This window comes from Neopsephotus bourkii, unplaced genomic scaffold (genome assembly GCF_033783945.1).
Source record: "Neopsephotus bourkii isolate Nb327-2 ecotype Australia unplaced genomic scaffold, CSIRO-AGI_Nbou_v1 NB_1511, whole genome shotgun sequence".
NCBI lineage: Eukaryota > Metazoa > Chordata > Aves > Psittaciformes > Psittacidae > Neopsephotus > Neopsephotus bourkii.
The window spans coordinates 7,547,880-7,619,968 of record NW_026901987.1 but is presented as its reverse complement, the minus strand read 5'-3'; positions in this window follow the sequence as shown (position 1 = coordinate 7,619,968).

Sequence of the window (72,089 nt, the reverse complement as noted above, 5' to 3'; positions counted from 1 at the left end):
CACACTCAATCCCACTGTCCATGTCAGCGGCGAAGATGTTAAACAAGACGGGTCCCAACACCAATCCCTGAGAGACACCACTCGTTACAGGTCTCCAGGCAGAAACTGAGCCATTGACCACAACTCTTTGTGTGCAGCCCTCCAGCCAGTTCTTTATCCACTGAGTGGTCCATTCATCAAATTGACGTCTCTCCAATTTAGAGACAAGAATGTCGTGTGGGACAGTGTCGAACGGTTTACACAAGTCCAGGTAGATGGCATCAACTGCTCTACAGCTGTCCATCAGTTCTGAAGCCCCATCATAAAAGGCCACCAGATTGGTCAGGCAGGATTTGTCCTTAGTGAAGCCATGCTGGCTGTCACCAAGCACCTTGTTGTTTTTCATGTGCCTTAGTATGCCTTCCAGGAGAATCTTCTCGAGGATTTTGCCAGGCAAAGAGGTGAGACCGGCTGGTCTATAATTCCCTGGGTCATCCATTTTCCCCTGGGAAACTGGTGAATTCCATCTGCGGGTCCTGAAGGAGCTGGTGAATTAAGTTGCTAAGCCACTGGCTATGATATTTGAAAAATCATGGCAGTCAGGTGAAGTTCCCGATGACTGGAAAAAGGGAAATATAATCCCCATTTTCTAGAAGGGGAAAATGGATGACCCAGGGAATTACAGACCAGCCAGTCTCACCTCTGTGCCTGGCAAAATCTTGGAGCAGATTCTCCTGGAAGGCATGCTAAGGAACATGAAAAACAGGAAGGTGCTTTGTGACAGCCAGCGTGGCTTCACTAAGGGAAATCCTGCTTGACCAATTTGGTGGACTTCTGTGATGGGGCTATGGAACTGATGGACAGGGGTAGAGCAGCTGACATCATCTACTTGTACTTGTGCAAAGTGTTTGGCGCTATTCCGCATAACATCCTTGTCTATAAGTTGGAGAGACATCAATTTAGCATTGTGTGCAGTTCTGGTATCCTCAACATAAAAAAAGACATGGAACTGTTGGAACAAGTCCAGAGGAGGGCCATGAGGATGTTCAGGGGACTGGAGCACCTGCTGTATGAAGATAGCCTGAGAATGTTGGGGCTGTTCAGCCTGGAGAAGAGAAGGCCGTGTGGAGATCTCATAGCAGCCTTCCAGTATCTGAAGGGGGCCTATAAGGATGCTGGGGAGTGATTCTTTGTTAAGAACTGTAGTGACAGGTCAAGGGGTAACGCATTCAGACTTAAACAGGGGAAGTTTAGATTGGATATGAGGAAGAAGTTCTTTACTCTGAGTGTGGTGAGACACCGGAACGGGCTGCCCAAGGAAGTTGTCAATGCTCCACCCTTGGCGGTTTTTAAGGCAGGGTTGGACATAGCCTTGGGTGGCATGGTTTAGTGTGAGGTGTTCCTGTCCATGGCAGGGGGTTGGAACTAGTTGATCTTAAGGTCATTTCCAACCCTAACTATACTATGATTCTACGATTCCAAATGATTCTATGATTTGATGTTTTAAGTGCTTTATTTCCATATCACTACTTCTGTTTGAATCATGAGAGTATCATTAAAACTTGATACAATCTTTTTGTTCTCTGCAGAACCTGCTGGTAACAATCATTCAAATTTCAGCAGAGAATTTGCCTCTAAAATGAATTCTAAGATAGAAACATTTTTGGTTTTGTTTCCTAGTTGAGTATGTACTCATTGTAGCTGATGTTATCGAAAGTATTTTTTCATTAGAAATTCTTGCTTTCCAAACAATTAATGGTAAGTGAATTTCTCTTTGAAATTTGTTGTTCTGGGTTTGGTGCTCTATAGAAAAAGGACACAAAATCTATTAAACATTTTATTTAAAAGAGATGGTGAGAAAATTGGAACTTTAGGATCAGATGTTGAGTTTAGGATCACATGTTGATTTCCAGTCAATTTAGGGTCTTAGCAATGTTCCTTTTGAAGATTAGGGTAACAAACTGTTGTTGTCATGAAATACTTTGAGTTCAAGAAAATAAAAACACTCTAGGGTTTTTAATCAGCCATTTTAGAAATAACTCTTCCCCTGCTACTATATCATATTAATGGTGAGATACCAGACAATAATATGCATATTTTCCTTTTTTTTTCTCTACTTGAGTAAACAAGCAGAATATTTTTATTAGAGGGAAAAGGAAGTTAATTTAATTTTGATGCCGTTCTGTCTTTGTTCTCCACACTTGTATTATTGTTAAGGTCCTTAGAACATTTGCAGCTTTTTTTTAATTAATTTATTCTCGTAATACACATTACCTAAGAATTCATATACATTATTGGTGGAGAATTGAAGCATACAGTATCTAAAAAAGCATGTGAAACCTAGACATGAAAATTGCATGCAGCAATAGAGGTAAGTCTGGACTATTAACAGCAAGAGACTTAGGAAGTCATCTACAATGTCTTGTCCCAGTGTTTCTGCCATTCTTTGTTGGCTCCACAGAAACTCTATCCTCTTCTAATACAGATGAGGTTGAAGCTTAATATGTAGAGCAATACTATCCATTTTATCCATTGCTGATACAAGGACAAAGTAAGGAGGAAATTTTTTTTCTTTGTACTCTCTATGCTTAGTCCCCTAAATGATGAGTCAAAAATACCACTGGAGGTCTGCAGGATAAAATGTATTTAAAAGGGGACTTTTGAATTTATAGGCCTAATATACTCATAACATAGGATACCGTGTTCCGCAGTTCAGAAAAGCTTCTATGTTACAATTTAGTGAAGCAACACTATTTAGTACCTTTTGGAAATAGATAAGATACTAACCAAAATGTTATCCATAAGATCTTGCATGCTATGCACTAATATGCTTACAAAACACAGAAAACCATATGCCTTGTGAGGCAGCTAAGATTTGGAAATTAATGGTAACCTCAGCTGCTCTACACTTTTAAAATATCAAATTACCTATACATATAAATATATATTTTGACACAGAATTTTAAAATTAAGAACAACCGACAACAAGACCTGGGCCTAATTAATTAATTTTAACAATATATAATCTTAAAAAGAAACAAATCTTCATAGTGAAAAGACTTATCTCATGTTCAAAAGCTTTTTGAAGACATACAACGAGACATTTCTCTATTTAAAGACTATTAATGTGTCAGTTGTGAAATCTATTCACTACTGAAAATGTCAGTGCATCATTTCACTACTCAGAAGTAAAAGCTCTTTGTAAGATTTGCCTATTATACTGAGTATTATTCATTCCAAATAACAAGGTAAGTAGGCATTAAATTATATTATCCAGTTCAAAGTAATTGTTACTGAGGAAATATAAAGCCATAGGAACATAAGAATTGCAATAATGGGTAAGACCAGTAGTTTATCCAGCCAAATATCTTAACTTTGACAGAGACTCAGGTAGTAAAAGATACTCTTTAGCAGATGATTATTGAACAGTGCTGCCCACAAGAGAAATTTGATGCCTTTTTTCTTAAAGTCTGGCATATACTTAGAGTTATTTATTGTAATAAAATGAAAGAAATCCCAAAGCCAGTTTCTCTGTATTTGTCAAAAGACATGTAAGTGAATTTTTAATAGCTTTTTTATATATGGCCTTCATTATTATTTCGTATGTATATTCTAGCATGCAGACATGACTGCCTGGATTATGATCGCATTTCAAGATACAATTCTCCAGATTTTTAGGGTCTAATTTTTACTTTTAATTTTCTTTTGTAATACCTAACAATATACCACTGCTAAAGATATTTCAGGTGCATTATGAAGTGAAAAGATGTAGGCAGTCATAAGGGCAGCGTGGTTAGAAGCAGAAAATTACTGAAGAGAAGTAAACGTCTGCTGAAAGATACTGACAGATATAATGCCTGCCAGGTTGAGAACTAGGCCTCTGAACCAGAAGCATCCTTGAGAAGTGTAACTGTCATCTTAGAAGAACATGTATGTTTCTAGAAACTGGAGATACCCTAAGATAATACTGATAAGTGCAAAGAGCTCTAATGGTAACTTATCATCTGAAAAGGTGAAACATAGTCTGGTAGAAGGTACAAATATCTTCAGAAAGTAGGAACTTTTAAATGCCATTGGCTATTCTAACTTTAAGAAGAGAAAAATAATTTGGAAAACCAAAAATTGATGTGAAAGAACATAAAAAAATTCATTATCTATTGGTGAAAAATGGAAATTAAGAGCACCTATTGGCTGCTTAAAGTGGTGGTGTTCTATGCCCTCTTATGCCTCTGTGATATTAAATTACTTCATTTTTATTCAAAATGGAGCCTTTCTCTGAGAACTTCCCATGCTACACATACTTGGTAATTCCAGTTGTGTTCTTGGGACAATGATAAAACCCAGCACAGCAGAGAAAAAGCATAAGAAGGACTGGCACTTTTTAAAACGCTGTTTCTAGCAATGTACAATGCTGCAAACAATTTGCATTCACTTGATTTTGATGCACAACAGATTTATGCAGAAGTTTGAACACATCTGATCTTAGTTTTGTAGTCATGTCAACCTTCAGTAAACTAAATTACGAGATACTGCCTTAATGTCAGAATCATATTTTAAAAATAAACAGGCACAACCTGAAACTGGTCTTTGTGACTTTTAATTTTATTCCATATTACACTTTATGTGCTCATGCTGATGCACAGGTTTAGACACTTCTTCAGAAAGTGGTTTTCTTTCATCCATCCATAAACAAAATTTCCTGTCATCAGAACTTCAGGATGCAGATTAAGCTACACCAATTTTTGTTTACTTTTTTTTTTCCTTAGGAAATGAATACCATGTTTAAAGCATGGTACAAAAAAAAAAAAAAAATTACATACTTTCATTACAGCTGTATATAAATAATATGAATACTGTATAAACTATCTGCAGAAAAGGACAAGCTTATTTAGTGTAAGAAAAATGTTCTGTATTTAAGCCATTTATTCTATACCTAATAAATATTTCAATCTACAAGAACAATTACTGGTGTCAAGAACATATTCTGTGACAGTAGTTGAACATTTTACATTTTGCTTTTCCTGCCTTTTGGTGTCCTTCAGATATTACTATCTCTCACACACTTTCCATTTCTAATTTTTGTATTTTAAACTGTTAACTATGTTACTATGGGTCAGAGAATTAAGGATAAGAATAGAATGTTTTCTAAAAACAAAGAGATGTAGCATATAAGGGAAGAGACTGTAGTTATACTGCTTTTGAACATTTACCATTAAAAGTGTATATGGTGTGTTAGACCACAAAAGGATTTGGGAATTAGAATAATTTTCATAATGATCCCGTCAGAAATCCAGTCTTTCAATGTACTCTCAGAATACAGTGAATACACATGCAACACAGGAGTACATTGCTTAGAATGAGATCTAGAAAAGTCTCTCCATCATCTCAAAAGGACTTAACACTATTTCTGAGCTCCTTGCAACTGTCTGCATTCAGTAGGGATTCACAATCAAAGTCTGTTTTTCTGAATTTGATAAAATTTAAACAGCAATAAGGAATAAATATTTGAATAGAAAAGTTTGATTATTTCTCTTCTATCTCATTCAGAAATGCTTCGAAATAGAACATGTTAAATGTCCTGCAAAATGTCAGAAATCAGAGGCATACCTGTGTCAATAAGAGCAATAAAACCCACAGAAGAATATTTTCTTAATCCTGAGAAGTAGACTTTCCTCAAATACAGTCTGAAAATCTGTGAAGGCATGATTGCTATCGTATTATCATTTACATGAAAAATCAGAAAAAAAGGTTAGCTCATTGTGGTTGTTGTTCTGGGGCAGGATTTTGGTTGTTGTTGTTGTTGTTGTTTTTCAAGAAATTGCAAGAATAAGCAAAGTGTAATAATAATTATCCTTGAATGATGACTAACTCTCCAGAAAATGAGGTTGTGTATGCAAGAGTAAATATACATAAGTTTCAAAAAAAGTCTGTGGCCAAACTGTACTGTGTCAAAAAGTTTTAAATATAGAAAGAACAATCTTTGCAAAGTTACATGGAGGAGATTCCATAATATTAAGCAATAAGAAAACTGGGACATTCTGCTTGTAACCATCTGTTCTGGTTTGTTGTTTTTTTTTAATACAGCAGGGAAGTTCAATGGTAAACCAGAAAGTTCAACAGCTGTAGAAGAAAATACACATGGACTATGAATAAGGGAAAGTGAAGGTGAGATCCTAAAGCTATGCATTTTCACCCTGGTTAGCAATTTTTCTGCCAAAAGTTTTAAGATGGAAGTATTATTATTATTATTATTATTAATATTATTATTGCTGCTAGAGGTTGTAGGAAAGCTGCTAGGATGTAGGAAAGCTGCTAGGATGACTAAGGCCTCCTTGGAATTAAAGCTGGCAAGAGGGGTCAAGGACAGCAGAAAGAGCTTTTTCAAATACATGGCAGGTAAAACTAACACCAGAGGCAATGTAGGCCCGCTGATGAACAGGACAGGTGCCCTGGTGACAGAAGATACAGAGATGGCAGAGTTACTGAATGCCTTCTTTGTCTCTGTCTACTCTGCCGGAGGCAGTCCTGAAGAGCCCTGTACCTCTGAGACCTCAGATAGGTCAACGGAGCAGTCTGCCTTAGTCGATGAGGAATGGGTTAAAGACCAGTTGAGCAATCTGGACATCCATAAATCCATGGGTCCAGATGGGATACACCCGCGGGTGCTGAGGGAACTGGCTGAGGTCATTTCTAGACCGCTCTCCATCATCTTTACCAAGTCTTGGGAAACGGGAGAGGTGCCTGAGGTCTGGAGGAAAGCAAATGTCACTCCCGTCTTCAAAAAGGGCAAGAAGGAGGACCCGGGTAACTATAGACCAGTTAGCCTCACATCCATCCCTGGGAAAGTGATGGAACACCTTATCCTTGGTGCCATCTTAAGGCATATCAAGGATAAGAGGGTTATGAGGGGCAGTCAACATGGCTTCACCAAGGGGAAGTCATGCTTGACCAATCTCGTAGCCTTTTATGAGGAAATAACACGGTGGATGGATGATGGCAGAGCAGTGGATGTGGTCTACCTTGACTTCAGCAAAGCGTTTGACACGGTCTCCCACAGCATCCTCACGGCTAAATTGAGGAAGTGTGGTCTGGATGATCGGGTAGTGAGGTGGACTGTGAACTGGCTGAAGGAGAGAAGCCAGAGAGTTGTAGTCTATGGGGCGGAGTCTAGTTGGAGGCCTGTATCTAGTGGAGTGCCTCAAGGGTCGGTATTGGGACCAGTATTATTTAATATATTCATCAATGATTTAGATGAGGGAACTGAGTGTACTATCAGCAAGTTTGTTGATGACACTAAGCTGGGAGGAGTGGCTGACATGCCAGAAGGCTGTGCTGCCATCCAGCGAGACCTGGACAGGCTGGAGAGTTGCGCGGGGAGTAACTTGATGAAATATAACAAGGGAAAGTGTAGAGTCCTGCATCTGGGCAGGAACAACCCCAGGTTCCAGTATAGATTGGGGAACGACCTGTTAGAGAGCAGTGTAGGGGAGAGGGACCTGGGGGTCCTGGTGGACGACAGGGTGACCATGAGCCGACACTGTGCCCTTGTGGCCAAGAAGGCCAATGGCATCCTGGGGTGTATTAGAAGGGGGGTGGTTAGTAGGTCGAGAGAGGTTCTCCTTCCCCTCTACTCAGCCCTGGTGAGACCTCATCTGGAATATTGTGTCCAGTTCTGGGCCCCTCAGTTTAAGAAGGACAGGGACCTGCTGGAGAGAGTCCAGCGCAGGGCAACTAAGATGATTAAGGGAGTGGAGCATCTCCCTTATGAGGAAAGACTGAGGGAGCTGGGTCTCTATAGTTTGGAGAAGAGAAGATTGAGGGGTGACCTTATTAGTGTATATAAATATATAAAGGGGGAGTGTCACGAGGATGGAGCCAGGCTCTTCTCAGTGTCAAACAATGATAGGACAAGGGGAAATGGGTACAAATTGGAACACAAGAGTTTCCACTTAAACCTGAGAAGAAACTTCTTTTCGGTGAGGGTGACAGAACACTGGAACAGGCTGCCCAGGGAGGTTGTGGAATCTCCTTCTTTGGAGACATTCAAAACCCACCTGGACACGTTCCTGTGTAACCTTATCTAGGTGTTCCTGCTCCATCAGGGGGATTGGACTAGATGATCTTTTGAGGCCCCTTCCAATCTCTAACATACTGTGATACTGTGATTATCTAAGAGGGCTCCTTAAAACAAAATATTTGTTAGTTTTCCATCTCAACTATTATTTCATATGTTTTGCCACTGAAGTTGCCCAATGTAAAAAGACACTTGGAATTCAGGGATGATTACTGCTTTTAGAGTTCAATAAAAGTTTTACTTTTTAAATTAGTGGAAATATATTTATGGGCCATAGTTCTAAATGCTGTTTTGAAGCATCCGTACACAAATATTGATCAATCTAAATATTAATATATTATTTTTGTAATATTGTTAGTCTTTTTGTCATACCTGATCAAGATGCTTCCTGTGCAACTTTTACTTTTTTTTTTCACAGGACTTCTGGCCATTTTTACTCAGACTGCATTTTTCTACTATTATGCTTTTTGACTACACCTTTTCATCACTTGATCAACTGTGATTAGCATGTCACTCATTGCAATAAGTAATGATGCTTGAAGCAGCACACATATAAAGCATGAGAAAAAACTGTCTCACCATCTGTCATTCCATTTATAATACTGTATTTTTTATGGCACTACATAGTCTACCTCACTTTGCATCTGTATAGATCATTTTGTGTTTTAAAAGTCAACTTCTAATTTGTTACAGACTCCACAATAGTTCATGAAGGTCTTGCTACTGTTCAGTTGGTTTAGCTCTTTGCTTCCAGAAATGGATGTTTAAAGATTTAGGAGAGGAAGAGTTAAAATAAACATTAAAAAGCATTCAGGATAAAATTATATAATTACACGTCAGTCTACTGATACTCTTGTGATTAACAAAGCTAGAGGGTGTTGGTGGCAGAAAATGATTCTTGTTTTCTTATTGTCTTATTTCAGTGTGGGGCAGGGAGAATTAGAAAAAATAAAATATGAAAATCTGAGCAGAATCAGAGATGACAAATGAAAAGATGGGGGTATAACTGCATTTTCATATAAAGAACATAGAAAAGAGTGGGGGTTTCTTAGTAAGTAAATGAGAGAAAGAAATATATAAAATAATAAATGCAGTATAAACAGTAACTGGGGATACTCATCTTCCTCTGAAAATCTTCCATTCTAATACAACTTAAATAAATGTACAGTTAATGAAATGTAATTATTTCCAAAGAGATGCAAGGAATCACTTCTACCATATCAGGAATAATTTTATTTTGGAACTGATTATTACAGAATATGTCTGATGCTACAAATTCAAAAATTTGGAAAAAAGAAATTGCCTTACATATGAATGCCTGTGGTAAAAGCAAATGACAACAGCTAATTCTAAAATAAGTTTTTGGAGAATAGTTTAGACCTCATTCTTTCAGTCTTACACAAATCTCTAGATAAGTCCAAGAGGTATCTACATGCTGAAACAGATTATTGCATATCCATCTAGTGTCAGGGTTTCACCTTGATCTGAAAAGTAGGTGCTAGTTTTTGTTAGTCACCAGTCTGGATGCAGCCAGGTTTCCTCTACTCTGGTGATTACTACTAAGCGGTATCTACTAGCTCATCTGCAGTTTTTCATTAACTATCTGTTCTGTTTTGTTAACAACTGAACACCAGGATTAAGGTGTGCTGGATTGTTTTTCTTGTCGTGGCTCCTTCACTCTACATGGAGAGAAGGAAGGGAGAGCATTGCTGGCCTAAAGGCAGATGAGTATGTTCTTCTCAAGAAAAAAAGCTATATTGAATATTAGGTGGGAAAATGGCAATGAGAGACAAAAATATACTAAGGATGCTAAAGTACATAAAGTTTAAGAGACTTGTGAGAAAGTATAGCTTCAGGAATTATGGAAAACAACTTTCTAAGAAAGCTGGAAAGGCCAGAAGAGAATTTGTTACAACCTTACAAGTTCTTGAAAGTTGTTGAATTGATCAACAGGAAAAGACCAACCATATAAAACTTTTGTGTTTGTTTTGTCTAGCCTGTTTACCTTTAAAAGTTACAGTGTTCAAATTCAGTCTCTGATGGTTTGTTATTTTTTGTTGAATTTTTTCATAAGTCCTACACTTTCTATGACAGTCATTAAACAAACAAAAAATAAATAAAAAGGAAAAGTAAATATGACACTAATATTACATCTTAGTGAATACCCTTCACATGGTTTTTATCTGAACTAGCCTTGTAAAGAAGATGGTCCCCTTTGCACAGTTAATTAGCTTGCTCATCTCGCTCTTCTTACACTTAAAGAGTTTCTTTTTGTTTACTGACTTTAAGTCACTAAGAATGTATTTTTTCATTTTAGCCCCTTGCTTCTACCACCATTAAAATAGCTGAGGTTATTTTTTTCTTAGTCTGACTGGTGGGAGAAGCAAAAGAACTACTCCTGAGGGCTACATGAATGTGCAATGAATCAGCCGAAAGACTTGCTGTGAAATAAATACTATCACATTCTTTATAGGACTAAAGCAGGAAGATCAAGCTTTTCCACCTTCCTAGCTGCAGTGCTACCAAGCTTAATTCCTTTTAGCATCATTTAGAAGTCCCAAAACCGACCCTTAAGCTATATTCACTGATTTCCAAATGCTCCGCATCAAAGAAAAGTTACAGAAATAGCCTTGACACCCTTGTTTGGTGTCTGAACAGCTGAAATAAGTAGGCAGAGTGCCAAATATTTCTCCAGAGTAGTTATTTCCCTTTCAGCTTTAAATATTAATTTACATGAAAATCATTGATACTTTAAAGTTGTAGTTGTGCATCATGCTTGTTTATTTTCTATCCCCTTAATATGTTGTAATAAAATCCAAGTCACTGGTTGGTTGAACAAATGTAATTGACTCAAAAAAATGTAATTCAGATTGAGTGCCTCAAGTTCCTCCTAACTGACCAAAGTCCAGCTGTTGGAGCTAGACCCATAAAAATGCGTTGCATTGAACATATATGTTGCATTGAACAGTACTCCACCGATTTCACATAATGGTCTACTGAATAACAAACTGAGCTGTGTGCAGTTATGCCACAAATGCCTTTTTATTCTTTTGGATACACATAGGATTATAAGTGTCTAGAGATTTGGATATAAGATACTTGTGTTTAAAAACATGCAAAACCTATTCAAAGTACATTACTGAGATTAGTGTTATCAAATATCTAACAGTTTTAAAGAGCTGGAGTTTTATTATAGTTTATTTCCTTTGCCCTTTTGTGCCTTTATCACTTTCTATTCTTCATTTAGGTATTAGATACAGAAGTAAACATGAAATTTCCCTGAACTAGTCATTCAGCGCTCCTTTTGTAGTCAACAGAGAAATAAGCACCTTGGGGCATAATTTGTTTTCCCTTAAAGTGGAAATCCCTGATAAATCAGATTTTAAAGCTTTTTAAAAGTCTCTTTCTTCATCAACAGTAGAGAAGGAGCCTATGGTGACAAGCAGAAATGTCTGCATTATAGATAATCTAAAGTTAGCTTATTCATTTTCTGTCTTGAGTGCCTTCAGGAAGATGCACAGCATTTTGAGCTCCAGCCTAAACTGCAGAAGACAAGGAGCTCAGCAACTCCTGAGAAAGGCCATTAGATTCCATCTTAAAAAACAGATTTAAACATATTTTTCAGTTTCTTTCTGTCTTTACCTTGATGTCATGAAAACAGAAGAATGTAGATTCTGCAAAGGAAGATGATAAATTTTTTGGTAGTAGAATGGTGTTGGAAATATCAGCATGGCAATAACTAGAAAAAAACCACAACCAAGCAAAAAAATCAACAACAAAAACAATGGGGAAAAGGCATACACACTGTTCTCATGAACAAGAAGGCCTTTAACTAAAGCCCCCTTCATTTTCCTTCTTCTGTCACAGTTACCGAAGACGTGCTCATACTTAGAAAATGCATTGAACATGTTTTTGCTCTTACATAACTACTTACTCTTCAAAATGCATGGTGTAGCTCCATACATTTGAAACTTCCTTGTTTTCTTTGTTGTTCTGACTTCAGGTTGCAAAAGGCCAAGTTTTGTGAATTCCAAACTTCACCAGGAGCAAACATTCAATATACGTCATCTGTTTCAAATGTCTCTTCTCTCATTTCTTTACATCAATATTTCTGGATGTTTTTTTTAAAAAAAGGTCACAAACTCTGAAATTATTTTCTTATTTTTTTATAAATAAAGAACAGGGAGTAAGGTAATGTTTAAATATTGAAAACAGCCTTTGAAAAGCTGTGAAATTTTTGTAACCATAGATTTTAGAGAATAATTTTAGACTCATATGTTAACTTTGCTACGTTTCTTTCAGAAGCTGCTGTTCTAACAAGTTAACCAGCAATGATGCTTACAGGATACTTACAAGGTAAACATAGGATGCATTGTTACAAGGAAAAAATATCTGAACATATTTTAGCTGTTTATTGCACATTTTTAAAGCAAAAGCTGTCTCATTCAGAAAATCTCCCACTTCACTATGCTATGAAGTCTTAATTTACCTATACAATCCATATTTACGTAATATACAATTTAAATCTAGTTGATACTTCTGTTGAAGCTGCAAAGGTTATGCAGCTGGAACTAGTAATGTTGATTTGATATATTAAAATGTTAGAGAGAAGAAAACTGTTCTAAGAGGAAATTCATATACAAAATTTCGCAAGTGCCAGAGTTTATATTCTCAAATATTTAAATAGAGGTCTTCCGTAAAATATTAACAAGTCACAGACATGCACTTGCTTGGATGTTTTATTTTTTTTCCCCCCTGGCTGCAATAATCTTATCTTGCTGCACAGGCAGGGTTCAGTTTACTGAAAGGCTTCCTTACATGTACCAGGGGCAACAACTGGAGCTATGAAAGTTAGGTTATCAGATCTTTTCTTTAAGATTCACTGAACACTATCCAGTGGTGCCTGAAAATTTGAAACGTTTCATTTTAAATCAAAATATTTAAATGATATAATATGCAACATCACAGGAATTAACCCAGTTTATCCTAAATCTGTATTACAGTAATCAGCCTCATCCCCAAAACTTCCACGTTTTTTTCTGACAAGACTATGCAAAGTTTTACTGCTCCTAGGAGTGGACTAATGATCCAGTAACCTATAATTAAAGAGATTTGCTTCCACTCCCTGATCATCTCAATGTTTCAATATGAGCTTAGGAAGGAAGGTCATGTTAAGCAACACAGGCATAAACCCCATGAATTTAAAAAATGGTTGAGGGATTTTCTAGCCTCTGAAGTTAGTAAATATATATATATATATGCAAAAGACTGAGTTTAGATATTACAGAGTAGACAGGTCCTCTAAGGATTTTAGATACAGTTAAATTCATTAGCTATTATAAGTCACATATTTCCTTTTCTGTAGACACCTGAAAAATAAGTAGAAAGCTATAATGCATCTGTCTCTACAGTATCAATGGTCAGATAGTGACAAAATTATCTGCAAATCATTTGTACTGGTGACAACAGAATGTGCAAGAAAATAAGCAAGGTAACTATTCTGAGTAAGAGATGATAAAATATAGAGCTAGTCAGAGAATGGGAAAATATGAATGTATAATTCACCCACCTAAAACATTAGAATTTCTGGCAGAATGTATTTACAGAAAATGGTACAACCAGATCTAACTGTAATAATTTAAAGACATTAATTCTATTGTTGTTTTATTTTTCAGTCACACCCATTTTAGCTTTATTCTTCATGATCAAGATCTAACAAAGTATTTGAAAAAATCATATTAGAAACTGACTTCTGTATGTTTGCCTGGTTGTAAAGACTTGCCTTCCCATCAAACCCTGTTGGCACTCCTGACCAAACCAGTTCAGCCAAATTATCACTGAAGAGATACAGGCTTTCAGCAGGCATAGGTGAATGCTGGCCCTGCTCTTTGCCACTACTTCTGTGCACCTGATAAAAGCAGTGACTGAGAACAGCTCATGACGTCATATAAAATTAGAAAAGCTTTTAAATGTAAACAAATATGCAAGTAAAAATAGCATGAGCAGCAGAATAATTCTTAAGGTTACTACTAGCAATAGGAATACTTCATTTCCATACCAATGCAACTCAGGTCACTTTACCAACCTTGGTGGTATTCCTATTCTATTGGATAAAAAGGTAGAGAACTTGTGCCATCCATTTATAAGGCTCAAATTGAAGTTATGGGAACTGATAAAGAAAATGAATCCTGAAAATAAGAAAAAGGCTAACTTAGTGAAAATTATTAGTTTAGAAGACAGGTTGGGAAAAGCTTTGTCAGCAAATACACTTTTTTATCTGCAGAATTAGACCAGCTGCAAATGCCTTCCTAGTGTTCAGTGGATTTATGCCATGGCTTGTTATAGATCAAAAGTACTGACTTTAAAAACAAAGCTTGGAAGATGGATTTCTAATTCTTTATCCAATCACAGCTGTATAAAAGGTTACTCCCACATTATTTTAATTAATTTTGTTTTTAAGTGTAACAATGTAACAGATTCTGAATGGAGATAAGTGAAAAAAATCTACATGCTCTTACAACTCAATGACATAACCAGATATGAAATATTAATGTTGTGGAAATGGAGCTCCATTATTACTTCTTTTAACAAAAAAAAAAGTTTGTTAATAGTTTTCGGATAACCTAGGGAAATAGGGAACTTCTAATTTACTTAGAAGATTCAATTTGAAATTAATTCCATGGAACATCTCAAGGGTGTTTGGAGTTTTGCAGAAAAGAAGTTCCACTCATTCCCACTGAATCACTTATTCAAATTGTGTTGCATAATTAACATTCCATGAAATGCCTTCCAACAAAGCTACAGATACCTGACTTTGCAGTGGATAAAGAGCACAAACAAACCTGAAATGAAGCTCTCTCCCTGCCCTCAGTAATTCAAAGACATTCAGTTAATGTTTTGTATATGCCCTTTTGTAATGGTGGTATAAATGTCAGTATATATATGCAGTTAGCAAGAAAAAACAAACACAAAACCAAACAAAACCAAACACAACCAGACAAAAGGAAAAAAAAAACCTAAGCAAAAAACAAAACCAAAGCCCAACCTTTTATCAGTGTTACCTTGCATGCCTCTGCGTGTAATACTGAAAGGTGTACAAGTATAAAGCAACTAGATGGAGAAAAAAGATGACAGTTCTTATAACATTTTTCAATCTCTGACAGGTCTGAAAAAAAAAAAATCTTGTTTGGGAAAAAAAAAACAAAACAAACAAAACAAAACCCTCAAACAAATAAACAAAATAAACCAACCCTCCCCCCCCCCAAAATACCACCACCAACAAAAACAATCCTTAGTTTATGCCACATCAGCTTGTTTCAAAATGTGTGCCAAATGTAGAAGAAACAAATAAAAATCTGTATATAGAATGTAAGAAAATAAACAATCCCTGAAAATAAAATCGACCTAAATTAGTTTGATGTAATAAAGGACCTTTAATTTAAATCTTATAAATTCTCCAAGTAACCATAGATAATGGTAGTAAATTTGGTAGATTCTATAATGATAACCTGTTATAGCATGTACCAATAAAAGCACTGCCTGTTTAGAAGAAATCTTGACATCTTATGCTACTGTTACGGGGAAAACAGAACACAATACAGTCAGATGTGGCAATTTCCAGGCACAAAAGTTAGTAAGGCACTGCAATGAACAGACCACTGCCTCTATTAAAAGCACTTCTGATTAACAGGATTCTAAATAGAGGTGAAGGTACTTGGATTGTAGTATTGATATTCTTTACATGGAGTCAAAAAGAAAGACATAAAACAAACAAAAATATCAAACCCAAAACTTCTCACAGTAGAAAGAAAATAGAAAATAAATCGGGATACAATAATCCAGTCCAAATAGGAAGTGTTGGTTATCTGTTTCTAAAAGCCACACTGACATTTACAGCATTTTCCTTACATATTTTTGTTAATGAGACTAAAGTTAGAGTGATTGGTTACTATATTTCTACAGCTGAAGAAAAAAACCAAACCCAAACATAGAAATAATTCTACATAGAAAAATACTGAAGTTACTTAAATTAATTTTTATAAGGCATCTTTTGCACCATTAGCTTATGCTTTAAAGAGAAGTAGAACTGAATTAACACAATGACTGCATACAGGGTGCACATCACTTTAGTCAAGATTCACTCTTACATTATGGATATCTTCAGGGAATAAATTCTACATCTCTAATAGCAGGTTTCTAACCCTCAAGGTTTAAATTTGTGTTTTCAATTTTTATTTTACACCAGGTAATTTTAATATCTCTATTAGTCACTGGAAAACATTTTTTAGTTCTCTTCACCCTGTAAGTGCAACCATCCCTAACAGCTAAGCTGTGGACCCAGTCTACTAATGTTCTGGTGAAAATGTGCAGAGAAACTGAAGCACTTCTGTAGTATCTCAGATGTCTAGAGCATATAAACATTCAGGACACTGCTGCGTGGATGAAACAAAAAAAATAAAAATCGTACTTCACATACTTGCAGTTATGTAAAGTCGAAAACAACTGTTACTTCTGACACCCAAAGTAAACATAAATCTAGCAATAAAATTGAAACTAAACTTACCCTGCTTCCACTGAGGATACATCTGAAAGCTCTTTCATCCAGCCTACTACCTGTTTCTTTAGTCAGAAGAAGTCGACATTTCACACTTTTTTTTTCTGTTAAAACTGAAATTGAAAAAATCAGCTGTTATGGCCACACTGCCTTTTTTGGCAGGTACCTGGACAGTCCAGATCACATAATCATTCGTGTCACCTGCTTAATTAAAATAAAGGTTTTCCTCCTATGGAAAGCAGTGCTCAGCTAGGAGGCATTTTCTGTTTACCCATTGATCCATCCCCCCCAGCAGGTCCTCGGGGAGCGGGTTTTCTAGCACTCCCCACACGGTTCACAGGATAACCCACAGGCCCTCCAGCGGTTGAAAAGTGAAACAACAATGAATTTTATTGCAAACTTCCCTAAAGCTGTGTCCGGAGGCGGCAGTTCTTATTACAAAGGATCCAAAGTAGAAGGAGAAACGTAGAAAGGAAAGAAAGAAGGAACAAAACCAGTGAAGTAGGATCACCACCCCAGGGATCCAGCAATGTCTTCTTGGTCAGTGAGCGGCAAATTTTCCAGTTACAGTTCTTTCAGTTGGGGTCTTTGCAGTCATTCATCAGAGCCCAGGGTGGAAGGACTTTCACCACACAGCTGCCTTTTCATAACCACTCCCACTGGTGAGACTCATTCACAGGGGATCTGGTGAGCCCCAGACCCAGATCATGTTGTGCCCTGACGGGTGCCACAGTGTCTGTGTCGCTCTCTCCAGGCACATTGTTGCCCAGGCAGTTGACCTTCGCAGCCTCTTAGGAAAGACAACACAGGAAAACATCCCCCACTTTCTTGGAGCTCGATTCCTGCTCTAACCCTGCCCCTGCTTGCCCAAGCGGTTACGAGCTGTCAGTTCCTCCTATCTTTTGAGCTATTTTGAGACAAACACAAAAAAGGAGCTCTTGGCCATCACACTCATCTAGTAGTCAACTCTGATAAAAAACTCTCCTCTTCCCTTAGGTACTGGGACTGCTTGATCTGCTCCCATAAGGATTGCCTAGACTGTCGTGGTTTAACCCCAGCCAGACAGCTTTCACTCACTCCCCCCCCCTTCTTCTGGAGGGACGAAGAGGAGAATCGGAAAGAATGCAACTCCCACAGGTTGAGATAAGAACAGTTTAGTAACTGAAGTATAACACAAATCACTACTGCTACCACCAATAATAATAATGATAAAGGAAATAACAAGGGGAGAGAATGCAACACCTCATCACCAGCCGACCGATAACTCGCCTCCCCCAGCCCGATCAAGCACTGACCGATACCTCCTCCAACCCTGCCGTCCACCTAGTCCTTCCGGATAGCTCCCCAGTTATACCCTGGGCATGATGTGCTGTGGTATGGAATACCTCTTTGGTCAGTTTGGATCAGGTGTCCTGTCTCTGCTTCCTCCCAGCTTCCTTCCTCCCTGGCAGAGCATGAGGCTCACAAAGTCCTTGGCCAATCCAAAACACCATTGTTTTCAGCTCTGTTCCCAGCTGAAAGTCAAAACACAGCACTGCACCAGCTACCAAGAAAGAGAAAAATGACTGCTACTGCTAAACCCAGGACACTATTTCAGAATCCAAACATGAATCTGATGAATGCAGAGATGAACTAGAAAACAGAGGTAATATTAGCCTCAGGAAGCTGAAGATATCTGTGGTCACAGAACATTAACTAATTAAATTACCCTGTATATTTTGGATTGGCAGTGTATTTTAGACTAGTAATTGCATTTAAGATCAGTAGTTCTATGACATTATTATGGGAAATACTGCTGATTAAATGTCATTGCACAGCTGAAGAACCAAATTATGCCATTAGACATTCCATCCTGTTTTAAAGAATGATACTGTCTGTGTAGCATGACAACTACTTTTAACAAGATATCCAGAAAGGGCTTCCAAAAACTCACAGTGCATACAGGAGCTGTGTTACTTATTCTAAGCATTCCATATCTTTATTTCACCATCTGGTATATCATTCTTGAACTTAATAAGAAATTTTGCAGCTTTCTAAGTCCTACAGTTCTAAGAAGATGCTTATATAAAGATTAACATTTAAAATAAGCAATATGGAAAGCAGCAGAAATTTGATGAAGGGAGAAGGAAGTGACTACACTTTCCACTTATCTGATATCTTAACACCAATTTATCATGAACAGAGAAGAAAGTATTAACTGGAAAGAATTCAACAAAAATCAGGTGATTTTACTGTAAATTGAGATAGATAATAGACACTGTGTTTTATCCTATGATGTCTTTAGCCTTTTGGGCAACAGAAAAGACAAAGATCTCAGGAATACCTAAAACCTACCAGCCCAGGAAATGTACAGACTGTTAAATAAAGGAGGGTCAGACAGAGCAGTGGACTAGCAGTCAATCTCAGTGCTTACTTAAGTTAATCTAGTTGTCTCTGGGATTGTCTCATCCTATCTAGAGGGACCTCGACACGCTTGAGAGGTAGACAGATGCCAAACTCATGAAGTTCAACCAATCCAAGTGCAAAGTCTTACAGCTGGATTGTAGCAATCTCAGGCGCAGCTACAGGTTGGGAAGAGAAGAGGTACAGAGCAGCCCTGTGGAAAAGGACTTCAGGGTGTTGGTTGATGTGAAAATGAACATAAGCTGACAGTGTGTGCTCGTAGCCCAGAAAGCCAACTATATCCTGGGCTGCATCAAAAGGAATGTGACCAGCAGGTCAAAGGAGGTGATCCTGCCCCTCTACTCTGTTCTCGTGAGGTCTCAGTATTGGGCTGCATAGAGACTTCATGGAAGCTTTCCAGTATTTGAAGGGGGCCTATAAGGATGATGGAAAGGGACTCTTAATTAGGGACTGTAGCAATAGGATAAGTGGCAATGGTTTCAAACGTAAACAGGGGAAGTTCAGGTTAGTTATAAGGAAGAAATTACGTACAGTGTGGATGGTGAGGCACTGGAACAGGTTTCCCAAGGAAGTGGTAAATGTTTGTCAGTGTTCAAGGTCAGGTTGGACAGAGCCTTGGATGACATGTCTAGGGTGAGATATCCCTGCCCATGGCAGGGGGTTTGGAGATAGATGATCTAAAGGTCCTTTCCAACCCTAACCGTTCTATGATTCTATGATCTCTCCACCTATCTCTCTCCGAAGCAAAACCCTAAAAAGCAAGGTACCCCTATGCAGTACAGGTATGAACTAGTAAGAACCATTTTACCTTCCCTCACTGCCAGAGAAAAGTTTCTTGCTTTTTTTACTTAGTGATATAAAAATATTCTAAAATGACAGCTTGCAAACTTAGCTAAGAGACGGGAACAGGAAAAAAAACCCCTAAAAGCATATTAGCATTGAACTGTCTTATACTTTGAGGTCTTTTTCTATAAATTCAAACATAACTAACTCTAGTTTAAAGGAATAAAGTCATCTTTTTAATTTAAAGATCTCTTCTAATAATTAAAAGGCTTCTGCATGATGTGAGTGATGTTGTATTCTCTCTGTTCTGGGAGCCCATGAAGCACCACTTGTGTAGGTTTAGGAATACTCATGAGTCAGTGGGGGATTCTTGCACTAAGCAGCCATGTTCTGTTTACAACCTGGTATACCAGAATTGTGCAAGGGAGTATCCCATAGCAAACATAAACGAGAATACCTTTGGCAAAAGAGGAAATAACAGGATAAGCAAACCCCAAATCTTTAATTCCAGGTAATTCATATTTAATGGATGTCACCATGATAAAAATATTGCAAATTTGTTCTGCTCAATATATAACACCAGTAAAGGATGCATGGCTTTCTTCTGTCTTTCTTCCCCAGAGATCTGAAATTTTATTTGTGAACCTGATAGGCTGAAGGACACAAGACTTCATTATTTTTTTCTGAGTGAGTTCTGTTAGAATTAAAACTGTGATAAATACTCTAGGAAATTCCCTTTTCAATATTGAGAAAGCCCCATACTTGAATGTCATAATTCACTTACACTGAACTTTATACTAAGAACAAGAAAGAAGGCAAAATCATTACTGCTGTGAATCTATAGAAAGCATGTGTGCAGAGAGAGACAATACCAAGAACAGGATGTTGACCCCATGCTCATCAGGGGGTCCACAGCTAAAAGCAAAATCAGCAGTGAATCGAAAAAAGATACTGCTTATTAAAAAGGGCAGGAGAAAATGCTGACACCCATATGTCATTACTGAAAAATTCATTCAAGAGCTTAAATGTGTCCTGCAGCTCCTAAAGCTTTTCCTCTGAGAAGTCACAGCAGCATGCCAACACACAGAGCAGAAAGGAGTGAGTGCATTGCATATGGTCAGAAACAAGACATTTTAAAGTGACAATTCTGGAGGGCACAGCAGGATGCACATGCCAAATTCCTCAGGGACTGAACAGCTTTTTTAAGCAATGCTAAATGGTTCCAGTATTTGGCAAGTGGATTTGTTGTGGCGTATTTACTTTTTGTTAACAAAAATGTGTTTGCAAGAGAATCCAGAGGGATTTAGTGCCTATATGTCATAAAACCTTATTGTTTTATAGATCTTATTATAACTTCAGGAGGTGATTCTTTCAAAGGCAATAGACAGAGTGGTCAGCTTATATGGGAGTTGCAAGTGAAGGCAGAACTTCAATTTACTTATAGTACACAAACCTCAGGAAATCAGGGTTTAATAATGTAATATAATTTAGGTATACTTTGGTTCTGTGCCCAGCTGAATTGAATACTCTGTGCCTTTTCACAGAGAGATAAAATTCTCTCTCACTAGAAAATCTTGGCTTATCTTCAAATACAAAAAGTAAGAAAGAGTTAAGAGCATTTTTGCTTCAATAGCCAGTCTTTTAAAAAATTCCAATGTCTCAAAAAATGTTGAAAAATTATACCTTGTGGAGGCCTTCCCACCACCTTTTTCCAAAGCTGTGAATGAGGACATAAGTCATTATGAATAAATTTTGAACTTCATCATAAGAATCAATGGTTCATAGTCTAATTTGTCCTTGAGAAAAAGACTGAAACTTAGGATATATTACTACAAGTAAAAGCTCTAACCACAAACAATATGTTCTACATAATTCCACTTTCCTCAAAATGCAGTATGGCTGCTATTAGACAAAGTAGAAAAGTTTCAGCAGGACTGATTTTTTACATTTTCTACACAATAATAAAGAACTTTCGTAGGCTTCATATAGGCTGGAAGAAGGAGGCTTGAGTAGTATAAGGCAGAGAAAAAAGCTAGACTCAGATCATTATATCATGGTAAATGTTATAACACACTGACTAGCTGACATAACTACTAGCTAAGCTTTGATTAAAAAATAAAAGCAGTTGAATCTTCATGATATATGGAAGAAAAAAAAAAAAAAGATGAGAAACAAAAACCAGATTATATCCAGGCTTGTGAATTCCACCTGGAACTAACATTTAAATATACCTATATCTTGGAAAAAGTTGGTACTGAAGGCTGACTGGATAGCACTCAGTGCAACATTAGAACTTTTACATTTATGTGTGTACAATCATAGGTCAATATGTATGATGTCTAAGCTCTTATTTGGTCAGTGAAAATGAAGTCAGTAGAGTTGACTGAAACAGTCAGACATAGCAAAGAGGCTATCTACAAATACTCTCAGCACTTCTTATCATTTAATTTAGGTAGCTCTACAATTAGCCCAACACTTCTGGAATGAGAGTTGCGGCTCTTCCTGCAAATTTCACAGGGACTTATAGTGACCGATTCTAAGATATGTAACACCTCATTCCTTTTGTGGGTATTTTACTGTATGTCTAAAGCTCTTTCTGAAGCCTGAGATAATAGAACCAGAGAAGACTTATCTAGTTTAAGATATGGCATAACGACTCTTTTTCACATTTAGTTTCCTGTTTAATGATTAAATGCAGAGCCAGCTAAAGTGATCCCAGACATGACTACTCTGTCCTTCAGCTATTAAAGACAAATGACACATGAACTTCCAAATGTGTAATATATTTTCCTACCTTGTACTTATGCTTCATCTAGGATGCAGGTAAGCTCAAAACTGTGATGCTTAAGAAAGTAAATAAAGGAAGGTATCCAATACCCGGGGCTGGGGTTTTCCCTGGTAAACGCTGGCTGCCCTGCTCCTCACTGAGGTTCTGGGACGAGTCTTGGCTGCCATACCCTATCTCAAAGGACCCCCAGTGGAGCTGCAGGCTTCAGAGAGCCTGGCCCCCAGGCTATTGCAGCACTCTGATAGTTATTTAGTTATCCTCACTTCAACAGGAAAATATAATATTTTTTTCTATTTCTTTTATTTTTTTCTTTTTCTTAAGAAACTTACTTTAAAGTAGGTGTAATCCTTGGATATTTCATTCACTTTTAATAGTCAGTGTGAAAGTTGTGGAATGATCTTGGTTAAAGAAAAAATTCTTTTTAAAAATTTTTTTTCCCCATCTGAGACGTCTTTCCATAAATAATTTTTTTACAAATAGAGTTTTCAGATAGTGTAATTGAGGGATAAATTAAAAGACCGTTTTAATATCCTTGAGGCTCTTTTGACTATTGTGTTTCTCCCACTCCTTCAGAAAATGCATTTACTCACCAAATCTATTTATTTATTTTTTTCTTCTGAGTGTTTTTACTGTTTTTCATTTGTTTAGTGGTGGTTGTGTTTTTCTGGGGACGGGAGTAATTCTTATTAGTTCTTAATAATGAATAACTTCTGTGTGAGATTTTGAGTTGTTTGGGCTTGGGTAGCTCTTTTTAATAGATGTTATAGGTCCTACTCACCAAAGAGGATAGGTGTGGTACTTTTGCCTTTCAGGTATTGACGTGCTGAATATTAATCCCCTCCCATCTCCCAGTGAATTCCTAACTAATGAAATCAGAATGTAGCATTACCATTACTTGTTAAAAGAAATTGTGATCTCACACATTTCTGTGTCATTTCTGATCTCTGTTTGCAACAGTCATTATCCCCAATTGAAAATAAAATATATTGTCAGGCATAATTAGAACAAATTTTTGTCAAGTCAAATTTTATTATTTCTCTTGGTTTTGAATTTTCTCTACTTCACATACAACACCTCACCATCCGCTGACCAATAACTTGCCCCTCCGACCGAGCATCGACCAATACTTAGTCCAACCCCTCAGAGCACTAGTCCTTCCAGCTAACTCTGTTACATCCTGGGCATGACGTGATCTGGTATGGAATGCCTCTTTGGTCAGTTTGGGTCAGGTGTCCTGTCTTTGCTTCCTGCCGGCTTCCACTCCTCCTTGGCGGAGCCTGAGGCTCACAAAGTCCTTGGTCAGTCTAAACATTTGAGCAGTAACTAAAAACATTGGTGTTACCAGCACTGTTCCCAGGCTGAAAGTCAAAACACAGAGCTGCACCAGCTACAAAGAAGGAGAAAAAATGAATGCTACTGCTGAACCCAGGACAGCAAGTAATGTCTGTAGTTCTCAAGGAAGTTCCAGCAAACAGTTTAAGACATAAATAAACATAAGGGGCTAGTTACATTTAGAAAGGGGGGGGAAGTGTTTTTTGCAAGCTGTGAAGACAGAAACAGTCTGTTTCACTAGTAGTCAAAATTTGACATCTCTATTTGCAGCACTTTTCTAAACATTCCTCGATTCTGTGGAAGGCAACTTCCTTCTGTAAGTAATAGAGGAACCGACAAGGAGAGGTGTCTTCTTGACCTTGTGCTCACCAGCAGGGAAGGGCTCGCTGGAAATGTGGCACTGCAGGGCGATCACGAGATGGTTGAATTTGAGATCTGCAGGACAGTGAGAAGAGCGTGCAGCAAGCTCACTTCCTTAGACTTCAAAAGAGCAGACTTTGGCCTCTTCAGGAACCTGCTTAGTAAGGTTCCATGGGATATAGCCCTAGAGGGCAGGGGGGCTCAAGACTGTTGGTTGGTCTTCAAGGATCACCTGCTACAAGATCAGGAGTGTTGCATCCCAACTAGAAGGAAGTGCAGCAGGAGGGCCAGGAGACCTCCTTGGATGGATAAGGAGCTCCAGAGGAAAATTCAAATGATAAAAGAGTTTTATAGAAAGTGGAAACAAGGACAGGCGGCCTGGGAAGAGTACAGGGATGTTGTCTGGGAAGCTAGGCACCAGGTGAGGAAAGCTAAGGCCCAGTTAGAATTAAACTTGGCTAGGGATATTAAGGATAACATGAAGGGATTCTACAGGTACACAGCAAATAAAAAACAGATTAGGCAGAACGTAGGCCCCCTCAGGAATCTCTCAAAAGAACTAGCTACACAGGATTTGGAGAAGGCTGAGGTTCTGAATGACTTCTTTACCTGGGTCTTCTCTAGCAAAGGCTCTGACCACACCGCCCAAGTCTTGGTAGGCAGACGCAGGGACTGTGAGAATGAAGACGCTGGGCCCACTCTAGGAGAAGAATTGGTTCGAGACCATCTTAAAAATCTGTATGTGCAAAAGTCCATGGGTCCTGATGAAATCCATTCGTGGGTCCTGAAGGAGCTGGCAAATGAAGTTGCTAAGACACTGGCCATTATATTTGAAAAATCATGGCAGTCAGGTGAAGATCCTGACGACTGGAAAAAGGGAAATATAACCCCCATTTTCAAGAAGGGGAAAATGGATGACTTGGGGAATTACAGACCAGTAAGTCACCTCTGGGACTGACAAAATCCTCGAGCAGGTTCTCCTGGACGGCATGCTAAGGGACATGAAAATCAACAAGGTGCTTGGTGACAGCCAGCATGGCTTCACTAAGGGGAAATCCTGCCTGATTAATTTGGTGGCCTTTTATGATGGAGTTACAGAACTGATGGACAGCGGTAAAGCAGTTGATGTCATCTACCTGGATTTCTGTAAAGCATTTGACACTGTCTCACACGACATTCTTGTCTCTAAATTGGAGAGACATCAATTTGATGAATGGACCACTCGGTGGATAAAGAACTGGCTGGATGGCCACACACAAAGAGTTGTGGTCAATGGCTCAATGTCCGCCTGGAGACCTGTAACGAGTGGTGGCTCTCAGGAATCGGTGTTGGGACCAGTCTTGTTTAACATCTTCATCACTGACATGGACAGTGGGAATGAGTGCACCCTCAGCAAGTTTGCCGATGACACCAAGCTGTGTTGTTTAGTTAATATGCTGGAGGGAAGGAATACTATCCAGACGGGCCTTGACACGCTTGTGAGGTGGGCTGATGCCAACCTCATGAAGTTTAACCATGTCAAGTTCAGGTTCCTACACCTGGGTTAGAGCAATCCCAGACACAGCTACAGGGTGGGCAGAGAAGAGATTCAGAGAAGCCCTAAGGAAAGGGACTTGGGGTGCTAGTTGATGAGAAAACGAACATCAGCTGTCAGTGTGTGCTTGCAGCCCAGAAAGCCAACCATATCCTGGGCTGCATCAAAAGGAGTGTGACCAGCAGGTCAAAGGAGGTGATCCTGCCCCTTTATTCTGCACTCGTGAGACCTCACTTGGAGTACTGTGTGCAGTTCTGGTGTCCTCAACATAAAAAGGACATGGAACTGTTGGAACAAGTCCAGAGGAGGGCCACGAGAATGATCAGGGACTGGAGCACCTCCCATATGAAGATAGGCTGAGAAAGTTGGGACTGTTCAGCCTGGAGAAGAGAGGGCTGTGTGGAGGCTTCATAGCAGCCTTCCAGTATCTGAAGGGGGCCTATAGGGATGCTTGGGATGGACTCTTCATTAGGGACTGTAGTGATAGGGCTAGGGGTAATGGGTTAAAACTTAAGCAGGGGAAGTTTAGATTGGATATAAGGAGGAAATTCTTTCCTGTTAGGGTGGTGAGGCATTGGAATAGGTAGCATTGGGGTTCTGAATGCTCCATCCCTGGCAGTGTTCGAGGCCATGTTGCGCGAGGCCTTTTGTGATATGGTTTAGAGCGAGCTGTCCCTGCCCATGGCAGGGGAGTTGAAACTTGATGATCTTAAGTTCCTTTCCAACCCTAACTATTCTATGATTCTATTTCTATATAACTCAAAGTATAGGAGAAATAGGTATGCTCAGTAATCAGCTAGTACAATTTAAGGAGTCATTTTTCCTGACTGTAGGAATATTTTAAAATAAAAATACGTGACCAATGATGTGAATGACTAATCAAAAGTTAGTCATCTACTAATTGGACTAAACTGAAAAAACAGGAAAATGAAGAAATTTAGAAAGGAAGAAACACAAGGATTTTAGTTAAACAACCAGCTTGCCCCTTGTCTGATGCAGCGTCTGTTATTCTGACCTGCAGGCTTTTCATCAATAGGCATTTCCACACTAAGCCAGTGGTCCTCAGGTTTTAGTAATAACACAAAAATTGATCTTTTGTCTAAACAGTATAAAGCTAGTACCCTTTTAAAGAAAGCTCCTATAATAGCAAGTGAATTTTTACCTCAATTTTACCTCAGGTGTCTAAAATTTGGCACTTGACATAATTATTTGTGCATTAATTAAGAATTTACCAAAAGTGATTTTTCCATTGAATTTATTTGACTTTACCTAAGTCAAATCAGACAAAAACTCTATTATCATAATGTATATATAAAAAATATACTTTTTTAATAAAGCAAATACAGATATATTGACATAAGTGTTCCTTAAGCCAAAACCCCAAGTTATTAGTTTCTGGATTAAACATCTACATTTGTATGAGAAGCCACTGAACTCCTACAACTATACTGAATGAACCATATGTTTATCTAATTGCAATCACTGTAGCACTTAATCACTGTAACACTTAATCACTGTAACACTCAGATTCTACTCTTGTGAAAGGAGCTGGTTATTACAGCGACACATATATAAGTAATACCAGCAGTAAGGCCTGCCTCTTCCCATCTTGGCACTCTTTATGGTAATTAATTAGACTTTTTGTTCAATCTTGAGTATCAGGCCATCAGACCAAAGTGGTGTCAGAAGCGTCATCAGCACCTCTCTGCTTTTACCGTATCTTAACTTTTTGCAATAACAGATATAAAAAATAAAATTTCCAGCTCTTGCTCGTAGCCTTTTAAATAATGTGACTTCTGTTCAGTTAGAGTCATTTTCCATATATACCTATTATTCAATATGCAAGTGAGACTATATAGGCATGTACACTATGCATATTTACATATATTTAAAGACAAACATTTTATTCACACTGGTTATCACAGTTATTGAACTTCACTGATTTTTTAAAAGATACTAAAAACAGATTAAATTGTTTTGATAAATGGCTTTTGGTCTAGAAGTTCTGTTCTCTTAGGTGTGAAACTTACAATGCTGAACTCTGCTATATTGCTAGTCTTCATTGGCCAACCTGAAGCATATGTCCTGTGGCCATAAATGAAGTTATCTACTTTTTGATAGTTTGAAAGGTTGATTGATTCCAGCTTCTGTTTTGACAGTAAATTTTTCTTGTGATGCCACGTGGTGTTCCATACATCATAAGGCTCAGCAGGTATGACTGTTGCTCTTGGATGGGAGCAGTTTGATATGCATCCGTGAGTGCAGATTTCTCGTAGATTTATCTCTGGTTATCCTCATGACTTCATAGACATCGTGTGTGAAATTTGACTAAGGATTCCTGTAATTGCTGTCAGAAATAAAATACAATCTTAAGACTACTTTCTTTCTATACATGTGTATATATATGTTAATATAAATATACATACATTAAATATGTATTAAAATATTAAATCTTTGCTACATTTGTGTATAATAAATAGCGTTTGTATATGTGTGTGTTTAAATAGAAAAAAGCATACAATCAAACAGTGAAAGAGGACATAAGGAAACTGGGAGATATATAAAAGCTCAGTATCATCTTATGGAAGCCTGTGTCCACTTGTGAACTTAAAGAGAAGGGGTCTTCTCATAGATGTAAACCCACAGAGAAATGTCAAGAAGAATGATGAAAGTCACAGAATGTCTGATAAATGTGATGGTTATACATGTAACATGACATGTATAAGCATGTACATGTATTAATCGACAAATCAGGCTCTTTAGGCTTTGAAACAGATGAAAATGTTGCAACGCACTGTGGATGTTTATACCACGAAAATCGTTTTTGGTACATTAGCTGTACATCTGTATAATCATAATTTAATTGGTGAAGAGATACTGCAGAATTTTTTGGGCTGCTCCTTCAGTGTTGCAGTTCCTTATTACTGCTTTGTAATATCTCTTATGGATGTGTCCTAAGAGAGTCAATAGTTTAAGAAAATACATTTGGCAACTAGTTTTGGTCTGAGTAATGAAAAAGTCCAAGGATAAATCTCCAAAGTTAAGAACAGGAATTTGGAAATGGAAGTTTTATTAGTGTGACCTATGTGTCCATTTATACTTGCAAACTTCTCTGAGAAAAACCTCAATGCAATACAGAATACACCAAAAAAAAAAAAAAAAAGAAAAAGCAAATGCAAATTCTCTGTGTTGGTAAAAATTAGCCAGTGATATTTCAAATGCTTATTCATCTCAGATAAAGGCAGAGATAATTCTGAAGTGTTGCTTTTGTCTTGTTTTGTTTGTTCTCCTTTTTCTCATCCCCCAGAAAGGGGTATGTTTTAACTTAAAGAAAAGCAAAGTTTCATGGCACTTTATTCAATAACTTCTTTGTGTGTGCTTCTGTCTTGATTAAAGACGAGTTGTTTTCTAAGTAAGCTGCCTGAACTTACCATAAAAGTTAAATAACTCAAAGTACATAATTTATAAAAAAAGACTGGAAAGATGATGCAGACTATTTACACATACCATTTTGCTCTTTGACTTCTCTATTCCAACGAGCAAGCTGCGAATTGTAGAAAAATACATCTGCTTTGTTTAAAACATATAGCTGTTTTTCTCTCAATTTTCTGATTAGATTTAGCTTCTACAGATTTGAAGACCCTGCATATATTGAAGGTCAAGGACCTGTGATGATGATAAAGCATAAATTAAAAGTGGAGGAAATTATGAAATCTTAGCCTTAGAACGAATGTAACATCAAAGGGGGTCCCAATTCGCTTTGAATGGGACTGAGGAAGCACGACAGTATAATCTCAGAAGAGTCAGAAAATCCTTCAGAGAGAGGAAACCAAAGAGTGGGAAAGGAAAAAAAAAAATGATGTAGATAGCAAAAGCTGAGAAAATGGTGGGAAAAGATGATATTTTTCTTAAAAAGGTTTAACAATGGAAACAAAAATGGGAACTGGAGAACAGGGGTAGTGAAGTAGATGAAAAGGAGGAAACAAACCCTCATAGGCATTTTGTAAGAGTGGCAGCTGACTCTAGATATTTCCAAGATTATATCCAAGAGAATAGCAAATCCTGAATTTCCAATACTGAATAGCACATTGCTTCAGATCTGTGCAGATTCCCATTGACATTTTGAAACAGTAGGAGGAAGTTTTAAGAGTGGGAAAGTTTTCATACTTTTAGGTCCCTGAATAATTGATGTTTCATCTACAGATAGTTAGTTAGTTGCTTAAGCAGCCCTCTCATGAGGTGGTAAGGGGAAATAGAGAAATATTTGGTACAGAAATGGAAAAAACATCAGCTGGGAAACATTTAGATAGCTTTATTAATGTTTAATGTATGAAATAGGAATTGGGGTTCTACATTCTTCTTAAGCTCTTATTATCTGCCATTCTATTTTTTTTCCAGGTGAGATTTTTATTGTAGGAGTTGTCCGGTTAGCTGATGAATAAATTACCAAATGACTAAACCTTTTTTTCCTTGTATTTGGATCACCTCCCTAGGAACGTTTGCACACAATTTCATAGCTTTCCCTTATCATTTCAGTATTGTAATCCAGCAAAAATGCATAAAATTGTGGTTTGGAAAAAACAAGTGTGAAGTTGTCTAAAACATTATTCTATTTACTTATGAGTATTGGGAATTATTTCTATTTCCTCTATCCTACTTTGCAAATATATTTTTCTTAACATATATGGAGAAATAAATTTTGAATCTATTACTGGGAAAAACAAAAGTTCAATAAAGTTTTACTATTTTAAAAATCCACTTGTATTATATATTCAAACTTTGCAGCAATAGGAGATCTCTGTGTTTAAACAAGTCCTACAGGTCCTTTTTTAACAAGATGTATGTATATACCTATAAGCATGCACATACGGATGCACATGGATGAATTTACATATTTAACCATATACATTATGTTATTTGTTTTTTAGTTCTTCAGAGTATTTAACTTCATAAAAGGCTGAACTTGGACGTGACTGTGAACAACATCTGCATTATTCTATAGATAAATTATACTTGATAGTAAGTATAATCAACAAATAAGATGCTGCACATGATAAACATTTTTCTTCTTCCCTTTTCACAGCATGGTCATTTAGAATACCCACTGCCATCAATCTGTTGCTTTGATCTTTATTTTGGCTCTTGCATGGCTTCCTTAATATTTCAGCTACTGATCACCACAATCACCATTCTGCTCTGCAAGTGACTGTCATTTAATTCAGTTATTTAATAAAATTTTAAAATAATTTTAATTTACTAATCAGTAATAAAATTAATTTCATATATTTTAAAAATAAATTGATATTTAATAATAAAATATCTGTTTAAAGTTTTTCTGTTTAAACTATACAAGCATAGAATCACCGAATCACAGAATAGTTAGGGTTGGAAAGGACCTTAAGATCATCAGGTTCCAACCCCCATGCCAAGGGCCGGGACACCTCACACAAAACCATATCACCTAAGGCTCTGTCCAACCCACCCTTGAATATTGCCAGGAATGAGGTCTCCACACAGCCTTCTCTTCTCCAGGCTGAACAGCCCCAACTTTCTCAGCCTATCTTCATACAGGAAATGCTCCAGTCCCCTGATAATTCTCATGACCCTCCTCTGGAATAATAGATTTTGAGCCAGAAATTACGTTCACAAAACTTTTCTAGAAAAAAACCCTCTATGTTCTTTCTTGAAAATTGGTAAACTTTCATGTATCTTTTTATGAATTTAATGTTTTACTATATATACTCAGCATATCGTTCATTGCTTCAAGACAGATGTTATTAATTTTAATAATTATAGGACAAACAAAACTAAAACCAAAAGATTAAATCTTCTGCACAACCTGATCTCTGGCAGAGAATAAATAACTAGGTTTCGTACTTCATATTGGTTTTTTCTGCCAGTATATGTTGAAAGATATCTTGATTCATCTTCATGCATGTTAGGTACTGAAATTACAGTCTTTCATACTTTGTATTACTCTGTCCACTTGAGAGCATGAGGACACTTCTTAGTAGTTGATATTACTTTCATTTATGTCATGTCCTTTAAACTTTCAGTAACTCTCAGTATAAATTCATCCTGTTTAAGCATGCTATGCATGTACAAGTGTTAAAAAATTAGAATAAGTGTGATGGAGGACAACTGGTTTCTTTTCTAACTGATAGGTTTTCAATGTAGACCTTCAGTTGTTATGGCAACCTTCAATTAATGAAAGTGTCATCAAAGCCATATTTCTCCACTACTTTATATAGTTATCTCCATTAAACATGAATAAACGTCCCTTTCTGAATGAGTGACACAGTTGCAACTATAAACTATATATTCAGTATCAAATTAAAAATATTGTTACAATCTGTGATAAGGAAATCTCTTCTAAAACCTCACTGTAACTTAAAGTTTTTAAAAAGTTTGTACTCAAACCAAGTGGTTAATTAAATCTAATATCCAAATCAATTTATAAATTTGAATACAGTAATGAAAATGGTTCCTACCTGTGGAATTGGAACCGATATATCACTATGTTGTATGGAAAACATATATATTGATTTGTTCAATCAATTATATGTGACAAATAATATTTACATAATTAGCTGTATTTAAGGTATAGATTTCTGCAAGACATCTATTTGGTTCCACCAGAACTTTCTTCTCACTCATAACACGTATAAATTAATTCTTTTTAAATTAGAATCATGGAATAGTTAGGGTTGAAAAGGACCTTAAGATCATCAAGTTCCAAGCCCCCTGCCATGGGCAGGGACATCTCGCACTAAACCATATCACCCAAGGCCTCGTCCAACCTCACCTCGAACACTGCTGGGGATGGAGCATTCACACCATCCATGTGCAACCTACTCCAGTGCCTCACCACCCTAACAGGAAAGAATTGCTTCCTCATATCCAATCTAAACTTACACTGTTTAAGTTTTAACTCTTTACCCCTTGCCATATCACTACAGTCCCTAATGAAGAGTCCATCCCCAGCATCCCTATAGGCCCCCTTCAGATACAAGAAGGCTGCTATGAGGTTTCCATGCAGCCTTCTCCAGGCTGAACAGCCACAGCTTTCTCAACCTATCTTCATATGTGAGGTGCTCCAGTCCACTGATCATTCTCGTGGCCCTCCTCTGGACTTGCTCCAACAGTTCCATGTCCTTTTTATGTTGAGGACACCAGAACTGCACACAACACTCCAGGTTAGGTCTCACAAGAGTCAGGTAGATGGGAAGGATCACCTCCTTCGACCTGCTGGTCACGCTCCTTTTGGTGAAGCCCAGGGTACGGTTGGCTATCTGGCCTGCAAGCGCACACTGACAGCTCATGTGCATTTTCTCATTGACCATCACCCCCAAGTCCTTCTCCGCAGGGCTACTCTGAATCTCTTCTTTGCCCAGCCTGTAGTTGTGCTTGGGATTGCTCCAACCCTGGTGTAGGACCCTGACTTGGCATGGTTAAACTTCATGAGGTTGGCATCAGCCCACCTCACAAGCATGTCAAGGTCCCTCTAAATGCAATTCCTTCCCTCCAGCATATCAACCGAACCACACAGCTTGGTGTCATTGGCAAACTTGTTGAGGGCGCACTCAATCTCACTGTCCATGTGTAGCGACAAAGATGTTAAACAAGACCGGTCCCAACACCGATCCCTGAGGGACACCACTCGTTACAGGTCTCCAGGCGGACATTGAGCCATTGACCACAACTCTTTGTGTGCTGTCATCCAGCCAGGTCTTTATCCACCGAGTGGTCCATTCATCAAATTGATGTCTCGCCAATTTAGAGACAAGGATGTCGTGCAGGACATTGTCGAACACTTTACACAAATCCAGGTAGATGACGTCAACTGCTCTACCGCTGTCCATCAGTTCTGTAGCTCCATCATAGAAGGTCACCAGACTGGTCAGGAAGGATTTCCCCTTAGTGAAGCCATGCTGGTTGTCACCAAGCACCTTGTTGATTTTCATGTGCCTTAGCGTGCCTTCCAGGAAAACCTGCTCGAAGATTTTGCCATTCATTAATTAGAAGATAGAAAATGTACAATTATAGCATCTCTTGATGTGAAAAAGAAAGGTGGAACTACAAATTCGTAATGCATGTGTCTCCATATCTGAGTTTGAGACCTTACGCAAGTATAATACCTTTTAGAAAGATGTAAGATAGCTCATTTTTGAGCAGTGGCATCTGTGACAACTACGTTGATGACAGAAAGAATAAATGTGCAGAAATGTATTGAATTATGTGATCATTACCTTACAGTCTTAATACCTCCTTTACTGTATCTCAGCTTGGAATCATGTAAAAACTGGTGTATTCAGAAAAGAATGGCAGTGACTCATTCCCCAGTGTCACTCAATACATCTTTTTTATGGATTTGAAAACCAGAATACCAGAAAATTAGGACTTGCCAATACCAAAGCTTTGAGGAAATCTAGTTCCTAAGTTTCTCCATTACACCCTATAGGTTCATGATCCTTTGGAATATGATAAAACTTTAAATAAAATGGTCTATGCAGGTGGCAGGTAGCCAAATTTTCTGTGTCCCAGAATATTGCTAAATCTGTTTGTTCCTTCTCCAGAACTAATAATAACAACAATAATTATGAAATACTAACTGAAAAAAACACACCTACCCCAAATGAATAAAGCTGTTTACAAGTTATTTTCAAGTTGATAATCCCCAAAGGTTTCCAATCATATCAAAGTACCAAAAAATACTTAATTGACCTTGAAATTATTTCAATTTTGATATTTTCAGTTTTTTTAGTTGTTTACAAACAGGTTGCCCAGAGAGGTTGTATATTCTGTATCCCTGAAAGCTTTTATGACCTGACTGGATGAAGCCCTCAGTAAACCTGGTCTGACCTCACAGTTGACCCTGCTCTGAGTAGAAAGTTGGTTTAGAGACTTCCTGAGGTCTCTTCCGAACTGATTTATCCTGTGGTTCTAAGCAACTTTCCTATGAAGTTCTAAACAAATTCATTTCGAACAGGAAATTGAGTTTTTCATATTGGATGTCATAAAAATGATATCTTCTAACACTGTTTTTTTTAATAAGTCTAAAATTATGTTTTTCTCTCAAAACAAAAGTACTATAAATTTTTATTTGCAGGAAAATAAACAAATCAAAGTCACTAGACTTCTTTAAGTGATATTGAACCCTGACCACCTTTCATTTAAACTACTTGCATTTTGCCAAAATGTTTACAATTTCTAGTTTGGAATTAAAATTCAGGTAGTTTCTGTTCTATACAGTTACTATTTTGTCTCTTTCTGTCTTTATGACTGGAACTGATTATTTCTTGATTATTAAATTCACCTGTCTTCAGTATTTTTTTTTCTTCTGGAATCATGGCTCATTTTCTGATAAACAAATGAGTCCTAGCTATTCTTGATTGATTGATGTCTTGGCTTCGAGAACCAAGATTTGAGAAGGGCTTTAACCACGCTTACTACAAGCACGATGACCAAGTGCATGTGGGATATGCAAATCTGGTTGGAAAAGGGTGCTTAAGCAATCAGGAAGTTTCCTACCAGGACTGTCATCTCCTGAACAATCTCGAGTGACCCATGCACTACACTCTTAAAGCAGCAAAGCCACCAAAAAGTTCAGCTTTTATAATGAATAAAACAAGAAAAATACAGTAACAGTATTAAGAAAATAATAATTATCAAAGTTATACAATTATTTTCATTTTTATATTTGTACCAACCTAACGAACCAGGATGGAAAACTGTCAGTCTTCATTGTGCTTCCAAGAACTTTAGAAAAAATGAGTGACTTTCTGTGCAGTCTAGAAAAATAAATCAAAGAAGTAGAAACATAGGAGAACTATGAATTTTCAATGCTAACTACAATAAAACTCATCAGTATTTGATAATAGACCTGTGTAAGGCATGTCAGACCAAAACCAGCCATTAGCTCCATAACAGTAGTGCTCCAACCAAATAAAATAAAAGCTCGGTTTATATCTTTTCAGCATTTGGCCAACACTATTTTTGAGGGGCATTTTTCCACTGTGACAGTAGCTTGTCTCCCACCTTTGGAAAAGCTTCCCCAGACTCCAGTTTCTGGGCATTTCAGGAAGATTAGGATAATTTTCAGATAACTTGTGTTTTCCCACTGTCTCCAGCATGAGTTTCTGAATTTTCACTCTTTGTCCAAATACTCAGTGTATTCCAAGTACAATTAAAGGGGGAGATAACAAAAAAGCGAAAATAATTGAAAACACATAATTTTTAGGGGAAAGGAGGGAATTTAAATTAACCTGAAATGATTGCATACTAGCTTACTCAATATCATTCTTTGGCCACAAATTTGGGACTTATAAATGATTCTATGATGAATCTACAGAGAATAATACTGTAGGGATAGGTCAGTAGGTCTTTCTTACCTAAAAGGAGGCATTTTCGTGAACAGAATTTTTCTATATATTGGACCTCGGAATATGAACTTGAACACAATCATCTAGACCATAGTGATAAAGTACGAAAATATAGTTTACAGGATAATAAAAATATACATATATACAATGCTTATCTAGGAAAGATTTTCATGTTAAATATTTGCTTTCTGTTCTTTCTCCATATCTGCTATTTCATCAACTTTATGGGGTTGAAATGTAACATAGAAATTTTACATGTTAGTATTGTAAAATAAAACCCCTTATTGTATCTACTTGATAGAGTTTTTCTTAGGCTGCAATTTTTAAAGAAAATTCCAGTGAAAAATATTGCAAGGAATTTGAAGGAAAAAAAACCACAAAACAACCAAAGGCAGGAAATCTGCTATCTCTGAACTTTGCTAAACAGGAGGAAATTAAAGATTTACTGGCAGTCATACACTGGAGCCCTCCAGGAAAAAATATCTAAACAAACAGTTCCTACATATTCTTCCTATTGTTATTAGAATAAATTGTAAGTTATTTACATGCCAAGTGTGTGAAATTGACCTTATTGAAAATATTGTTGCACTCAAGAAATTCTTTATTATAACATCTGTTAGCCTGATCATTATAATTGCAGAGATAATTTCCATGTGCAGTCATATATGTTTCTTGTGTTCTGTAATGACCCCTGCATAAAACAACTACAATATTATCCTTTCTCATTCCATATTACACTACATATCAGCATTTGCTTTCTTTGGAAAGATCTGGGGGGAAAAAGAAATAAAAAATTGACCCCAAGTCAATTCTCAGAAAGACATTCCACAGATTACAGAAATAATTGAGTTTGGCCCTTATTACTTGGTTAGAATTTTAAGTTATGGATAAAGTGAGGAACACTATGATCTAATGTCATCTTGAGTTGAACTCAGGGGATTTTGTAGTTAAGACTAGATGATCTTAAGGTCCTTTCCAACCCTAATGATCCTATGATTCTGTGCTACACATCTTTGAATAAATCACATGGGATTTAAACACTGTTCTCTCCATCTGAAAACCAAACCCCAAGTTCCATTCTAAAAAAACATGTAGGAATTAATGTTTAATGTGATTCTTGTACATCAGATCCTGTTCTGGTAAGAAATGGCAAGCGTAACTTTCGATTTATTTTTTATTTTTTTTTAGTAAGTGTTGCGTGTTCCTTTTCACTATTCTAGAATCAAGACTTTTTTTTTTTTTTTTAAGGTCAAAGACAAAAGAAAGTCTCTGGTGTGCTGTAAATGTAAGATGTACAGGATTTGAACACGTGCAATGAAACTATTAGAAAATAGAATCTTCCCTCCCAATAATTCTGTATTATTCTAATATACATTTCAGATCATAACTAATTGAAGTTCTGGTAATACACAAGTATTTTCAGGTATATTATATATATAAGTAATATAGGGCTGATATTACCAGATTCTAATAAAGAAACCAATGGCATTTTTAGTGCATGCTGCAGTGGTACAAAGAGCTACCATTGCATAATATGTAATCGATTCATTGTAATGGTGAAGTTATTTCATCATTGCAGCATATACTAAACAGAATTTCTGTTTCTATTATGCCACCTAAACAAAGAGAAGCAACAAGGAAGTGTTGTAAATGAAGTATATTATAGGGATAAAGTATACAGATGATTAAATGAGAAGGCAAATCAGAATTATATTTTCATGTAAAGTCAATTTATACAGAAAGAAAGTAGAAACTTGAGAAACACTGACTGTAGAAAACTTACAGGTATTTTCTGTGCCCTAGGTTGCAATCTCTCCTCTTTCTTCCCAAGAAAAACAAACACACAAAGCTCTCAGATAAGACTGTATTAATACAACATTTGAATTGACTGGAGTACCCTAAATAATCTAATGTCACTCACAACAAAGCAGTTGATGCAGCTGTGTCTGTCACAACTGCCATTAACTTTGACAGGATTTCTAAACAAAGATTGATCACTGAGTTGAGGCTCTAATCTTGCTAAACTACAACTTGCTTATTTTAATGAGACATTTTTCCAATTATATTTTATTTTCCTTTTTTTCCCCCCCACGTTTCTCAATCCTGTTTCCCCATTTTTATTTTTTTTTTGCAATACTAGTTTCTATGGAAACTGCAAGGGCAACAACATGAATGGAGTTTAATGGTGTCAACTACTGCTGCCTGAAATCTATGTATGTTATAGATTAAAATGTATGTTGCTATATGTGAAATATTTTTTTTGTTAGATAATATCAGTGACTGAATCTTTGATCTAATGTAAATGATGCTCTGTATATCTAGCCTACAAAAATCCATATATTATTACATGTTTATAAACTGCAGGTCTCTTAACATAAAAGGAAAGACAATTCACTGGGAAATGCCTTAATGCTGCATTGTGCTGCAACTGCTGCAGAAACAGCTTTGCAGCACTCCCTCATTTCTGAAATGGTTCCTCCCTGTAGCTTCATTTTTCCCTATTAAGTTTTTAAAATATTTTAAAAGTAAGTATCTCTCTGAGACATTTTATGTTTCTTCAGTCATTAGGAAGATACAAGTCCTCCATTCCGAACAATTCTAGACATATTTTAACCTATGGAGATGGTAAGTTTCTGTATTTGTTTCGATTTTTTATGGAAATAGAACAATTCTAGTCAGGTCTTCTAATGGGAATTTGAGTTTTTCATTCTGCATTGCATTACTCACTTCAACTGACACCAGAATAAGAATTCCTAAATATCTTTACATCAAAACCCGGGACCTTGATATTTTGGACCAAATGTTAACCCATACATCAGTCAACAAATTTTGACAAACTATTTACCATCTTTTTTTTTTTTTTAGAATTGACATACTATCAGAATTACAGGTATAGTTAACATTTCTGAGGATACTTCTGCTCTGAAGGTCTGCAGAGAGGTACTCACTTCCATAAGCATGTCATCTTGCCATTGATGCTGGCTGGCCTGTACTAGCTCATTGCACACTTCAGCTGAATGATTAGTATCATAGCCAAATGCAAGAGTGAGGTAATTTAACTATTTGACTGCATGGTTAATGACTTTTTAGAAGATACAACAAAGCTTTATTGCTCATGCAGCCAATAGATTTCTCTCATTAGCAACATTCAAATCTACGAAGAGGGAAGCATGATGCTGAGTTCTTCCTTGTCACACTACAGCTCCAGATGCAGCTCTCACCTACAGTAGTTACTTTTTCTTGTGATTCACACTCTGAAAATGTGTCCTCCCTTCTGTTGCACAGATTTACATATTAAATATTTTGCCTGCTGGATAAAGATTACAAAGCAATCAGGATTCCTCTGACATCACCTGCATTTACTGCACACATAAATTTTGCAATTTAGATTTTCATATTCACTGCAGCTTGCTGGTGAGAATGCTGACAAATATCTCTGTCAAACCTACCATGAAAAATATTCATTCGACAATTGTTATTGTTGTCTCTGGTCTTCTTAAGAGTTCCAAATTGCTGTGTTATTTATAGATAATTATATTATTATTAATATATAAATAATTATATTTGTTGATTGTATATTAGCAGTAACTAATACTGGTTCAGCTGGGTAGGAGGGTGAACCAGTACTGTGGTACTTGGGATGCATCAGGCCAGCCTAGTGTAGGCCTGTTAACTGTCAACAACACGTAGGTTTAATATGAGTTCAATAATATTAGACTAAATTTTCTATCTCCTCTTTTTTAATTCTTAGTTTATTTACTGTGAGGGCAGCAGGGCCCTGGAACATGCTGCCCAGAGAATTCCATCCCTGGAATCTTTCAAGGCCAAGTTGGATGGGGTTAGGAGCAACCTGGTCTAGTGGAAGGTGTCCCTGCTCACAGCAGGGGGGTTGGAACAACATCATCTTTAAGGCCTTTTCCAACACAAACCATTCTATGATTCTATGGTTGTATTGTATTTTGGTATTCCATTTAATATGCATGTAATTGTTGGGTGTAGTAGGTTAAAGACCTTGCAGCACTCTGAGTAAATACAGATTGGGACAGGCAAATTGGCCAATAAAGTTTCTACTCTTGACATATAAACATATGAAATATCTGTTCCAAGACATCTTTTGCAGAAAATCAAATTGATAGACATAGATACTAATCCTTTCTTTTTTTTTTATTTATTTGATTAGCTATTAATATGTGTAAAAGTAATTATCAGCAACTTTGATTGACCAGATCATATTGTTCTCCTACAACACTTTAACATATATTTTTTGTCAAACATTGCAAGGCTTGTAAAAAATTATCAACAGACTTGAAACTGCAACCAGGTCTTTCATGATGGATAAAATTTAGCCAAACTCACTGCTGTTTATTTTTGTTTGTCATTGCCTTGCCTTCTGCTCATTTCCTAATGAAATCAAATATTTTGTTAGTGTTGAATTTTACAAACACAGGTACTTAGTTTTTTTCCAATACAGGCTTTAAATACTGTTTCATAGTTTTGTCTTTACTGCTTCATAAACTGTTAACACTCATTCCTAATAGTGTGCCAATGCCATTATCAACACAATTTGAAAAATAAAATAATAACCCAGCAGACTACTAGATAGCAACTAAGAGTAAATTTTACTGCTGGATCTGCCAGAGCTCCAATTCAGTCATCAGCTCACCTCAGGCTTAATGGCAAAGAGCTACTCTTTTCAAGGACTTCATCTGTGCAGACAGATCAGCCTTTCTGAATCATGATTTGAGGTTAGAGAAAATGGCTAAACAAATTCAAGTTGCACCACTTTAGGGTCATAAATTACTGTCTTGTTTTGTGCATCTTAGCCACAGGGTTTTGTTTTACCTTTTAGTCTTGGCTTGTTGAGAGGTAGAAGGATGTTGAAGGTTTGGATAAGTGAGAGAACTGAGAGAACAATTCACCCACACAGATATTTTGTTGTTCTATTAAACAACATGAAAACTATCATGAGGTGGGTACTTCCAAGTGTTTTTAAATTTACTTGCTTTATTTCTTGAGATATTCAAAATACTGATGAGTGAAAGAGATTGCAACATATCACTATCTAAGATAAAGTCAAATCACAGCTTCTTACAGATATCTATGAAGGACTGTGAAAAACACATAGGAAAATGTTAAAGCAAAGTAAAATTAAATCTAAATAAAGTTTAAAGGTAAATAACTAATGGAAGGATAAATAAGGAGAGGAAACTGGGGTTTATTTTTTTCATTTTTATGTTTCACTGCAGATATAGTGAGTATATTATAATGAAATTGTTAAACTACTATTTTGTGTTGTTATTAATTGTGATATTTTGGGGTTGCTTCTTCAGGATTTCTAGCTTCCTTGATATGTTTTGATCTGTTCTCCATCCATTTTTAAATGACAGTATTCCAGTTTCACATTTGTTATAAAAAAAAATTATCTCATAAATCCCAAAATCCTTAGTTACTTCCTTTTTATCTTTGAAAAAATGCACAGGGAAACAAACAACTAACCTGAAAAAAAAAACTAAACCCAACAACAGGAAAGAAATAAAAATAAACTATGGAGAATAGGAGATCTATTAATTGCTATGATTAAAAAAACTGTTAGAAGTCTTCACCAATATAATAGAAGAAATTTTGTTTTAATTTTATCCAAAACCACTTCTGACCATTTTCTGTGATATTATTTCTATATCCCTACTTCAGATATTTAGTTTGCATGTCTGTTTTATTCTCTTGTTTCTCCTCATATATTTACAGGGAAAACCACATTATTCCTTCAGAGTCTTCGTTTTACAAAATTAATTGAGTCAAGAACTTTTTTTTACTATTTTTCTTTTTATGAGAAGGAATAAATTCTTGAATAATCTTCAAAGGCTGACTTTGCATTTGGTTGTTTTGAATTTATCTTTCTTGATCATGCTTTTCCAGAACTGTATGCAGTATTCCAGGGTGGCTTTACCAATGTCTTGCATGATGGTACTGATTCTTTCCTGTTTAACTAGATGTAGCCTGACCATGAATATAAAGTCTTTTTTCAAAGCTGAACCCTTTTTTTCCCTCTTTTCTTTCTCTTCTGTCCCATGAGCATTATTGTCCACATTTTTCTTTCTTATTATCCTTTCCAGTCAGAAAAGAACACTTAAATGATATGATATTCTTGTGTAATATTTGATCTTCCTTTATGCTACCAATACCTCCAGACATTATAAAAGATTATTTTCTAGGAGTTCATACTGGTGGGATATATTCCTTCCTCTTCAGCCTTGGAGTCCACTGAGAGATATTTTCCTTTGTGCAATTTGCTTTCTTTTCATTTCTTCCTAGACAGAAAGGTGCTCTTCATGTATCTTACATTTACCATAGTACTTACAGAATTTAAAGCAGGTTTGACAACAACCACTTGATAACAAGACAGGTGTTATCAGAGCTGAAATCTAACTCAGGCCAGAGTAGACTAGACAACTGGAGAGATCCTGTATGAGGCATGTTTACTGTGCAGTTTACATTCATGGGCATATACATGAAGTCTAGCAAAATACATTCTACTATGCAGGGAAATATTTTTCCAAAAGTTAATTTTCTTGTCAAAATTTCACAAAGTATGTTGCTATGTTTCTTTTAAAATCTTCATCCAGATTATTTTATTCTGAGCTTTTAAAAAAATTCTTTATTAATACTATGCATGATTTGCCCTTAAGGTTGTGTATTTTCCAGCACAAACACAATTTGTACAAATAGTTGAGATATCTACTGAGACATAATTAATCTTTTCTTGGGATAAATCTGCTCTCTCAATGTCTAAATACCTATGAACCTACCTACCTTCTTACTTAATCCCTCATATTTTCTCTATTAACCCGTATCTACACTATATTCTGAAGTTCTTTACTCCTAGGTTACTTAAGATATAAATTTAAATATATATCCATTGTCATAAAGAAAATTAAATATATACATATGTATGACTAGTGTATTCCATAGTTCAGTATTCCCAGGGTGATACAAATGAGAAAGGCCCTTACCCAAGACTGTATTTTAAAACGTCTTTATAGTAATCCTTTGCATAATTCTATATGTTAAGATATACACAGAGAGAAGAACAATTCTGAGTGGTAATTTTAAAAAATGTATTTATGTTTATCTCTCAAAACTCTATCTTAGGCTCATATTGGCTTTTATATTAATGATTCTTAATCAATATACATTATGGCAGAAGTTCACAACCTTATTGTCTCTTTAATGTTCTTTTCTTTAATTCCTTTTTATTTAGGAAATGATCCCACTTGACTACCCAGTCATTGTAAAATGAGAATTTTTTTCAAGACAAATGTCTTACAGAAATAATGTGGAATTAAATTTGTCTTCAAATAAATTTTCTAAGATAAGAAATTATAAAATTAATTGTTAATTGATTGATTAATTAGATATTGAATATTTTTAAGAAGAAAAAGACAACTTTACATTTACATGTATTTTTTTCCTTATTATACCAATAAAAGATAAGAGGAAAATTAGAATTGTTATGTTGAATGAGACAAAGACATCTAAGAGGATTCAGACAGAATGATTGTACAAGACTAGTACATATTAAAGTTAAATTTTTAATAAATGTTCTCTATCGAGTAAAGACAGCTCATCTTGAAACTTCAATTTGAGATCAAGTGTTACACAAACTGCAGCATTAATATAACATCTTGAAAGTGGCCACTAATAGGGAGCAAATGTTCTATTAGAAGTGTAAATACATGAATGTAAGAGCAGAAATTTGGGTTTTTTTTACAGAATCAAACTGTGGAGGGATTCCCAAAGAATAATCTCCCCTCATATTCTGGACAAGTGAAATAACATTTAAATCTACAAAAACATTTAATTAAACCAGATGGTGACTGAACACACTCCTCACTGCTTAAAGCAGCATAATAAGAAACTCGAAATATTCTGGCACCTTATTACAGAAATCAATTCAAATTGATTTCCCTCTTTGCATGATTTCTGAGACAGGCTTTCAAAATAATCTTACAAAAGACTTTTATGCTTGAGCTACTGCTTTGGTCTTCTTACTACTTGTTAGTACTTATTTACTGTTCTGATTTTGAAAATAAGTATTTGCAAGTGTCATATGTGGAATCATCTGAGCTGTACACTTTAGTAAAATCTGTGGCAGGTATATACTTTCCTATCTGCTTTTGAAATATGTGAAGATTTAAAACTTGTGATTCATTAAAAAAAATAATTGGTTAAATGTTTGTGAATATTGAGGGTGTCCATATAATAGCTAATGACCTGCTAATGCCAATGTTAATTTACGTAGAATATAATGAGATACTGAGAAAGCTCATGCCAAGAGCCTAAGAAGACAACGTCACTTCCAATTCTTTCAATTCAGTTTATAGTAAAGAAAATATGTATTAAAAGAAGGCACTCACATGAAGCAAAGAAACACAGATGACAGAAATGTTTGAACTACCAACTAGTGGGTGCCATAGGCATCACACACAAGCCCCCAGGATACTGAGGCTGTAGGACTCACAGCTTAATTATGAATTATATCATCTACATGAAAATTTCTGCATGATAATGTAATTTCTTGTGAGGGTGGTGAAACACTGGAACAGGCTGCCCAAGGAAGTTGTGAATGCTCCATCCCTGGCAGTGTTCAAGGCTAGGTTGAGCAGAGCCTTGGGCAACATGGTCTAGTGTAGTGTGAGGTGTTGCTGCCCATTGCAGGGGAGTTGGAACTAGATGATCTTATGGTCCTGTTTTCCTAGAGCTCCTTTGGTTCTGAAGATTCATGGCAAAAGCATGATGATTGAACCATCCAGCAGACTGTGGTATACTGTACAGATCTGAAGATTCATAATACAGAAGAGAGAAATATTGTCTGACTTGCTTCTGAAAGCAGAAAATTACATCATTTACAGTGGCCTGATACTACTCTCAATGCAAAATATTCTTTACAAGATCTTTCATGTAAACAGCTGATATAAACCAAAAGCTTCTTATATACAGAAAATCAGCAGGTAAGCACTTGAAAACAATGAGTAATTATACAAATAATGTAATTTGTTCAAAATTAAGAATATGTCAACATTATTTTTTAAGTTCATCCTCTTAAATTCAATTTAAATGGTGATACTTTTTCAAGGCAACAAACTTCACAAGCTAAAGGCCAATGCACGGTCCAATCTCACCCAACTGTTTCTTTCCTAAGGGGATCCTTGGCACAGATGGTACTTCTCCTTATTGTCTTCTCTGTAAATACTGCAATACGACAGTGGTTTTCACCCTTACCTAAGTAAGTTATTACAGAGGCACCAGAACTGTTGCTGATGGGCTCAGATTTTGCCGGCAGTGGTTCTGTTTTGAGAGCCTGCTGGAACTGGTTCTGTCCAACACTGGGGTAGAGCCTGGTGTCTTCTAACAGAATCCATCCCTTCATTCCTGCTACCAAAACCTGGTCACATAAATCCACTACAAGTTTTTTCTAATTATTATCTCAACTACTAAATATTTGTTTAAATTATCTTACAATAATATAAAGGCATGTTCTTTTCTATATCACTGTTGGGACATTGGGATACGGGGGTTGTTAGCAACAAGACCAACTTTTAAAACATACATCATGAAAAAAAATGACATTCACAAAAAAACCAAACCAATATTTATTATATTATATTATATTATATTATATTATATTATATTATATTATTAATTAAATTAAATTACATTACATTAAAACAACTCAACACTTTCCTGTGTGTTATGTCTCTGGGGCTCCTCCTGCATGATACCAGAGGTATCTTCAAATATATCTTCAAAAGATGGAAAATCAGAGAGTAAGTTATGTCTCTTAAAATCTCTGAAATATGAAACATTTTGGTTTCCATACATAATCATTACTAGAAGCTTCTCCTGTTTAAATACTAGGCCACTAAATTCAACTGGAGAATTCATAACTGTAAGATTGGTAGATCTTTGTTCTAGGAAATTGAAGAAGCAAATGTATTTTCCACATATCTTAATTTCCCTTCAAGCTAAGTATATTCGTACATATAGTAGAATACAGTGATAGGGAAATGAATTAAAAAAAAAATTATGTTCAGGGGTGACAGGTATCCTCTCATTCAGCACAACAGATTAATCTCTGAAAGATCTAGAGGCAATTGTAAATTTACCGGAACAAGTACCACTGAAGCCTGACGAAGAAGCACAGATAGAGGAGAATTTCCTTAGTCTGGCATTTTGGATAATGAATCTAATGTATGAGGAAAGAAAGAAACAGTCTAACATAACCAGCAGAATCTTAGGATGCACCTTTTTACAAGACTATTACAACAAAGTGTGACTGTGTTTTTATTAATATAGGCTCTTTTCAAAAGGTATGTTAGATATACCTATTTACCAGATAGATACACCTAAATTTATTATCTGAGGGCAGAATTTATTTTTTAATGGAAAGGATGTTCGAGAATATGTGTTTGTGCCCGATGATTTATGATCCCATGCAAGTCAGCTGTTGTGCTTAATACACACTGCTCACAGACAATAGTCAGTAGCATTTAATCACCTTTGTATTTATTACAGTGTTAGAATAAAATGTTATAAAACACATTTTACAGAGAACTTGACATACAGATTTAATGCATCACATAGAATATCTGTAGTATGACTGCAATAGTACTTCAACCTGAGCAGTGCTCCAATTAGGGATTGATTTATTAACTTACTGATCACACTACAGAACTGTATCTCTATGGCTGAACTAACATGCTGCTCCAGAAATACAAGGAAGAAAAAACTTAACTTTCCCTTCCTCCAAAGTACGTATCTTTCACATTTTTGAATTTGCAAAACCAGTATTAGTCTTACTGAAATGCCAGAGAAATTCTTGCAGAGATACTGGACTGCTTAATTTAGATATAGAATGATGGGTTTAAGATCCATTATATGCCATGGAAAACAATAGATTCAGTGATAAACAACAGATACTGAAAAGTATGATTGTACTCATAATTTACAATATGAGTACAACTATGATATGGGAAAGTTTTCCCTTTGTGATAAAGTATCTGACATAATAGTGGTCTTAGTTTCCTGGACCAACTCTGAACCCTGTTAATATATGAAAAACAATTCAGAAAATAATAACAGAAAATAAAGAGGCTTTAAGAAGAAAAAGCAAATGTTGGGAAAATCTACATATACTTTAAAGGAAAATTAGAATGAGTATATAAGGCAAGTCAATTAAATGCTATATGACTGTGCTTTTCCTGGGTTCCAGGATTGATTTTTCTCTGAAGGAAACCAAAAGACAATCAGGGTTTTGATACTTTTATCTGAATACTGGTATTTTTCTATAGCTTCTTCTTTGTTTTCTTTTTTATGTTTGGTTCTTCTCCTAGTTCACATTTTCAATTATTCTCATAGGTTTTAAAAAGTGAATGAGAATCCAATCACCAGATATTTTTCTTTTTCAGGAAAAGGCATCTGAATGCTTGAGTTAGAAAATATAGAAAAACATCCTCTTCTTTCACACTCCATGATTAAATATAATTTGTATAATCATAAATAAGCTGTTTTGAGTGAAAGAATAAATTCATTGAGAAACAGATAGTTGTTACAGGCTTTATTATCTCAGTAATCTTTTTCTCTAAAGTGTAAATCACACAAAGATATGTTAGAATCAAAGCCTATCTACCAATCTGTTAAAAGAAATAGGAAAGGAAGCCCTAGACGTAATTCACTATTGTGCTCTTCTAGTTTTATACTAATGGAACTCCACAGGCTTTTTTGCTTGTGGACATTCTGAAACAAGTTTAATTTATTAGCTATTCCAGTAGACAAAGTATCATAAAATGCAATCACCAGCAGTTTCCCAGAATAACCATTCCTTGGAATACATAAGAACATAACATGATAAAAGGCTTTAATACATCTTGCTCTTGTTTCTGTGTCAAAAAGGCAGTGCATAGCCACAAATTCCAGCACAATGAAAGCTGATTCCCTGTGTAATACTTTTATCAGCATAATGAAAATAATGAAACTTTCCTTGATCTGCTAAAAGATACCTGCACTCCTATTTGCCATTCTTTCTTTAGGTTAACCATAAACTTTATATATATGAATTTCAAATGTTTTTCATCAAGCAAAACATTGCTAAAAAAAATTATTCAGTGGGTAAATTCATTGTAAATTAACTAAAGCGATGTATCGATTCTGGAAAGGTAGTAATTAACCATAATACTGTTTAGTTTAAAGATATGAAAATATGAAAATCTCAGTCTTACTGGATCTACATAATTGATTCCACATGCAAGCACGAATTTAAGCCACATATTTGAGTTTATTCTATTACTTATCCTAATACTTTTTACAATAAAATGAACTTGAAGTGACATGAGGAAATGCAACTATTCATAGGGATAGAGCATGGCTGAATTGTTGGAGGAAGGAGACAAATAGAAGAAAAATGAATGAGAGGCATTAAATTGAATACATTTTGCTTTAGAAGAATATTTTTCTTTTTCTACTTGTAAATCATAGAAGATTTTCTTTATGGTATAGATGATTTCTATTCCAATGCCTCAAGAAAATCAGAAGGAAAGGATACTGTACATACACAGGGGCAGTTTTTAATTTGGAAACAGTGGAACCAGTTTCATTCATTACTTTTTAATTGTTCAATCTTCGTGTGTCTCTTTTCCTGCTATGCTGACTACGGACCAAACATTTACTAGGCCTACGAACACCAGGCAGTGTACTGTGCCTGTGCAATGAGAAGTCTGCTCTGGGAATCCTCACAAACTCAAAGGTGTTAGAGCTTCAGACATATTTCATAAATGGTGCTAAAATCTCAGGCCTCATTTGGAGAGTATGTGAAAATTATGTGAATTATTAAAATTCAAAGGGAGAATTTTCCTGCTATTATTGCTAGCAATGAAGTAACAGTGGTATTTTACCCTTTATAATCTAGTTAGTACAATTTGGTTTTATTTGTAAAATAAAAGTAAATGTACAGTCTTTTAGAAAAGACAGCTAAAAACATTAATCAAAGAAAACAGAAAAGGTGCCCTGACATTAGCGATATTTTACAGATAATATGATTACTGTATCACAAACTTAATGTACATGTTGCTGGGAATTTAATTCATCATATATATATAAGGAGATATGTGTGAGTGTTGGAGAGTCCACTTCTGCAGTACCAAGGGGGTACATAAATTTAATTGGTAGTCCATTCAATCACTCATTTTTACCAATTTGTTCTCATGCAATTTCATTAGATATAACATTTTTATCTTCTTTTTCCTCTTCTCTAAATAAATAGCAGGTAAACTGGTCACTTTTGGAAGGGATGATAATTATTATCCCATTTAATTTTTAGCAGATAAACTGACTAGTGGTTTAAAAAGATCTGCTTCATTGACTAATATTTTTTCTTTCAATTATGGAAAGTAAATTATATACTTAAAGGTAAGATAATATTCACCTAATAAAGCTAAGTAACATCATTCCAACCCAAAAAGAAAAGTGCTTTCCAGTGTTGTAATTGATAATATGATCTAATAATCTTTTCCTTTATGACATGTCTAAATGGTCATTGCATGTTAAAAAGCTACATCTTTGATGCTATCTCAGAGATCAGCTTTTAGATGTAAAGTACCCCACTGATCTGCAAAACTTGGCACTGATCAGGAATTTTGAAAGAACTGCTTTAGTTATAACACTGCTGATCATAGCATTTTGTTATTACAGAAAACAGTTTTCAATTTAATATTTGAAATTAAGTTAAAAATTGCAATACAGTGTAAAAACATGCTAATTTTGTAATGTTATATTGCATTTATTTAAAATATCTATTTTCACATTTCTGTTTGAAATAACAACTTTCTTATCTTCTTCAAGTGAGACATATGGCATCAGCTGGTGCAATGTGTCCGGTTCTGGGCTCCCTAGCACAAGAAAGGAGTAGACTTACTGGCATGAGTCCAGCACAGGGGCATGAAAATTGCTAAGGAATTGGAATATCTTTCATATGAAGAAGGGCTGAGAGAGCTGCGACCCTGCATTCTGGAGAAGAAGAGGCTCAGGGAAGGTCTGATTGCAATTTATAAATACCCAATGGGTGGGAATGACAAGGAAGGAGACAAGCTCTTCTCTGTTCTGGCAGTACCAGAGGCAATGGACAGAAATTAAAACAGTTGCATCTGAACAAGTTCTACTGTGAAGGTTGTCAAACACTTGCACAGGTAGCCCAAAGAGGTTGTGAAATCTCCTTACTCAAAGATATCAAAAACCTGACAATGTGGTCTTGGGCAACCTGTTCTAGGTGACCCTGCTTGAGCTGGGGAATTGGATGCAAACTAAAAGTGTTCCTTCCAAATGAAATGATTCTATTATTATGTGAATTGAATATTCACTAACTGAAGTTAGTTACCTTCTGGATCACGTCAATCAGTTTTACTATTTACAGTCTGAAAGATATGCTGTCCCCATATTAAGAAACCAAAACCAAACAACTTTTGGGTTTTTGTATTTATTTGAAAACCCAGTGATCCTGTTGACTACAAAGTCCAGAATTGCTAAATCACATACGTCAGAACCATCAAGTCACAAATCTCACATTCTCAAAAGAGTTACATTTATATTAAAAAACCCAAAAAGTTTCAGCATTGATAACTTGTTAAAACGAAGAATGTTCCTCACTGAGTTTGGTGATTTTAGTCAAATCACTAAGCCAAATGAATGTGGTTTTGTTGTTTTGTTTTTTGTTTTTTTTTTTCTCTCAGGGAATTTTTGACAGGCTCACAGCTCTTTATTTTGAAGATGTACTAAGAAAAGAAACTGGAAACCTGACGGGAAAAAAATGCAAAATCTGTTTTATTCTTCTTAAAGGTTTCATCAAAATTCAGCTGTGAGTAGAATCACTACTTTTTAAACCGTTAGCTCTGTTCTTCATGGGGACATTTTCAAAATTGAATCTTTGGCAGCATCTCAATTAGAGCAGGAGAAAATGATATTGGGAGCAACCCAATTCTGAAAGCACCTTTTCCTGACCATCAGCAGGTATTGTCCTCACATTTTTTTTCACCTGTGTATAACTATGCCTACACTGACTGACTTCCTCCCTTTAAAAAAAAAAAAAAAAGTTAAAGCGTTAACATTTTGGCAGTAATCGGAGTCTTGTTTCGTTTGGATGCAAGCTCCAAAATAGAAGACATGATGGTTAAGTCATGAAACACTCTTTTGAACTATGTTTGCACGCTAATCCACCTCCTTGTGCATGCATATCCAACAAGAAATTAGTGTCAGATAAGGGAGAAGGCAAGCATCATGAAAAGGTATAATTTTCACCTCCGTTTTCAACTTAAAAAAAAATAAATCTCACTTAGCAGCTGGTTATATGAAGAAAGAGTGCTAGCCAAATAAATTAAGGAGATCAGAAATAAGTAATTAATAAGGGTATTTTAATATAATTTCCTATGAAAACTGAGAAACGGAACATGAGCTGGCAATGTGTGTTCACAGCCCAGAAAGTCAACCGTAACCTGGGCTGCATCAAAAGGAGCATGACTAGCAGGCTGAAGAAAGTGATCCTGCCCCTCTGCTCTCATGAGACCTCACTTGGAGCATTGCATACAGTTCTGGTGTCCTCAACGTAAAAAGGACATGGAACTGTTGGAACAAGTCCAGAGGAGAATCCCAAGGATGACTGGGGGGCTGGAGCATCTCCCACATGAAGGCAGGCTGAGAAAGTTGGGGCTGTTCAGCCTGGAGAAGAGAAGGCTGAATGGAGACCTCATAGCAGCCTTCCAGCATCTGAAGGGGGCTTATAGAGATGCTGGAGAGGAACTCTTCATTAGGGACTGTAGTGATAGCACAAGGGGTAATGGTTTCAGACTTAAACAGGGGAAGTTCAGGTTACTTATAAGGAAGAAGTTCTTTCCTGTTAGGGTAGTAAGGCACTGGAAAAGGTTGGCCAAGGAAGTGATAAACACTCCATCCCAGGCGGTGTTCAAGGCCAAGTTGGACATAGCCTTGGGTGGCATGGTTTAGTGTGAGGTGTCTCTGCCCATGGCAGGGGGTTTGAACTAGATGATCTTAAGGTCCTTTCCAACCCTAACTATTCTATGATTCTATGAAGTAGGAGAAATTTGCTTTCAGGTTTTATTTCATGGATCATAGAATCATAGAATGGTTTGGGTTGGAAGGAACCTTAAAGGTCATCTAGTTACAATCGCCCTGGGTGCTTGAAGCCCCATCCAATCTGGCCTTCAACAATTCCAGGGACAGGGCATCCACAGATTCTCTGGGCAGCCTCTTCCAGTGCCTCATAACCCTCATAGTTAAAGAATTCTTCTATGTATCTATTCTAAATCTACCCTCTTTCAGCTATTCCCCCTTGTCCTGTCATTACATGCCCTTGTAAAAGGTCCATATCCAGATTCTCATAGGCCCCTGTTAGGGACAAACATCTCTTTAGGATGGGGAGGCTGCTCTGAATATTACACTGTCTTGACTTCAAAATTTCATGCTCAGAAGCAGATTGTGCTATCCAGAGAAAGTCTGGTTTATCTGGCTCTTAAAACCAGAAATAAATACTGTTAGAAGAAAACTTTTACAAGAAATTAATAACCTTTGCATTACAGGAAAACAAAACAAGAATGAAGTATGCGAATTGGGATGTATTTAACAGTTCTCCATTCTTTATCTGGAAACCAGAAACCCGTGAAATTGTGATAAAAGAAAGTGAAAGAGAAAGGGAATAACAAGAGGGAGAGAGAGAGGAGAGGAAAGGAGAGGAGAGGTCAAGTGCAAAAATAAAAAGCAAGCAAGAAACAAACCCAACTAAGCCCCTCCTCAGAACTTAGTTGTCAGTCATTTAAACCTTGAAAGAAATGAGAACTTCACTCAAGATTAAAGAGTGTTTAGAAAATTTTTTTGAAGAGAATGTGTTAATATTGTCTTTATTTCAAGGGTAGTAGTCAGTAAGTAGTAGAAACTATTTTTTATGCTATTGTAAAGAGCAAGAAAAAAAATGTGACATTTTGAAATTCTCCTTAATACTATTGTTTCTTGTTAAGCAGTTTTCAGGGTTTTTTTAAGGTTAAAAATAGGTGCTGCCATAATTCCTGGGATGGACCACTTCTATCACTATGTCACAGAGGTGGAGACTTCCTTGTGGCTTCAAACTTCTGCCTCAGGTTCAGTAATCAAACAAAGCAAAAGGATTTTTAAATGATCAGGCAGGTCTATCATGGTTTAAACCCAGTCAGCCATGCAGTCTCCCCCCACCTCCTCCCTTTTCCTTCCTCCTTCCTCTTCCAGAGGGATGGGGAAGAGAATCAAAATAATGTACCTCCCACGGGTTGAGATAAGAACAACCCAGTCACTAAGATATAACACAAACCACTGCTGCTACCACCAATAATAATCATCATGATCATCATGGCTTGACTTCGCGAACGAAGATTTGGGAAGGGCTTTACCCACGCTTGCTAGAAGCGCACTGATGACTAAGAAGGCCGATGTGGCATAGGCAAATCCGGCTACAAAAAGCACAGCAGAAGATCTCCTTGGGTGGTACAGGTGGGGCGCGATTCTGTCTGCGTTGTCTTTTCTCCTCGAGAGCAGTTCTTCGTGAGCTCTCAAAGGAGTCAACGGCATTATGTATGGTGTGCCTCCAAGTCTCCCAATTGGAGGCCAAGGTGGACCACTGATGGTAGTCAATATGGCCAAGGCTAAGGTATTGTTTCAGGGAGTCCTTATATCTCTTCTTTGGGGCACCTCTCTTGCGGCTACCGGTGGCAAGTTCACCGTAAAACACAATCTTGGGGAGGCGGTGATCCTTCATCCTAGAGATGTGCCCTGCCCAGCGCAGCTGCAATTTCAGCAATATGGCCTCGATGCTGGTGACCCCTGCCTGTTCGAGGACAGTGACATTAGACACATAGTCAGTCCAATGGATGTTTAGAATTGTACGGAGGCAGCGCTGATGAAAGCGTTCCAGGAGTCGCAGGTGATGACGGTAGATGACCCATGATTCAGACCCATATAAAAGAGTAGACAATACAATGGCTCTATAGACACTGATCTTTGTACTTTTCTTCAGGTGTTTATTACACCAGACTCTTTTATGGAGTTTTCCAAAGGCTCTATATGCCTTTGCTATTCTGTTGTCTATCTCTTTGTCGATCGTGGCATCCGAGGAAATGATGCTTCCCAGATAGCTGAACTGCTGAACTGTCTTAAGCTCTGACTCGCCAATGGTAATGTGGGGATGGCGATAATCTTCTTGCGGTGCAGGTTGGTAGAGGACTACTGTCTTCTTCAAGCTGACTTCCAGCCCAAAAACCTCAGCCGCCTCCGCAAAGCAAGATGTTAAACGCTGCAGAGCTGCTTCTGTGTGGGCAACAAGGGCGGCATCATCAGCAAAGAGCAGTTCACGGACAAGATGGTTTAGGGTCTTAGTGTGGGCCTTCAGTCGCCTTAGATTGAATAGGCTACCATCAGTACGATATCGAATATAAATGCCGTCTTGTTCGTCGAGGTCTGCTGTAGCCCTTTGGAGCATCATGCTGAAGAAGATTGTGAATAAAGTCGGTGGGAGAACGCAACCTTGTTTCACACTATTGGTTATTGGGAAAGGCTAAGAGAGTGCATCGCCATACCTGACTTGGCCTTGCTGATCCTCATGTAACAGAATAATCATTTTGAGGAACTTGGGGGGACAATCTAATAGTTCCAAGATCAGCCACAGGCCTTTTCTGCTCACAGTGTCAAAAGCTTTGGTGAGGTCAACGACAGTTACATATAACCCCTTATTCTGTTCTCTACACTTTTCTTGCAGTTGTCTGAGAACAAATACCATGTCTGTGGTACTTCTATTAGCTCTGAAACCACACTGACTTTCAGGTAGAAGTTCTTCTGTGATAGCAGGTACTAGTCTGTTCAACAGTATTCTTGCAAGAATTTTACCAGCAATGGAGAGCAGAGTTATACCACGGCAGCTTGAGCAGTCTGATTTGACGCCTTTTTTCTTATACAGAGTGACGATGATTGCATCACGAAAGTCTGATGGTATTTTGCCTTGTTCCCAACAGCACACAACTAGCTCATGAAATTTAGCATGAAGTGCTTGGCCTCCGTGCTTCCATATTTCAGGTGGGACTCCGTCAACCCCAGCTGCCTTGCCAGTTTTCACCTGGTGTATGGCCTTAAGAGTCTCTCCCATGGTAGGGGCTAAATCCAATTTGTTTTTCACCGGATGTTGCAGAATCCGCTGGATTCCTTCACCTTGGACTACACGACTGGCACTAAAGAGGGTTTGAAAATGTGCAGACCAACGATTCAGGATGGAGATTTTATCTGTAAGAAGCATTTTCACTTTGTCTGACCCTTCATTTGAGACCTGATTGGCATGGGAGACCCTACCAGAAGCATAAGTCACCACCAACATAGCCCCCAACTTCACAAGGGCACGCAAGCTCTTTCCCCATGACAACGGGGTGTCCATGAAAGAGCACCAATAATAATAATGATAAGGGAAATAACAAGGGAAGAGTATACAACCACTCACCACCTGCTGACCCATCCCCATCCTGACCCCTGCAGTGATCCAGCCCTTCCGGATAACTGCCCCCCAGTTCTACATCCTGGGCATGACATGCTGGGATATAGAATACCTCTTTGGCTAGTTTGTGTCAGGTGTCTTGTCTCTGCTTCTCCCAGCTTCCCCTCCTCCCTGGCAGAGCATGACACTCACAAAGTCCTTGGTCAGAGTAAACATGGCTTAGCATCAACTAAAAATATTGGTGTTATCAGCGCTGTTCCCAGGCTGAAAGTCAAAACCACAGCACTGCACCAGCTACTAAGAAGAAGAAAAATGACTGCTACTGCTGAACCCAGGACAAGGTCTCAGAATAGTGTTCATTTCCAGGAAGCTGAAACACTGTTAAGACTCTGTGCTCAGGGTGGAGAAGCACTTGAAGAGATTCATATAAATGCCACATATCTTTACAATTTGCAAGCCTGATGCTTACCTATGGTACTAAATGAAAAGGATAGGCCTGTAGGTCGACAACTTCTGTAGAGCAGACTTACTTCATCAGATGTTTGAACAGAAAGCTTGAACAAAAATATGTGATCTTCAATCCGATAGAAATATAGAAAGCAGAGACACATAAGAAAGCTTTAATAAAATGAATTATTTCTCATATAGAATTCAGTAGCTAGACAGAGCCTCTAAACAAACTATATAAGCTAAATTTTATAAATGCTCATGCTCACTACTCTGACAGAAGCCCAAAGGGGAGCACATCCATTGGAATAACAAGAAGTGTTTAACTCTGAGATCTCAAAACAGGGTCAAAGATAAGGAAAGTAATAACGACAATACAATCATTATGTGAAAAAAGTCAGTGAAGTTAAACACTAATTCAAATATAACTAACAACAGATGTCATCTCAGAAATACCTAGGAGATATCCTGGATCTGAAGCATATGAAAACCAGGAAAGAAAGAGTTTGGTTAAATTCAGCCTCAGATATTATCCATCTAGGGAGTCTTTGCTCTCCTGATTTTACCAGTGCTATTGAAGCGAGCAGAATAGCCACTTATATACATATTGATTTCAATTTCAATAATTCTACTATTCTGCATTCCCTGTGAAAATTATTCAAACAAAATATTACTGATGTTATACTTTGGGGGGTGTGGTTTGAAGGCATGTCAGCTTAGTACTGTTGAAGAACTTGCGATTGTTGATCCATCTTTGTCATTTGACTGTCTTTTTCTGTGGTAAGTTTATGGCAAGAATCAATATTTATATTTGAAAAGCTGTGTAACTTCATGGCAGTTGACTTTGGTACTCCTGAATCCACTTTCTGAATTCTGTGCAACTGAGGTACTGTTTTTCTTACTTGGGAAACACGAAGTTGGGGGTCAACACTTTTAATATGTGATTCTTGATTATAATTGGAGCTTATATTCCAGAAAAAAGCAAAGCAAAACTCACTGAAACATTTTTACAAAATGGGATAGACAATCATTTTCCAGGAATGGCATAAACATAACTCATCTTTACCTTGAGGCAATGGAGTGATGTCTGGAGGTATCTTCCAATCCTGTTTTCTATGATTCTGGGAAGATCACATGAATAAATAGATCAACTGCTGCTTTAGAAAATATCTGAGGAGTAAGCACAAGGTCTGCTACAATTTGAAGAAGGCATTAATCAACAAGGAAATCTATGTTTCAGAGGTCAGAGAACGTATTAATAAAATGAGAAGTAGCAGAATTCAAGAGGAGTTTGAAAATCTATTGTAACCCTACAAACATTAACAGAAATCAGCAAATGTACATGTGATACAGGCTGGCTATCCAGAAAGGCTGAGATCAAAATATCCAGAAAAGAGGGAGGGTGGTAGAATATGAGGCAAGACATGGGAAAAAAAGAAAGGCAAAGACCAATAAGAAGTCTGATTTAACAGTGAAAATATTTTTCTCAAAAGACTGTGTTCCCTAGGACTATTGATAATAACAGTAAGTATTAGCTTTCCCAAATATTGCTCTGAGAAGAAGCCAGAGTTTATAGAAAACAGATTCTGAAGGAGCCTATTTTAGGTTGTTTTCTTGGATTTCAGTGAAAATAAATAAACTACAGACATAATTTTAAACAAAACATTTTCCCCTACAACTTTCTTGTCATCTTGAGGGTAGTTTTTCCAAAAAGGGAAGAGGAATGAAACCTTTCAGTAGGATATTATTTTTCTCTTGTCCCCACTCCCAATATTTTAAGAATTAAAAAAAAAATCCTTTTAAATTTCTAATTATATGGCTTCAAAACCAATAATACCACTTTCTTTTGCAAACACATCTGTAGTTTGTAGCTGTTAAACTTTCACATATATTGCTAAGTTTTAGTTTTTAGCTTATTCTTAGCAGCTTTAACTTCAGGAAGAATTTAATACATGGGATGTTTTATGAGAATGTTTCAGATACCAGAATGACTGAGCTTATTCCAAGAATAGATCTGAAAAGAAATTTTCAGCAGCAGTAATAAAACAGGAAAATTTATTGTACATATTATAGTATATATGCAATATCATGTTATCTATACTTCACGTTTTATTATGAAGAGCAGTTAAACAATGCATTTGCTCTATAAAGACATATGATAGTAGAATTACACCACCTCAGAGCCTTGAAAATATAATAATATGCTTTTTTTTCCACCCTTTTTCTGATGTATGTTTAGAATTTGTTACGTAAAAAAGCATTTAAGTGTTAAGTAAAAGACAACATTATTGACTAATGACTTTGGTAATGATTCACTTGAAAATACACATTATTATATTTAGAAAAATCTAATGAGCAGACAAAAGGGTTTTGATTATTTAATGGTCAATCAAATGTGATAAACTGAGACTGAGCTAGGCAGACTATTTTTCTTCCATCACATTACTATATTTCACTCCATTTTACCTCTAATCCTCATTTTAATTTTTGAATGTTTTCATGAATATATATTGCAAGACATCTTGAAAAGATCACAATAAACAATATGTGTATTAGAATGACTGAGTAGATGTTTGTTTTAATACTTTGAAAAATGGAAGGCTGGAGGAGATTATGTTTCAGGAGCTAGCTGAACAGTTTATGGCAAACAGTATTTTATAAAAACATGAATAAAACCATCAATTGTTTGGCTGAAAAATTGCTCACCCACTGCTTTAAATGCATTCCTGGTTTCCTTTATATATTTGTGCTGGATAAACTCCTCCAAAATTTTTATAGTTTTCATTCTGTAATCTGACCAGATCATTAAAAGATTTTTAATCACAAATCTACAGAATGATAAATGCTCAGTATTATTTTAATTATTTATAACATAAATTGTCAGTTTAGATGTAAATATATGAATTAAGCATTCAAACTTATAAAAATTTGAGATCAGGTTAAATAAATAGTCGAAACCCATTGTGTGAACACATTAAAGACATAAGCTGAAATGCAGTTGAAAGAGACAATGACATTATCTTCCACTGTTTTGAACTTGTTTAAATCACATGAAACAGGGTAACATTCAGCATGAACTTGCATAAAGTAGGAAAAATATGTCAAAGAGAGGGAGAAAAGCAAAGTGCAAATAATCTATATTCCTGTCTTTTATCAGTAAATCAAATTCACATACAGATTTCCTTCTGGGAATACAAAATTTTGTGATCTTTCCTACTGTTTGGAGTCACATACAAACTCTGAGTCAGTTACACAATGGCATCTCTCCATAACCTTCCCAGCAATTTACACTGCGGTGCCATCCACAGCCCTGTTCATATATATTTGACAGTTATGAGATGAAATGTTCATCAAATGACAGGCACGAGGCATTGATGTCAAGTCTTGCCATTTCCTATGTGAGCTCCATAATTCCTAAGCTTCTTCTAACCATAAGAATCAATACTTTTCTTATACATTCGCAATTGGTTGGATGAGTTTTTATGGATTAAAAAAAAAAAAACAACAGCAAAAGACCCCCACCTCGACCCCCCCAGAAAACCTCTTCCTAAAGTGAAGAATGGGTCAATTGAATAACTCTGTTCACCACTGTTTGCTTTGACCACCTTCCTGGACTCAATCTCCCAAAAACTGGGGTTGAGGTTACATTTGAGATGTCCCAAATATCTCTCCATCTGCTTCAGAAGTAAATCCCGCCTAGAAGCTTTTGCCACAAGGGGTTTTTGCCAGATGTCAATAGACATAAAAACAATCAACTTCAAAATAATTATAACAATTATTGTCATTTACCTATAAAGAACAAAGGACTATGGTAAAACAAATCAATTATTTTGCAACTTTTATTTCAGTTACAATTGCTCTTGTACCGCTCTCCAAGGAGGGTTTCTAATAGCCATTCATTGCAAGAGTGAATCTTCCTCAACGTGGACTTTCTCCTCCGGCTAAGTCAAAACTAAATGTTGAACCATAGAATCATAAAATGGTCAGGGTTGGAAAGGACCTTAATATCATCTAGATCAAACCCCACTGCCATAGGCAGGGACATCATACTTCAGACCTTGTCGCCCAAGGCTCTGCTCAGCCTGCCCTTAAACTCTACCAGGGATGGAGATTTTACCACTTCTTAGGGCACTCTGTTCAAGTGCTTCACCACCTTCACAGTAAAGAGCTTCTTTCCTATAATTTAATCTGAACTTTCCTTGTTTAAGTTTGAACCCATTACGCCTTGTCCTATTGCTACAGTCCCTAATGAAGAGTCCCTCTCCAGCATTCTTGTAGGTCCCCTTCAGATACTGGAATGCTGCAAAGAGGTCTCCACGCAGCCTTCCGTTCTCCAGGCTGAATGGCTCCAGCTTTCTCAGCCTGCCTTCATATGGGAGGTGGTCCAGCACCTGCTCATCCTTGTGACCCTCTGGACTTGCTCTGACAGCTCCATGTCCTTATAATAAGGACACAAGGACTGCACATAGTACTCCAACTGCGGTCATACATCAAAAATCTTTTATTATTGTAAAAATCAGTATACAAGTGTTTCCCAAATGTCTCATATTTCATAAAGAAATTTTATGGAAAACATAGTGATATTTTTGCAATTTATCACAGATAGCTATAAGCATTTAGGAAGCAGGGAAAGAGTTTCTGATCAAAATGAGTGTTCTGCTAAAACTTACGAAACTCAAGGAAATATTTTACTCAGGTATCCCACATGGATATGCAAGAACTCATCTTAAGCCATGTGATTCATCTTGAGAACCTTCAAATCCAAAGTAAAAATCTCTCATCTCTGTGTTTATCCAATCCTCCTCTGCAGGAATGTGAAATGTATATATGTGGGAAAATATAAAAAAAAATCATTAAAAAATTTCAATATCCATTAAATAATTTTAGAAATATTAATAGATCCTTCTTTATATTATTAGTTAGTGCTTGAGGAAAAGTCATTTTAAACTGATAGTAAGGGTCTAGAGTAGATGTCCGTAGCGAATAAAAGATAGAGTAGGGACAATGTAGGTCCCCTCCAGAAGGTATCGGGAGAACTGGCTACACTGGATTTGGAGAATGCTGTGGTTCTTAATTATTTCTATGCCTAGGTCTTCACTGGCAGAGGCTCTGACCACACCACCCAAGTCTTGGAAGGCAAATGCAGGGACTGTGAGAATGAAGACCTTAGGCCCACTGTAGGAGAATATGGTTCAAGACCTTCTTAAGAACCTGAACATGCACAAGTCCATGGGTCCTGATGAAATCCATCCGTGGGTCCTGAAGGTGCTGGCAAATGTAGTTGCTAAGCCACTGTCTATCATATTTGAAAAATCATGGCAGTCAGGTGAAGCTCCCGAAGACCAGAAAAAGGGCAATATAACCCCCATTTTCAAGAAGGGGAAAATGGATGACCCAAGGAATTACAGACCAGTCAGTCTCACCTCTGTGCCTGGCAAAATCTTGGAGCAGATTCTCCTGGAAGGCATGCTAAGGCAGATGAAAATCAACAAGGTGCTTGGTGCCAGCCAGCATGGCTTCAATAAGGGGAACTCCTGCCTGACCAATTTGGTGACCTTCTATAATGAGGCAACAGAACTGATAGACAGGGTTAGAGCAGCTGACTTCCTTTACCTGGACTTGTACAAAGCGTTGCACAAATGCCATCCAGGGGGACCTTGACACGCTTGTGAGGTGCACTGATACCAACCTCATGAAGTTTAACCATGACAAGTGCAAGGTCCTACACCTGGGTCAAAGCAATCCCAGGCAAAGCTACAGGCTGGGCAGAGGAGAGATCCAGAGTAGACCTAAGGAGAAGGACTTGGGGGTGCTAGTTGTGTGTGCACACACGACCCGCAGTGTGCTCTCGCAGCCCAGAAAGCCAACTGCATCCTGGGATGCATCAAAAGGAGTGTGACCAGCAGGTCAAAGGGGGTGATCCTGCCCCTCTACTCTGCTCTTGTGAGACCTCACTTGGAGTATTGTGTGCAGTTCTGGTGTCCTCAACATAAAAAGGACATGGACCTGTTGGAACAAGTCCAGAGGAAGGCCACGAGGATGATCAGGGGACTGGAGCACCTCCCATATGAAGATAGGCTGAGAAAGTTGGGACTGTTCAGCCTGGAGAAGAGAAGGCTGTGTGGAGACCTCATAGCAGCCTTCCAGTATCTGAAGGGGGCCTATAGGGATGCTGGGGATGGACTCTTCATTAGGGACTGTAGTGGTAGGACAAGGGTTAATGGGTTAAAACTTAAACAAGGGAAGTTTAGATTGGATATAAGGAAAAATTCTTTATTGTTGGGTTGGTGAGGCACTGGAATAGGTTGCCCAGGGAAGTTGTGAGTGTTCCATGCCTGGTGTTTTTCAAGGCAGGTTTGGACAAAGCCTTGGATGTCATGGTTTAGTGTGAGGTGTCCCTACCCATGGCAGGGGCTTTTTGAACTAGGTGATCTTAAGGTCCTTTCCAACCTTAACTATTCAATGATTCTACGATTCTATGGTTGATTCTTTTGAAGTTCTTTGGGGAATTCTTTTTCAACTGCCCAGGTGCTTGCTGAAAAGAATGAACTTAGGAGGGAGACTAATAAAAGTGTTGCATGGAAAGATCTGTTGAGTGTTACTTTCTGAACCCAGATGCTATCAGAAAGCCATTGCTTAAAATAGTGCCATTTTATATTATTCCCTTGTAAAATCTTGCAAAGGGAGGCAAACCTCCTTTAGGTCTCCGCCATTTTCAGATTAGCTGCATTAATCTTTTCATTTTCTCAGCATAGATTTCTGCAACATCCTTAGGTTATGAAAGAAACTTACTGTCCTTGCAATACAAATATGGAATCTATATACAAGTAATAGAATTGTTGGTTTGTTGGTTTTGTTTGTTTGTTTGTTTTTTTTAATCTAGTTTAGCAGATGAACTGCTTTTGTTTCGTTACAAGAAAGTCATAGAAGTATTTTTGAAAACAAACCTTCTGTTTTTTGCTCTTTTCTTGTTAGTTTCTATTATGTTTGATAGGCATTGAATTTCTATTTTAATTTATTTTAAACACCCTGAAAGTCTTTGGTATATTTTTTTACTTGAAGATAAAGAAGTTAGTTACTTTAAAAGACAATATCTCATTGGTCTATAAAAAAAGATCTCTATCTTTATGTTCCTTAAATCCTGAAGGGAATATAACCACTGCTAACTATGTTGTCAATGACACCAGTCTATAACTAAACTATTTGTTTGTATTCATTACAAAACTTCAAGTAGGTGTGTTATTGCTTGCTGAAAGGAATAGTTTTCCACAGACAAGATTACTAAGTTTCACATACAAAACAGCCATGTAACTACTTTTCGTGTACCTCCTTGACCTTTGATTCAGCTAAATAGATTACAGATGATGTCAAATGTGTTTAAACAATCATAAGCTAACTGAATTTTTTGGGTTGTACTCCCTGATGTCATAGTTTTGGTTGGGTTTATTTGGTTTGTGTGTATGTGTGTGTGTTAGTTGATGAAGTGTCTTTTTTCAGAAGTGAGAATTTTACTAAAGAATGCATTTAGATGAAGGACCCAAACACTTCATTTACACCTCAATTGCATTTTTATCACAATCCCCTTCATGCCTGGTGTATTTGCTCTTTTAACATACTCAGTGTCTGGTGTATGTCTTATGCAACCCAATAAATGTCATGGTCTTCTTAAAGCAATTTAGTGGAAGAGATTCAATTTTTAATGTGGTGACTAAATACAGCTAACTGACACCCACAATAGAGACACCGAATTGTCACCCTGCAGACATTTATTCTTCTTGCCAATTTAATATTTTTTTTCCTCCCAGAATCTCACTTTAGTGTATTTCAAAAGACTTCTTCCCTTGAGCATCTAAAGTTCATTTTATCAACTTGGATTTCATCAAATAACTTCTAAATAGCCAATTTACACACTGAAGACAGCAAACAATCATTACTGTCAATGTCAGCTAAAATGTTAGTTCTGAATAACGTATTATTTGTGTTTTCTTGATATAAATAAATACTAAGACCAGTTTCCACTAATTCCAAAAATTGTCTAAGAAGGCTGTGAGAATAGTCATCTGTTGAACAAAGATTTCCCGTAACTAACTAGAAATAAAATTAAAGTGAGGCTGTTCTGTAGAAGCCTAAAGATAAACTCTTAGTGATGAAAACTAGAATTTACCATTAATCCAAAAACTATAGGTAGGTACGTCCCTTTACTTAAGAAAGAAAAGGAAGTTCCACATATTATGAATCAAAATTAAACCAGGACTCTAAACAAATTTGTTTGTGGTAACATGATCTTTTTAAGCTCCATTATAAAAATGATGAATTAATTAATTTTAATTAAGATATTAAATAGGATGGCAATTTTGAGGATGGAAAATTTAAGGAATCCCTAAAAGTCACATTATTCTTATTAGATTTCCCCCAGATATTAATTTGATTGGAGTTAAGATCAGGTATATTTACTTGCTTGGTTATTTTTTTTGTTTTTTTTTTTTTTCTTTACAAAGAAGTGTGAGCATATCTGGTTTCTTATTTACTTTATAAAATTTTGTAACAAAATTTCAGTGCGAGCATATCTGGTTTCTTATTTACTTTATAAAATTTTGTAACAAAATTTCAGTGCCAGTCATTTATCTTTTTCATGTTGATTAAATAATATTACACTTTCTAAGATTTGAGGCACCTTTAAGAGATGAAAAATTTGTATAATGTGGGTTTTGTACAAAATTTCATCTACAGAAAGAGTTAACTTGTGAAAAAAAATTGTAACAACAAACTTAGAAGTCCACTTGTCTTTTATTAATAAGGCGGCCCTTAGATTCATGATCTTTTCTGTGCCATCAATTTGTAGATTACAAGTAAAGAGAAATAAAGCAACTGGCAAGACAACATGATGCAGGGAACAAGGGATATACATGCTATGTGGTTTGAGCATCAAGAATGAAGGGGCTATATAGTCAACAAAGAAATGGTCATAATACACAAAAAAGCAAAATACTTGAAAACTTGCCTCTTGATAAAATCTCCATTTCACCTCTACATTAATACATATTAAAGCTGTACTAGTTCAAATGTGTCTTTCAGTTCTGTAACTAAGTAGTATGTATCATAAGTGCCAAATGGCTAGTGTCAAATCTGACATCTGACAATGTATACCGAATATTTTTCTGGTCCTTTGCCTGAAGACTTTGTCCTTAATTGTTTAATTTAATAAGATCCATGTTATCTAGAAGTCCTCCTTTTTCAGTTCTCTCTTATTATTTTCCCTATGGGCTACGAACACTTCTGTTGTGAGATGGTCATGTTCTGGATCAATACTAACTTCTTTTTTTTTTAATAGTATTTGGCAGTGTGCCCTTCAGCAGCCTTATTCAGGATTGAAGTTAGAAAGGGTATTTTTGCTTACAAATGTGTTAAGTTCTGGCAAAATAAAATCAGTTGTCATATTGGTATCAATGAAGGATGATTTTGGTCATCCTTCTTCATTTGTTTATTAGAGAATTTTCATTTTCTTCCTTCCAAAAGAAGATGAAAATGAAAAGGGCTTTGGTATATTTGCCATAAAGCCACCTTCAGCCTAAGACAAATCACGCAAGATGCTACTCATTTCTGGCAGATGGTTCAAGTCCACAAGAACTACTGCTCATTAGGGATATTGAGAATATGGTCCATTCCAGACATTTTAGTTTTCTGAAGAGACTTAGGGTACAAAAAACAATTATAATTAATCTGTAGTTGCCTGACAGATCCCTCACTCTCGGAGAATTCTCACCAAAGGATTTATGAGAGATTTCCGTTTTTCATCCACTGCCTGAACAGTCAGAAATGATGAGAACATATCAAAGAATCTAATCATAAGCATCAGATGTAGCCCTTTGTTCTTTTCAATTTAGTCCCTTCAGCAAACACACTGGAAATGGTTGATATCACCATACTACACAACCAAGTTATCCTAAAGCAGTAACTAATTATAAAGAAGTTTTACATAGATTGAACTATTTTTTATTTTATTTTTTTAATTTATTCTTCCTTTAATGAAAGGTGCATAATCATGGATCGCTTGTCTTTAAGAAGTAGGGCTAAAAACTAAGAACTCTAAAAAAATTAACACTATAAAAATATTAATAACTCTATAAAAATAACTCTGCTCACTTTGTCACATTTGCATAATAAATGTCATTAAAATATAACACCCGCAACAATGTGTTTTAATCTTTACTAAAAAAAATATAGTTGTATGCATCAGTGATGTAGTGATTAAAAAAAATCAGGTCCTAACAATAACTGTACATCTTTGAAAGAACAGACCAGACCAGACCAGACTAGGCATCAATCATTGTTCTTGGAAATGTGTTCCAGTGTTTGACTACCCTCTCAGTAATGAAATACATCCTACCATCCGGTCTCAGCCTTCCATGGCACAGTTTTGAATCCTTCCTATGTGTCCTATCTGGATACCAGGGAGAAGAACTCAATGCCTCCCTTGCCACTTCCCCTCCTCAGGAAGACGTAGAGAGCAATGAGGTTGACCCTCAGCCTCCTTTCTCCAAACTAGACAAGCCCAATATCATCATTATAACTGTTGCTACCATTGTTACTTCAAAATCATTAGTCATCACTGCGATTCCATTGTCACTTCTCCTGTAGGTCTGAATTTTATCTTTCTTCTCAACAATTTAGATAAACTGCTGTCTCAAGGAAGGAAAAAGATTAGACGGAGCACCCAGTTGGATGAAGATTGCTATGTATAGAAATTTCTCATGGACCTGTGAAGTAGACATGATGTATACAAAGATTCATGCTAGACATTAAAGTGGCAGGGGTATTTGCTTGAATAGCAAGATTAAGTGTTGTAAATAAAATAAAACCCATAAATTCTGCTTTATCTCACATTGATTTCTGCTAGGAAATGGTCCTGATTTTGGACAGAAAGGCAAGCAATCCATCAATAGGAAGCTGGTCTCCAAGGGTACTGTGTAAAGCCTTTGCTAAAAATATCTGTCTGATGTTGCTTGTGGGAGACATGAATTGTATTTCAGTTCTTTGTGTTACTTACAAACAAACCTACATTCTCCTTCTCTTGCCCTGATAAGCAATTAGCAATGAAGTGGGCTGTAAATGGTGGAGAGAATGATGGATAAGGAATGAGGAATGGCTTTGTAACCCTATGTTATATGAAGCATGAAAAAATGCATTTTTCACAGGTAGTTTTCACATCATTCAATTCAAATGAAAATGGTTTTGTTTTCCACTTCCAGTTATCATGCTTGTCTTAGGGAAGAGGCATTCCTCAGATGTCCTGAGGGAGAAAACTGATCAAGGATTCTGTGTATAAATTCATCTTCTATCTCACAAAACTACATTAACTTCTTGCATTGCACCCTCTTGCTTCTCTGTCACTGTTCTCCACATGCAGATTTTCCCTTTCTGTCATGAAAATTTAAGGTCTATCTTTTGGGAGTCAAGCTCTATATTAGAAAACTTACTTACAGTGTTTCGCTCATACAAACATTCAACTAAGAATTAATAATGGAGTTTCTATTTTAAATATTAGATTTTTTTTTGAATAATTATTTAGCTTGATAAAGATGCAGAGATAAATCTACCCTAACTAATCTGAAGCTGCAAAACCTGTAAATTGTGCTGTTATAAATAAGTTAGTTTTAAGAAAATCATTATTTTCTCAGTTACCGTTATACCCAGACTAATTTGCCATTAAATTACAAAGACCTGACTTACTTACTTAAAGGATCTCATCAGCACAAGCAAAACTTAAGAATTATTTGATATACCCAAAATATCTATAAAGTATTCAATTTTCTTAATGTTGTTTGATTATCTGTTATAAAAATGCAGCTGATGGTGTCCAGCAGGATCAAATATGGTATTGGCACTAGACATTTGATATTTTAATACATCTAGAAACATGTTAAAACACTTCGTAATTTTCAAGTTATGTATATGGCTCACTTAGTAAATCTTCTATATAGGCTGACAGTTGTATTATCTACAGAAATTTAAATAACTGAAAGTCTTGTGCTCATTTTAAGGGCATATATAGTATAAATAGTGATAAGACTAGGGGTAATAGCCTTTAACTGACAGAGGCTAGATTTAGATTAGACATCAGAAACAAATTGTTTACTATGGGTAGTGAGACACTGAAACAGGTTACCCAGAGAAGCTATGGATTTCTGGAAGTGTTCAGGTACAGGCTGGATGGGGCTTTAAACAACCTGGTCTAGTAGAAGGTGTCCCTGCTCATGGTGGGGGGGTGGAACAAATGATTGTCAAAGTCTCTTCCAAAGCAAAACATTCTATGATTCTATGATATATTTTAAATTCCCTTTACTCTCAGAATCACATCCACCTCCTTATATTAAACTGGTTTTAGACATCAAATTTGTGTATACATATTTTATACTATCTTTAAATTACATGATCAGCGATAACAGTAATCTCAGAAAGAGATCACTACATTTCTCTATGTATGCACTGCACTTAATTGGTATTTAAGGGAGTTGACAGGTTTTGTGACTATAATTCAAAATTCATTTTGAAGATTAATAAACACCACAACAGACCACAGGAAGATATTTGATCTGCTCTTGGAGCCAAGTTTAAAATTGTGGTTAGTTAGTAAAGTAGCTACTCTACAGCTAGAAAAAATTTAACTACCTGTTTAATAAGTGAGAATTGTCAATACTGTAATATGGTGGAAGCAAGTGCTTCTGAGGAGAAAGAAGTAATTCTGTTTTATTAAAAACTGTGTAAATCCTACCAATAAAGAAAACAATATCAAGAGGATACACTGATAATCATCAGTTTACATCTGTAATATGTATATATACATATATATATACATATGCGCTTAGAATTACCTAAAACAAATTATTTGTTAGTTTGTTCTTCAGGGAAAGATTATTAAGTAAGAAAACAAGAAATATGTTATCTCTTGCTCTGGTTTACACTGAGTGGGCACTACAGTTTCAATAGAATTGAATGACAAATGCTCTAATTTAGTAGTGATCACACTCTGGAAAACAGAAACGGCTAGTCATACTGCAGAATGAGGTTTTAAGATCTTATCCTTTCTAGGGAATATGACAAGTGGTGTAGTCATTAGTTCAGAACAACAAAACTAAATGCATTTAGAAGAATGACAAACAAGGAAAGCTTTGTCACAGTAATTAGTATCACAAGGCGACATTGGTACTCAAGCTGCAAATGAAACACATGGGTTTCTTTCTGCTTGAACCTACATATAAATTGCATAAAAATAAGACACAAATTTCATTAAACTCATAGTACAAAAAGCAGAAAACATCTTGTATTGACACTGTAAGGCATTCAGCATGAAAAAATTGGTAGAAAGAGGACCAAATATATCTGGCAATCATGAAACATTTCTAGTATCTGCTATACATGATTTATTCTGATGAGCTATTGTAGGAATAGAATGATACAAAGAAAAGTACAACTGTCATTATTCAATATATTAACATTTGGGTTATACTAGAATCAAATAAAGGGTTGCAAAATAAAAGCTGACATAGAATGTTAAAAGTTAAAAGACTCATATCCCTACAGAAGCCATTTGGGAACAAATGTCTTTTCCTCTTTAAAGAGTATACATTAGTCAGCATTATATATATTTCAAGTTAAGGTTATAACAGTGTAAAGGAGACTTGCACATGGTTTTTCAATAACCTGGATTTCCTTGGAAGGAGTTACATTTATTTATGCATTTTACCACCACATGACACTGAAATAGTTAAATATTTTGTTGTTGGTAATATTGTAGGAATTAGTATCTATTGGCAAATGTGTGCCTTAAAAATAACTGATGACATTTAAAATTTTGCTAAGGAATTAATCATTTCACTTTTCCAAAACTTCTAGAGACTGTGATTTATACAAAGATTTAGTAATATAAATCTTTTATCACGTTGACATCAATAGAGAAGATGTAGCCCCTACTGACTGGTTAAATAGAAACTTTGAGTAAGTAATGAAACTCTTTTATGCCTTCGAAGTTTCAAATCTCCTCACCCTGCATTTATAAGTATAAAGAGTTATCTTAACCTTCTATAATTCTACAGAGACTTAGATATATTCCATTTCCTATTTTTTTTAAATGACTGCTTAAAACACAGAGGAAATTATGAGTAGGGTTCAGTGACACTTACTATTGAATATAAATATAATTTTAAAAATATGAATACTTAATTTTAATAATATAGCTTTCGGCATATACTATTTTTCAGTCCTCTATACCTTAAAACAATCTGACAACTTCTATCCTACCTATCTAGCTTTCCACTAGTACTCCTGCTGAGTAAGCAAAATCCTGCTATGTACCCAAGAAAAACCTAAAAAATGTCTTTGTCTAAATTTAAATTTCAAATTACTGTCAGTGCCACTAACTGTAGATTGGAACGCACAGTCAGTATTTCAGGCTTCAGGGGAACATGAATGTTTTCAGAACTGTTCTTTATCATAATTATACTGAAGTGAACAATTAAATCTAACAATCTGGAAAACCATTCCACAAGAACAGGTAGGTGAGCTGTCTGATCAAATAAAGAAATCACTAAATACAGAAAAAGTGTCTATTCAAGCCCAGAAACTGATCCACAGATTCTTTAGAGATAATTTTTACTCTCATTTTTTTTGCTAGCCTCAATAGTCTCAAACTAAAATCTGCAGGAAACAGAAGACTGATCAAAAGCATTAATTTGGTCCAGACTTGTCACTGTGAAAGCCTTCAACAGTTTTGAGGATAAAAAGAAATAGATTTCAAAATGAGTACTGAGCAAAAGAGTGATATATCTTTAAAACAGTTGAGACCTGACAAGAAACAAGATGCAGTATTTTAAAATCTGAGAAATACCACTTAATTTCATTGCAAGAGTACAAAGAGATGATGATGTTCAGTGACGTTGGTTCAGATTTCCTGTTGTACCACCTTGTAGCATCAGGGACTTTTGCAGTATCACATCTTCAGATGATGCAAAAGTGTTGGTGTTGTTGTGGTTTTAATTAAATCACTAATCTAACAGAGAATTATAACAATTTACATCTGGTCCCATGGCTCAGGTTCCAGTATGAGATATGCATATCACGTTGGTTATCACATAGCAAGACAACTTCTAGTAATGTGAAGGGGTGACTGCTAGTAGGCAGCTGTGAAGTGAATTTTCCTGCAAGGTCTCTGTAAGTTCAGGTGCATTAACGGTAAAACACTACTTTCTTCCTGGAGTTGGCTATTGCATTCTGAAGACAGGCTTCTGTGCCTGCAAACAAATAAAATATGGAAAGCCCAGGTCATGACACCTATGTTTTATAGGTTATGTCAGAAGGTTTATAGATTTACAATTTGCAAGCAGGCCACATGAGCCACAAATAACTGAAAACAAACTGGAAGGAGGTGATAACTAGCAAAACTAATAACTGGCTTGGAGAAATCTGAAAATAAATGTGCCTGCAAATATTTTTTTCCTTAGAAAATGTAACCCATTAAAATAGAAAAGGTTCATAGAAGTGTATTGATTATTTTTTCTTTTTTTCATGTCAACAGTGTCAAAACATATCGTCACTTTTGTGTTTCATTTCAGTATTAAATAAAATTGCTTCAATGAGCAAAAAGGCTTTATTTCAAGTCTGTTTAAACATATGCTTTAAATTATATTTGACATAATATTGCGGATACATAAGTTATCTATATTAATTACAGTGTTTCAGAATTCTTGAAGCAATGTTTTTCATAAGATAAAAATGACTACTGAAATGAAATTATTTGTCATTGGTCAAAATTATGGAGTCAAGTATAATTAATATTTTGGAATTTCTATTTTATGGGTCTGACAAATTCCAGTTTGTCATTCAAGTTGTAAGGAAA